General features: G+C 37.5%; 5 protein-coding genes across 6 annotated transcripts in view; 2 read left to right on the forward strand and 3 right to left on the reverse strand.

Moving 5' to 3' along the window:
- Positions 1-5,469, reverse strand: part of supt7l (SPT7 like, STAGA complex subunit gamma) — a 6,660-nt gene extending 1,191 nt beyond the window's left edge. The window contains exons 1-5 of the mRNA XM_043232760.1: positions 5,334-5,469; positions 4,214-4,689; positions 3,061-3,385; positions 2,723-2,960; positions 1-83 (exon numbers count right to left, since the gene is read on the reverse strand). The exon at positions 1-83 is cut by the window's left edge and continues 1,191 nt beyond it. Of these exons, the coding sequence (XP_043088695.1) occupies positions 1-83; positions 2,723-2,960; positions 3,061-3,385; positions 4,214-4,644 (1,077 nt within the window). The 5' untranslated portion in view covers positions 4,645-4,689; positions 5,334-5,469. The remainder of the gene's footprint in view (positions 84-2,722; positions 2,961-3,060; positions 3,386-4,213; positions 4,690-5,333) is intronic.
- A 31-nt stretch (positions 5,470-5,500) lies between these two features.
- Positions 5,501-12,977, forward strand: LOC122334874 (solute carrier family 4 member 1 adaptor protein). The gene is made up of 14 exons (XM_043232759.1): positions 5,501-6,465; positions 6,673-6,871; positions 6,950-7,078; positions 7,181-7,241; positions 7,478-7,617; positions 8,016-8,176; positions 8,267-8,336; positions 8,432-8,624; positions 9,046-9,151; positions 9,279-9,504; positions 9,742-9,840; positions 10,048-10,118; positions 10,773-10,842; positions 11,900-12,977. Exons 1-14 carry the CDS (start codon positions 5,674-5,676, stop codon positions 11,947-11,949), a joined length of 2,367 nt encoding a protein of 788 aa, XP_043088694.1. The 5' UTR covers positions 5,501-5,673; the 3' UTR covers positions 11,950-12,977.
- A 16,649-nt stretch (positions 12,978-29,626) lies between these two features.
- si:dkey-16j16.4 lies at positions 29,627-50,836 on the reverse strand. Of its 2 annotated transcripts, XM_043232761.1 has the most exons (6): positions 50,697-50,836; positions 50,216-50,435; positions 39,649-39,730; positions 38,426-38,898; positions 35,682-35,735; positions 29,627-31,387 (listed from the first exon to the last, which is right to left on the reverse strand). In XM_043232761.1, exons 2-6 carry the CDS (start codon positions 50,282-50,284, stop codon positions 31,262-31,264), a joined length of 804 nt encoding a protein of 267 aa, XP_043088696.1. In that variant the 5' UTR covers positions 50,285-50,435; positions 50,697-50,836; the 3' UTR covers positions 29,627-31,261. The 2 variants fall into 2 exon arrangements, with proteins under 2 accessions (XP_043088696.1, XP_043088697.1); XM_043232762.1 differs by having other exon boundaries at positions 50,216-50,818.
- An 8,968-nt stretch (positions 50,837-59,804) lies between these two features.
- LOC122334873 (39S ribosomal protein L33, mitochondrial) lies at positions 59,805-62,629 on the forward strand. The gene is made up of 4 exons (XM_043232758.1): positions 59,805-59,930; positions 60,298-60,316; positions 60,661-60,767; positions 62,079-62,629. The coding sequence occupies exons 1-4, from the start codon at positions 59,909-59,911 to the stop codon at positions 62,126-62,128; spliced, it is 198 nt and encodes a 65-aa protein (XP_043088693.1). The 5' UTR covers positions 59,805-59,908; the 3' UTR covers positions 62,129-62,629.
- The window catches only part of rbks (ribokinase), a 27,268-nt gene continuing 17,767 nt past the window's right edge, over positions 62,589-72,089 (reverse strand). Inside the window, exon 9 of the mRNA XM_043232757.1 lies at positions 62,589-62,950. Within this exon, the coding sequence (XP_043088692.1) occupies positions 62,777-62,950 (174 nt within the window). The 3' untranslated portion in view covers positions 62,589-62,776. The remainder of the gene's footprint in view (positions 62,951-72,089) is intronic.

Raw genomic sequence — 72,089 nt, forward strand, 5'->3', positions numbered from 1 at the left:
TGATACCTGGCCCTCCTCGCTGTCCTGAGGTTCCATCTTCACCTGGGCTAAATGCCACAAGGGAGAGCTGTTTCCTGCTGCTCCTATTGAAGGCAAAATAATAATAATAGTATTAATTATTACTAGCTTCTGATTCATGCTTGTCTTTAATTCTGGCTATTATGCAAATCCTTGCTCTTTCCCTTAATGAACAATCACAACTGAACACTTGAAATAAAAAAGATTGGTTGTATTATGGTTTCGTTTTTGCAAAATATCACAGTGGAGATACGTTTAATTAACTGTTTTAAAAATGTATCTATTTAAGACAAAAGCTGACTAAGGGAATTTAAACCCTTGACATCCAGCAACCTCAAGCATCAAAGCTTGTGTAGGCTAGTTACTAATCCAAGATAACACAAATGTCATTAAATGTTAAATGTCTTTTATGAAATGTCTTTTAAATATCAGACGATTGTGCTTAATTGAAGCAAAGACAAAATTGTGATTGCGATTAGAATACAATTTATCATGCAGACTTAGAATGGATTACTTGCAAAAAACTATTCATTTAGTTAATATTAAAAAATACAAAAGACAATTACACACACACTTACAAATAAAAATAAAGAAACAAGTGGCAACCAAATACATCAACCAACAAAAAGATTTTAAAAAAAATGTATTACTACAAATACTTATTGTTTACAGTATTAAAACACTGTCCCTTATTTAATTTATTACATTTATTGAGAGCAAAGCAGATTTGTCTTTTTTTTCCTTTTGTTGCCACTTCAAATCTAAATGCACATATCTAATAATATTAAAATTAATTACAAATGCTTAGCTGTGTTTACATGAACACGATCAAACGGACACAGTGGCTGCTCACACAGGAGAGTATAGCAGACATTTTAAACTAACGATAAAATATATCTTAAAATTCAAAACAGAGATGGTTAAATGGGTCTAGTCAAGAATGAACAAAATAAATAGAAGCTGTATAGATAAAAATATTATTAATGAGTGAAATACACTAACAATAATAAGAAGGCCTGCAGTGGACTGTTGGACGCTAGCTGTTTAAACATAAATTTGCCTATGTAGTATTCAGGAACTACATATGGAAAAGAAATAAAAATATCATATGCAAATTTTAGCAAATTCAAGATCACAGCTTTATGCTTGCAGGCCCTAAAATAACTCCCTTTATGTAGATGTACTTGACATGGTTACCACAAATGCCTGATCAATAAGTATTTGTGCAGAATGCATGTTGCACCTATACAGTAAACTTTCTCCAAAATAAGTTTTGTAACAAATTCACCTCCTTCAACAATAAATTTCAAAGACAATCACGGTCGGACATCAAATTGCCTGCAGTGAGCAAATGCTATTGTTATTATGCAGAATTCACATGTTGATTTAGAAACTGTTGTGGACAGATCAAAGAACAGCATTTTTCTGAAGCCTGTTGTTGATTCTTTATGGTGTGCTGCTCACTCCCAAGCGTCTGGCAGAACAGACAGTAGGACAGAAAAAAGGCTGAACAACACATGGCTTGATGACTGCATTCAATAATTCTCCTCTAAAAGTAAAGAACTTGTTAATGAAAAGCAAGAATTGCCCTGTACGGCAGTGCTTTGGTGTCCACAATAAATTTGGTAAAAACAACAAAAATACATGTGAAAACTAGTCCAAAAAACTAAATGTTACCAAAAATATATACTTTTCTCATCACAGATAATATTGTTTAGATAATAATATAATTATTGTGACAATATAACTTTTATGGTGTGAAACTCTGTATAAATGGGTATTTACGTGAGAGATTTTGTGGAACATTTTTTTTTAATATTAGTTTTTTATAGGACTTTTAACAATACAGATTGTGTCAAAGCACATAACAGCAACAAATAGAAGAATACAGTGTCAGTAATGTTTAATGACAAAACTGTGCAAGCTAAAGTGCGACGGTGGCAAAAAAACAAAACTCTGTCAATGACAGAATGGAGAAAAAAAACCTTGGGAGCAACCAGGATTAGTTGGGGAGACAGTTCTACTATGACTATTAGAAAGAAACAATCCACTGAACTTTATTTTTTTTTTTACTTTATCTCATGTATGTTTGTTAGTCAATAGCTATGTTTCCATCCAAAGATTCAAATTAAACTTATGCTCAAAGCTAGTATATTGCATAAAACACATGCGAAAAAAGCATCGTTTCAATCCAATGAGTCGAAGAGAACAAAAACTTTACTTCCTGGTAAAATATGGCACTAAATATCAATAAGAAAATAGAAGGCACTTAATAATATAATTTTTATGATTATTATATGATTTCATGGTATAGGCAAATTAGCCTACTTCCACCTCAGAGCAAGCTGCTTTTGAAGGTGGATGATGATGTTTGGGAACGCAGTTGTGTAAGAAGTTATTATACAGAAATACTTAGACGACAGACTTTGCTCATCCATTTCAGAATGGCAACATATAGTTGCTGTGTGAAACTATCTATCTCATAGAGTAAAGTCACATGACTTTTTCGAGGCGCATGGATGAATTTATTCTGTAAATATGCACTTTTTTTCCTAATCAGATAAAATTATAACAATTAAACAAATAAATACAGAAATTGGATAAAATTGATTAAAATGAACTGCATTTGACATTTGAAATGCCTTTTTTCACCTTTAAACTTAATTAAGCCCTAATGAGGATGCTTCACAACTGAATAAGGTACCTGATGTGTGAGGGGAATGTCCCTCTTCCAGTCCCCCAGCCAGTCTTTCGTTGGATGTGCCCAGAACACCGATAGGAAGGGCCTGGTCACCCGAGGCCAGATCCGCTTCTGGCTCCTCACTCAAAGGGAATGGAAAGTCACTGATTGGCTCCTCTTTAACCTTCAATGGTTTGGAATCCTCCAGAGCCTTTTCTGGATTCACAAGTCTCTCATACTCTTCTGAGAGCTCCTTACTAACCTACCGTCCAAGACAACACTAGTCAGTCAATCCCACAGGAATCACATACACATACAGTGCTGTAGATATTGAAGCTGACATAACATTGGAGATCTCTCACCTGCAGCATGTAACTGTGGTAATCTTTAATGCGAACCTGCCAGAAGCGCTGCAGAGCCAAGACGCTGCCAATGCCCACCTCATGGAATACCTGTTCCACCACGTCAGGGAAGGGTGTAGAGCCCTGGCAGGCCTCCCTGTCCACAGCCACGCGAAGCAACTTGGTGATCCGCAGGTAATGTTCATGAGCCAGGTCAGTCAAAGTCTCCAGTACACTCTCATTTGCCGACTCGAATCCAGTATGAGCAAGCACTGTTGCAACCGACTGGTACAGAAGCTGGCGGCAGGACGGCCAACTCAACTCAGTGACTGGCTCACCTTTACCTCTAAAAAGAGGAAAATATGGAGAATTTGTTTTTAAAAAGTAGAGTTTTCTTTATGAACTCAAAAGATGATACATTTTGAATGTTCAGGTTTAAATTTATAGGCTATATATTTTATGATACTGTATCTAGAGAAAAGGTTCATCAAAACAAATTTTTGTATGTTAGCTTGACAAATCCTTAAACATTATACAAATTTCTGAAGTTCAAGGTTAATAACACCTTACAGATAATAAAATGAAAAAGAATCTGGTTTATTCTAGCTATAGAAGTATAAAATTGTAATGTTGTGCAACCAAGTAAAAAGTAATGTTGTATTTTAGAATCACTAATACTACTGCTGCACTTGCTGCTTATTGCACTCCTGGTTAGAAAGAAAGAAAGAAAGAAAGAAAGAAAGAAAGAAAGAAAGAAAGAAAGAAAGAAAGAAAGTTTTAGGTAGTTACATCACATGACATTCTACACCCTGAAATTACATTGGTCAAACATACTAACTGATCTTCACACACAGCAATGGGGGACTGCAGGGGTCCTCTTTATGGTTGTTGTTTTTAATGTTTTTTCCCTAAAGAATTTAATTCTGTGTAATACTTTTTTGTCAAGAATGCCTTACTTTAAAGAAGATTTCTATCTTTCTTATACTACTAAAACATTGTAATTTTTTTTTTTATGCCCCCTTAAAATATCAAAATCAATTTGAATTCAGAAATGAAAAATGTTCTCATCCCAGTTGTGAATTAAGCTCACTGTTTTTATAATTGGAACTTGTCATGTACTTTTGAAAAAATGAATAATAGATAGGCCAAGATGCATGATGATCTATTGACATACTTGTAGAAATCGCTCTCTGGGTCACTATGGCGTAGTTGGAAAGGCTGTCTAGGAGTTTTACTATCCAGTGGAAGCAGATCATCAGGTAAAGTTGGTGTAGCAGGCCGGGGAGGTAGAGCGTCTCCATCCTCAGGTTTGAAAACACCTTGGGCATCTAATAATGTGGACAGGGGTTGCTGGCCTTGCTGGGCAGCAGCAATGAGACCCCGGAGACGACGAGTATGCTGGCTCAGCTGGACAGTATGAATTGTGAGGCTGCAGGGCTCAGAGGGAATGTCCAGCATGGTGGTGGGACGGGGACGCTGTGCAGAAGGTTGGTGCAAGGGAGGGTCCTGCATCTCCACCTGACGGAACTCACGCTGCAAAAGGTCAAAAGAACTGCGGCCCGAAGGAGTCAAAGCCACTGGGAGCTCGCCCCAATAACGCATCATCTTTACACAGTGATGTCACTTAGTTTCTTTTGACAGTGGTACAATCTGAAAACCATAAAACGTACAGTTCAAATTAACATTTCTGTTAAAATCATATAACTGATAACTTAATGCATATGTAGTAGTTATGATTTGTTAACTCAATTTTTTTTTTTGAGAAACCTTCATTTTATATATTGTTGCATTGTGCAAAAGATACCATAATATTAAATATGATATTATATCATGTGAATATATAACTGTGAGAGTGTGTGTGTGTGTGTGTGTGTGTGTGTGTGTGTGTGTGTGTGTGTGTGTCGTTTAACATAAATAATAGGTATTTAGACATCATTGTAGTGTTGCACTGTCTTCAGGCTAATTAAAATGGTAAAAATAACGAAATAAATATATCGCAAAAATTAAAATGACAATATTATCTGTTTATGCAAATTATTGCACTTTTAAAGACATCATTAGATTACTTTACACTTAATAGTGCATGTACTTATTGGTCGAAATGTATTAATACTAAAATACATAATAGGCACATGCAACGTATATTTTCTTTCATGATTTATGTATTATAGACTTAAATCTTAACGTTACATTCACACAACACAATGTAAGACGCCCTGCGATAACCAAGTTTCATGTCACGCTCATAAAGCATAATTAGCATCGTAAATATCATATCAAATCGCTTAGTTTACCTTCTTGAGCAAATGATCATTAAGGCAAATTACAGCAGAATACAGCAATATGTATCATTTCACCGAAACGACGTATCAACTATGAGCGGCTATGAGGTACAACACCGAAATGTTTCCGTGGAAAATGTTTAGTTCCTAGACAGTGGAACTAAGATGTAAAGACTTTAAAATGTTAAAACCACAATATAAACTGTAAATAATTACTATGCAGAAATGTGAAATATGTGTATACATTTCTTAATACAAACTAAATAAGATCAATCTATATTGCAAATTCTAAGATACAGGATTGGAATCATTAAAGTGTTACACCAAACACACCATATCGCGTAAACGCGTGATGGAGTCTGAATGCAGCCAACAGACAGAAAATAATCACATTGAAATGGAAACAGAAAAGAGCTCGGACCCTGAAAACGGTCAAAGCAGTGATACTAAACAGGACACCAGCAGCACCGCAGTTGATCCATTTAAGAAGCCGGATGTTTTTGTCCCTCCATCTCTTACTGTGAGGAAATCAGCAGGATTAAACTCAAGCAAGAAGCTCGCAGAGGAATTAAACAGCAGCAGATCAGAAAATGAAGACACACGTCTTGATACTAAACATCAGCAATCATCTGCAAAATCTGCAGACACTCTAACAGACCTGTCCGATAATCCATCATCCGAGAAATCAGAACCACAGAAGGCTAAGCCCAAACCAAAAGACATTCGACCCAAGGTCCCTGCCAAGCTCCCCCCGGCAGGTAAATTTCCTCCGCTCCCGTACACCGAGCCCCCATGGGGGTCTATACCTGATATCAGCTACTCGTTTGAGCTGCTGAAAAACGGGGCGATTTTGGATACGGTCCCGCTGACTCAGAGGAGTTACTTTGTGGTGGGTCGGTTGCCGGTGTGTGATGTGTCTCTGGAGCATCCGTCCATCTCCCGCTATCACGCCGTGGTGCAGTACCGGGGCAGAGCTGGGCAGGACGGAGTCTTAGGAGAGGAGAAGGGCTTCTATGTCTATGATCTGGGGAGCACACATGGGACATTCGTGAATAAGAACAAAATACCCCCTAAAACATACATAAGACTCCGAGTGGGACATGTTCTGAAGTTTGGAGGAAGCACACGACTCTTTATTTTGCAGGTATGTATTCATTAATAGTAGTATATATGTGTATATGGTCATGTGATAGAAATCACTGAAATAGATTCTGAAGAATTCTATGATAAAATACATACATAAAACATTGTTCAATCAGTGTTCAATATTTTTTTAAGTGCTGTTTGTGTAATTTAATGTATACCATGAAACTAAACTAATAACTAAACTAGATTCCATCTATTTTTTTAGGGACCAGAGTTTGATGAAGAAGCAGAATCTGAACTGACAGTGACAGAGCTCAGAGAGCGTGCTAAAAAACAGAGGGAAGAGCTGGAGAAGAGGATGATGGGTGATGGCTCAGATGAGGAGGAGGAGGAGAAAGAGGACAGTGAAGCTAGTGCGACAACGAGAAGCTCCTCAGAAGATACTGGCTGCTCTTGGGGAATGGGTAACAAAGACAACAGATCCTGATTTCATTGCATCTACCTGTTTTCAGTAAACTTACACATTGTTGTTGTTTTTCCAGATGAAGAGGTAGTGCCAGAAGAGGATGAAAATGAGGAGAATCCATTTGCAACAGAATTTCAAGAGGATCAGGAAGCAGCATACTTAAAAGATCCTAAAAAGGCATTACAGGGCTTTTATGACAGAGAAGGTCAAATAGCTTTCTATAAGATACTAAATCCTGAAAACTAGATTTTTTTTTTACCACATAGACCCAAGAAATGTTATTTTTAACTGTGTATTTTCATTTCAGGAGAAGAACTAGAGTTTGAGTATGAAGAAAAAGGCCATGGTACCTGGCTTTGCAGAATTAAGTAAGCACTTAGTCTCTGTTTGCAGTCAGCCACATTTGCACTTTTTTTATTTTTAGCAGTTTAACACAAGATACCAAAATTTCAATGCGTGTTTGCTAAATTTTCTTCTGAAATAACAGACTGCTTAAATTATTTGGTTAAATCTTAAATGGCTATGCATTTATGAAAATTACTGGGTTGACATTTATGTAGATATTGAAATTTGAAAATTATTGCGTCTGATTTCTGTCTTTTAGGTTGCCTGTGGATGATGCTATGGGCAGGCAGCTGGTGGCTGAAGTTACCCACTCAGGGAAAAAGAAAGAGGCGGCCATCCAATGCTGTTTAGAGGCCTGCCGCATTCTAGAGGCCCGTGGTCTTCTGAGGCAGGAGGCAGGTAGGTGGACATCATTCAAAACCAGAAGCTTTATTGACCGATTTATGATTGGAGCTGTCAGATCATTTAGACCCTTTAAAAATGGCCGTGTTAACTTTTTTTGCTATTTTATTTCCAAAATAAAATATAAAATGAAAATAAATTAATAAAGTAAAAAAAAGATTATGTTGTATTGTGGGTGGAAGTTTTGTAACAGTAATTGATTTTAGAAGTTTATTAAATTGTCTCTTTAATAATAATGTATTCTTACAACAGAAAAATAATTCTGTCAGTGTTATCAGTTGTAATTGTCTTTAAAAATCTGTAATACAGTTCAATAAAAATGGGGAAACATGTATAATTTTTTTGCAGGTATTTATAGCCCTCTTGCAAAGCTTTCCGGTTTTGTCTCATTACAGTATCCCGAAAACGCAAGAAAAAGAACTGGGAAGATGAAGATTTTTATGACAGCGATGATGACACATTCCTTGATCGGACAGGAGCAGTGGAGAAAAAGCGGACTGAGCGCATGAAGAAGGCTGGAAAGATTCATGAGCGTCCTGATACATATGAATCACTGGTACAGAACCTGCGTCATATTTCTTTGGTGATTATCTATCCCCCTGTGTGTGCTATATCTGATATTGATGTAATATGTATTCTTTCTTAGCTAGCCAAACTGACTGAGGTTGAAAAGGAGCTAGCTGAGACTGAGAAAAAGCTCAGTTCTTCTGGCAAAGGTACGGTAGTGAAAGTCTCTGTGTTTGTCTTTTATATTTCCCTCCATATTTCATCATGTGTAAGTTTACGCTTCCTGTTTGTTGTCCTCTTTTAGGAATCTCCAGTTCTTCTACAGAGGACCCTCTAGATGCTTTCATGAGCTCTGTGCGTAGAGAGACAGCTCTGGATGGAGTGGAGAGAAAGAAGCTACATTTACATGTAGCTGAGTTGAAGAAGGAAAGTCAGAGACTATGCAAGCTAGCAGACCTGGCAAAACCTACCCAACTGCCTTCATTACAGCCCAGCGTGTGAGCTTAGTGTTGCCTTCATATCATCTAATTATTTAAATATAACACGCATTTCATTTTAGACAATTTACAAATTGATTTACTAAGGGTTTTTAAAAATGTGCACAGTTGATAATGTACACAATATGTCTTTTCCAATTGACTAATACAGTCTGTTGAAGTCTCTTGCTGACGAGACAGTTATTTATTTTGATTTCTGTGATGCTCAGAACACTGAATTTCTGAAAAAAGGAAAGGCCTAATTTTATTTTTTATTTTTTTTTTACAGTATATTGGTAAAGTTTTATAAATTCAACTAATTGATTGTCTAAAGATGATTATTAAACTAGAACCAGAATACAAAAAAGAACACTGAAGAAGAAAAAATATATATTTCAGAAGGGCTTAAATTTGTGATTTGTGTTTTTGTTTTTAAATGCAGATCTAATAGTCAGTCCACAGACACTGAGAAATCTAAGAAGTCTCTGCCTATGTTTGGAGCTATGAAAGGAGGGAGTAAATTCAAACTGAAGACTGGAACTATAGGAGTGAGTCTATATAGGAGTAATATACTTGTGAAATACACACACACACACACACACACAGACATACATTCTGTGGCACCTAGTCATTCTTAGGCACTATTATGAGTTCTTTCTTTCACATAATGTGCAGAGGTTGCCCCCAAAGCGAACAAATCTTCCTCCTGAGCTCTTCAATATGAAAGAAATGCCCTCTGGTGGTGAGGAAGAGGAAGAAGAGGAGGAGGAGAAGGAAAAAAACAAGACAGAGGATGCAGTCACAGATGGTGATATGGAGGTTGTTCAGGCTGCAGAGATGACCAGCTCAGAATACTCCAGTGAAGACAGAGCTGAAACTCAGGCAGACCACCCTTCTAATGGTTAGACATTTACAAAAATACCTAGTGCCTTAAATGTGCTGTGGGGGAAAAATCTTTTGGTTTGTAACACAATATTTCCAGAGTAGTGTAATTCTATTTTCGACCACAAGACATCAGTGTTGTGCTACACAGAGTCAATTTTTTTTATTAACTACAAGTTTGGACAAAATATCATTCATGATATTAGCCTATGATCATAACTAAGAGATGTTATCTAAAATTTTTCTTTGTTTCTAGCCGAAGGAGACCATGAGGACCACCCTGCTAAGATGGTTGCATCTCATGAAAATCAGACGTCATCCCATCTTCAAAAGAAAAGTGCCTCTCGTCCAAAAGGTAGAATCATACATTCTGTATGTATGGTTTTGTGTATTCTGTGGCATAATTTCTTTGAAATGTAAAGTTTGACTTTTTTAAAACATATCTTTCGTTAGTCAATTGATGTTGTTACATTCAGTGCTTCTAACATTATCTTTAAGTGGATAAAGGCAGTGACAAATGTATGATGCACTTTATTTTTCATTTTGATTCATATTCCAACAGAAGAAATTGACAAAAGTGTCTCAAATGTTCCAAAGACAAATACAAAGAAGAAAATGACTGGCCCAAGCAGGGTAAGTATGGTAGTTGTGAATAATTATTATGCATGTAAACTGACTATTTAACAAAAGTGATAAATAAGCCATTTAAGGTTCTGACCTACAGTAGCACCCCTCAAAAAAAAAGTTTCACAAAAGTTTGTTAGTTATCAACTTACATAGATACATAGAATAGAACTACTAATATACTATATATACAGTACTGTGCAAAGGTTTTAGACAGGTGTAAAAAAAAAATGCTGTAAACAAAGAATGCTTTTAAAATGGAAGTGTTAAACATTTATTAAATGAACAAAATGCAGTGAATGAACAAAAGAGAAATCTAAATCAAATCAATATTTGGTGTGACCAACCTCTACCTTCAAAACAGCAATTTTTCAAAATGTATACTAAAAAAAGTATTTAGATATTTTCTAGTTGGCAAAAACAAGATATGTCCATAGCAAATTGCATTAATTACATGGTAGCTCAGCTAGCTTCAACATTATTTTTACAAGGTCAATGCTAGGTAGAACACTTGTGTGATCTGTAAGCGTGTTAAAACTTTTTTGGATCACTGTATTGATCTGAACATGTACAGAACAATGGGGCTGTAATTTACAGTAAGGTTCTAGAATTGTTTTTCACTTGCTCTCATATTTATACATTTCTACCTTTTTTTATTTCTAGCCTCCTGTGACCATGTCTAAGCAGTACCCAGAAGATGACCCTGACTACTGCGTTTGGGTTCCTCCATCAGGTAAATAGCTGCTCTTTTGACCCCTGATGGCTGTGATATAGTTAAGTCTGTATCTATACCGTTAAACAAAACGCTAAACAGCTGCTTGTTTCTTTGCACAGCCAGAAATATGCATCAAAAAACAAGCATTCGTGGCACTGAACCCTTTAATCTCAATTTACATGCTCTTACTGAATGCTAAACATTATTTTCAGTGAGCGTTAGCTTTTGATCTTAGAACACTTCAAACGGTTCTGACATTTCTGAGGATTAGAGAAGTTGCATTATGGGAAAACACATTAATTCCAAGCCAAGAAATTTATTTTAAAGTCAGGAGGTTATTACAAGATAAGGTTCTCTGTTTCTTAGGGAAAAAAAAGAGAGATCTGGTTTCTGCCAGAATCCATTTTTTGGTATGGTGCTTAAGTTGTAATCATGTTAAGTTAACAAATGGCCCTTGTTACTATACTGTATTAGCCATATGGCTATCTATGACTTTATCAAAAGACAAGGGCTTAAAATCTTATGTAATGTGTTTTCTTTTATCTGCTTTGAAAAATATTTGTTCAATGTAGACTACTGTTCAACAGTTTAAGGTCAGGAAGATTGATTTATTTATTACAGAAATTTATTATTTTATTCAACAATAATGTATTACTTTTATCAAAAGGGAGAATACCCATAATTGCCCGATACCCATAGTTCTTTTTGTGACACCTTAGCATTATTAATGACAGAACTAAAGAACTGTTATGAAAATAAAGAATAAAGAATTTTATGAAAATGTATATTTTCAGTATGATCTGTCCTCTTTAATTTATTGCTTACTAATCCAGTTGTATTTAAATATCTATACATAAACATTAAAGTTTGTCCTATTTACTTTAGGAAGTGTCTCTAATGCTTAAAAAGTATTATCCAGTATTAGTTTGCATTACATTTTCACCTTGACTTTACCTTATATCCATTGCATTATAAACGCTTTGTCAAGTAATTGCCATTTCATTTGTCGTTTAAACAGAAATGTTTATCAGTTAAAAAACAGAGATCATTTATCCCATGTGTCTGTTTTGAACAGGTCAGACTGGTGATGGTCGGACACATCTGAACGATAAGTATGGATACTGACTGAAAAAGACCATCCTCTCTGTATAAGGAAAGCATTCATCTTATCCCTTGGGAGTGGACAGATACATCATCTTTTTTTTTTTTTTTTTGCCCTTCCTTATACTTCCAAACAGTGTACTTTTTGGCTGCTGTTTAATTAAGACATTTCTAGCACTTGTTAATGCAAACTGTTTGGTCCTGTGACTGATTTTAAATATCTTTTGCCCTGTATTCAATGAAACACATCAATTTTTCTAACAAAGGTTTTTGGAGTGGAGGTGGCTTAAGGTTAGGGAAAAGATTATTCTAATTTCAGAGTTGTTTTCATGGGCACACAATATAATTTCTTAATATTTTGGAATTTCTGTCCGGCTGTAATTCGTCCATGTTACATTATATTTTCTTCAAATACATCATGCCACTGTAATGTCAGTCCACTTACGTTTGAGCACTTCTGTTGTTGACAAATCTCTACCCACAGCTTGCTGTTCTGGGATCATTTTAACAGGCTTAAGCGAGCTCATTGACCACTCAATCCGCTGTTCTGGGTCATTCTCAGAACAACGGCGGACTCCCTCCTCAGTTTGGCTGAGTGGCTATGCTCCGTATGGCGAGAGCTCCTGTTGGACGCAGTTCTGTTGACTGCTAATGATGCCTCCTCAGAGAGAGGCGGCTTTACCAGCCATCTGGACACTTGCTTGGCATTCTAGGATTTGGAGCAAGCTGTTAATGAATCAGTCTGTGTGTGTGTTTGCAAGAAAGGGAGTGAGAGTGAGCTCCGTGTACATTATTTATGTGCGTTTTCTCTTCTCTTAACATTAATGAAGAGTGACTCAGTGTTAGTGATGTGCGGGCCTGTATGTGTTGGCGTGTCCAAGGATGGATTAGGCCCCCAACAATTGCTACTACGCACTGGTCTCTCTGTTTATCCAAACCTTCTAGTGCTTTTGAATTCTCCATTGTTTGGAGAGCATGATTAGTCACATACAAAATGTGTATTTTGTTACTTATGTTTTGTAAAAATAAACATTTACACTGTGTCTCATCAACTTGGGGTTTTGTGTTGAGTGACTGGGGTATTTTAAGTTATAACCATATAAAGCTGCCTTTATCATATTTTTAAGCAGATTTCTATGGCCTTCTATTATCAAAAAGATCAAATGCTTTTTAAAAAAAAGGGTTATACACAATTTGCATGCATTATGATTGATAGTTTATATTTTTAACAAATAAAAAGCCCTTGTTGAGTAATTCTAAGAATGTTCCTCTTCAGTTTGTGGTATGTGTATTTTTTGTTGTTTGTTTTTGTTTTACAGGGATTTTTTTTGTTTTTCAGATTTTTTATGGTAAAAAAAATCTAATTTTATTATAAGTAATATTGTTACAAGCTTGTTTAAATAATTAAAATATTTATTTTAATTATTTAAAAAAACATGTTCAAGGCTATTTAAGGCTATTTAACCCACTGGTTTATATTTTTAATTATCTCTTAAAATCTGATCTATTAAAATCTACTAAAATACAGTCATGTAAAATTCTATTCAGTGGTTCTCTGTATAAGGCCATAAAAAAAATAAAAAAAGTAGTTCTTAGAAAGTCTTAAAATTTGGAAATAAAGTCTCGGATGACCAATATCACATGACATTGCACCATGTCATTATTTGATTAACAAAAACAAAGCCAAGATAAAAAAGCCATGTGTGACAAAAGCCAAAGTTAGGACACCCTATGATTCAGTTACCTGTAGATCCACTTTTAGCTGTAACTTGAAGTAATAATTTTCTCTACCATTTCTCACATCACTCATCACATCACATCTCACATTCTTTACAATATTCCTCCAGTTTATTGAGGTTTCTGTGCATTTGTTTATACATAGTTCTCACCACAGGATTTTAGACAGGATGAGGTGGACTATGGCTGGGCTTTTGCAGAGCTGTTCTGTTGTAGTTTGCTGGTGTTCTTGGGATCATTGTGCTGTTTCATCACCCAATCTCAGACAAGGCATTAGCTTTCAAATGGATATCCTCACATTCTATATATATATATATATATATATGAATGCAATAAGAAACTGGGTTTCCTTCTTTGTGAGGCTTTGCCAGGCTAACTGCAGCTGACTTTAATTGTCTGTTTGTGGGTATTTCTGTGGGTATTTCTATTTTGTTCTGTCATGTCATCAATAAACATCAGTAACCCAGAGCCACTGGAAGCCATACATGCTCATGCCACCACATTGCTCCGCCATGTTTCACAGACGATGTTGTGTGCTTTGGATCATGAGCTGCTCCAAGCCCTCTTCATACTTTTTTGCCCCATCATTCTCGTACAGGTTTCTCCCTGGTGTTTTGAAGCATAACAATTGACAGTTAGAATCAATTCCAGACATTTAACCTGCTTAATTGATGTTGAAATAAAAAAGAAATAGCCCATGTTCATGTCCATGAAATGGCTTTTAAGTCAACTTACATTCACTTTAAAGGGGTCTGTGCAGGTGTCCAAATATAAATGGATCTGGCAGCATATATTTTAAATATTCTTATCTATATTGTGCAAAAGTACTTTTTTAAAATATATTTAGCATTTTTGCATGGAGCCAAGATGTATTTATTAAAATAGGAAAATTTCTTGCCCTGTTAAGTACATTTTGTAATATACTATGATATTTGAAAGTTCAAATATTAAATAAAATGCAGACCAATACATATTCCTAAGCTGTGCTGTTTACAACAATATATTTAGCAGTATGGAAAACAACTATCAGACTATATTCAAGGATGTTTAAGGTTTATTTTATTAATAAAATACGTTTGAGTATAGACTGTTCTTCTGACAAAACATGTCGATGTATAAAACTATGAATTGAGTAGGGATTGCAAATACTATTTGCTACAAAACTGCTTTAGATCACTTTGGATGGTGTTTTATGAATGTGCCGTTTGCTAACTATGCCCATTCCAAATCCCAAACTAAATGTACATACTGCTTATCCTACAGGAAACTGGATTTGAAAGGCATCTGATTGAAACATATTATTCTAAAGTATCTTCTAATCAGGCTGCACACACCCATCTTGATGTCTTCATTCCTGGCTTACTTCCTTTAGCCCCTCATCATAGCCGGGCACTGACGTCACTCTCTGGTTCCCTGAACACAAACACACAGCTTATTGCTCTGTTTGGGATCTGGCACAGTTAGGCCTGTGGAATCAGCCCACGCTGGAATGAGAATGCTCCTTTAGGGTGGATATGGAACCTGCAATGTTGGCAGAATCACTCCAAACGCACATTCACAGCAAAAAATAACACAATCTTCACACAAACATCCTATTACATCAAGAAACAACTCTCATGAAAGTGGAAAGTGGATTTTGTGAAGCATGTTTATGTAATGAGGGTAAAATGAGTAACGAACATTTAGATGCCCTTATGCATTGTTTGCACTGAGGTAGTGAAAAATGTATTAATTAATATAAATAAATAAATGGGTCTGCAAAAATGTAAAAAAGAAAGTAATAATAATAAATAAATAGAACTGAAATTATAAAGCTTAGTGTGATTATCAAATCATAGGGTGTAATTTTATTAAAAATTTTATATAATTATAGCATCTCAGAGTTCATTGCAAGCCATCTTTTAAGTTGCTGCCGTTTGGAAAAATTATGTGCAGTAGCATCACTTCAATTCAATTCACAAAATTTCAAATCTTTTTGTGGCCTGAAATTTTTTATATTTTATATGCATAAGAGTATTTCCCATTATGCTTTACATTATGTTGAAATAGTAAACAGGACCCATTATTACTACACAGAAATCACTTTCATTATACTCCTTAAATTCTAATTTATAATAGTAACATCGTCTGATGAAATCAATAAACTATGAGCATATTAAAAGACAAATTATGTTTTCAAAAGTCTAAAACAGTCAATTACCAATAGGTGCTTAGTACAGCCAACTGAAATTTTGCTACCACTCATAGTACAGAACAGATGCTGAGAGAGTGAACGCTTGCACTCACGGGGCAGTACTGGAGGCATCTTCCAACTGAACGATAGCTAAGTTGTTGTTGTTGGGTTTTTTTTTTTCAAAAAAGGTCACTAGGGTTGTCAGTGTGCACCTGTCATTATAACAAAAAAGCCACCAAAATCACTTGTGTTATATATATATATATATATATATATATATATATATATATATATATATATATATATATATATATATATATATACACACACACACACATACTGTATAGAAAATCTGTAAAATGTATGGTAAAAAAAGCGTCAGCTGTGGTTGACAAAATTTGACCATAAAAATACGGTAACAATATTTTAGGGTTTATAATTTTAACTTAAATTTACAGATGAAAACCATAAACTGATATACCGTTAATATACCAACCTGTTTTGTACCTTAGAAATACACTGATATCCACCAAATCCACTGAAATATGCAATAAACATTTATTTAACAACAATAGATACATTTATTTTACATAGAACCCTAATAAACATAACTGATTAAAAATAAAACATGAAATTCAAACAAAATTTGAAATGCGATTTGAAATTCTGGAATGGCCAGGTAACGAGGTAATGTCAGTTTACCCTTTTCTCTGTACATTTTATAGGAACTTACCATTAACCATTTAACAGATTTTATATATACATATATATATATATATATATATATATATATATATATATATATATAAGCTTTAGCATGGCGCCCTTCACGAGGCTCCTGACAGGACTGGGTGTGTGTGAGAGGAGGGGCCCGGGACTAGACAGGTCTGGCGGCGTGTGACGAGGCACATCTGACGGGAATCGAGTCTTGTCACTGCCACTGTTAAATGCCGAGCGCTCCTCTCCTCGTGAGACCAGTCTCTTCCCCCGTTCATGCACGCTGGTGTCCTTGTGTGTCCAGAAAGGGTGGACACACACTTTAGATACAGTTGCTCCTTTGCACTTAAAAAAGATAAAAGAAAACAATCTGACTCCATGGTATAATGAAAACACACGCACCCTAAAGAGAGCAGCCTGGAAAATGGAGCGCAGGTGGAGAAAAACTAAATTAGAAGTATTTCGTATTGCCTGGCGGGAGAGTGTCCTGTCATACAGAAAAGCATTAAAAATTGCAAGATCTGATTATTTTTCATCCCTTTTAGAAGAAAACAAACACAACCCCCGGTATTTATTCAGTACAGTAACTAAATTAACAAAAAATAAAACGTCAACAGGTGCTAATATTCCCCAAGAGTATAGCTGCAATGAGTTCATGAATTTCTTTACTTCTAAGATTGATACCATCAGAGATAAAATTGTAACTATGCAGCCGTCAACTACAGTTTCACATCAGATAGTGAGCTTTAGATCCCCTGAGGAAAAATTACACTCTTTCTCCATTATAGGAGAAGAAGACTTGTACAAACTTGTTAAATCATCTAAACCAGCAACATGTTTGTTAGACCCTATTCCATCTAAACTATTAAAAGATTTGCTTCCAGAAGTCATAGATCCTATTTTGAACATTATTAATTCATCATTGTCATTAGGATATGTTCCCAAAACCTTCAAACTGGCTGTAGTTAAGCCTCTTATTAAGAAACCACATCTTGATCCCAAAGACTTAGTAAATTACAGACCAATCTCTAATCTCCCTTTTCTGTCAAAGATACTAGAAAAGGTAGTATTCTCATAACTGTATTCCTTTTTAGAAAAAAATGGTGTATGTGAGGATTTCCTATCAGGTTTTAGACCGTACCATAGTACTGAGACTGCTCTCATTAGAGTTACTAATGACCTGCCAGTGAGGAGACTATTAGATTTTTATCATCGGATCATTTGCTTGGTTTTATCTAGTTATTAGTGCTATTAGATCTTAGCGCAGCATTCGATACTATCGATCACAACATTTTCTTGGATAGACTAGAAAAGTATGTTGGCATTAGAGCTATTTGATGAAGCAGCCTTAGCATGGTTTAAATCATATCTATCTGACCGCTATCAGTTTGTAGCATTAAATGAAGGAGGTATCATATCAGTCAAATATTGATTTCCTCAAGGCTCAGTGCTAGGACCGTTACAAGATTTTAACCTGTACATGTTACCTCTAGGAGATATTATCAGGAGTCATGGTGTGAGCTTTCACTGATGATAGCTGTGATACTCAGCTTGATCTTTCAGATTATGGTTCCTTAGTGCATAATAACACACCAACCTTTGACAATCTAACAGAATGAGTGGTCGTTATAGAAAGAGGTATCTGCTTATTTAGGAGTCCTAAAACCCCTCATATAATCTTAATCTACGTCCAGTGCAAGGCCTGAGACTTATGCTCTCTATACTCACATAATAACCTGGATGAGCTGCATTTGGGAATGCCAATGAAGAGACCATTACAATAGAACCTGGTGATGAAGGCATGGACTAGTTTCTCCAGGTCTTGCCTGGGCTCATTCACAACTAAGTTTCAGCACATCTGATTCTTGCAATATTTCCTAGATACCTACCTGACTTGATCCTAGTGCTGTTTAGAGCCATTCCAGAAAGCCCACCCAGTTTTCCAGTCTGTCTAGAAGAATGTTATTCCTGAATCGACAGTGTCAAACGCAGCTGAAGAGTCAACTAAGATCTAGTAGTACCAGTGAAGAAAATTTTCAACTGATATTTTACCAGAATCAGAGTTTAGGCAATTTGATCTTTTCATTATATCTAAACAAGAGCGGCGCAAAATGGATGGGATCTCATGTCAATCCACGACCTATGCTTTCAACCTCTAATGCAGAAATATTCATTCATGCGTTTATGACTTCGAGCACTAAGGTTAGATTATTGTAATGCTTTATTGGGTGGTTGTTCTGCACACTTAATAAACAAACTTCAGTTAGATTAGTCCTTTATTGGGTGGTTGTTCTGCTTAATAAGCAGCCAGAGTCCTTACTAGAATTAGGAAGTATGATCATATTAGCCCGGTTCTGTCAACACTGCACTGGCTCCCTATCAAACATCGGATAGATTTTAACATCTTATTAATTACCTATAAAGCCCTGAATGGTTTAGCTCCTCAATACTTGAGCGAGCTCTTATCACATTATAGTCCATCACGTCCGCTGCGTTCTCAAAACTCTGGCCATTTGATAATACCTATCTCCCTAACTTCTGTCTGAAGCAGACACACTCTGCCAGTTTAAATCTAGATTAAAGACACATCTTTTTAACTTAGCCTACACATAACATACCAACACACTTTTTATTATTCAAATCTGTTAAAGGATTTTTAGGCTGCATTACTTAGATTTGCTGGAACTGGGAACACTACTCCTAAAACACGATGTACTTGTGACATAAAAAGAATGGCATCTACGCTAATATTAGTCCTGTCTTTTTCTCAATCTGTTTTCACAGTTTGTATCCAGACTAGATGGTGGTTTAGCACACAGAGATTATGTTCATCAGAGACCAGAAAACCTAGATGCGCCCGTGGACAGATCACCAGATCCTGATGCACACACACACACACACGCACACACTAAGTCATTTACACTATCTGACACAGCTGCGTTTAAAATTGAACTGGAAGTTAAGTGCTGGGCGTTCGGTCAGAGGAGAACTGACCCCAACTGAGTCTGGTTTCTCCCAAGGTTTTTTTCTCCATTCTGTATGCATGGGGTTTTGTTTCCTTGCTGCTGTTGCCTCTGGCTTGCTTGGTTGGGGACACTTAACTTCTAGTAATTTAACGTCGAATTGATTACAGAGACAGTCTCTGCATTTAATAAGAAATTGGTCACTCTCGTCATTATACATCCCTGTCATTGTACTCTTCTACATTATACTGTACAGTGCTTTGATGCAACCTGTGTTGTTAAAAGCGCTATATAAATAAAAATGATTGATTGATTGATTGCATGAGGGAATCCCCACCCTGCCAGAGATGTGAGCTGCCGGACCCGTAGTCCAGGGTGATGACTGCACACGTTTAGCGCTGACGGGCCAGGATGCCGGGCTATTCATCCCCTTTGACTGCCACTCGGAGGAAGCCAGGTGTCACCAAGCCAGCAGAGGGAGCTCTTACCCCTGGGTGATCTGCGATCACTCCCTCTGCTGCTACTTCCTGTTCCAGGACTATAAAAACTGTAGCAAGCCACTCACCTGCAGGTTGCATTGTTTCGCCTGTTCTATTGTTGGTTCCCGAGTTTTCCTTAGTCTTTGTTCTCTTGGTTTTGACCGTGCCTGTCTTTGGATATTCTGATTGTTTGCCGCCTGACCTGACCACTGCCTGTTACTGGATTTTGTGTTTGCCTCGCCTCTGATACTCCTGTTTGCCCTGTTGGACGCCTGCCTGTTTTGACCATGTCTTCATTTAATAAAAGCCTGCAAATGGATCCGCACGCCTCAGACCGCTCATTCGTGACAGAATGCAACCTCACACCAGGATCCAGCGGCTTTTCACCTGAACCATGGCCAGGTATGCACCTTGCAATGTCTTTGCTAACCCTCAAGCAGGGCACCCGATCACTTGAGGATTATACTCAGGAATTTCTGGACCTGGCTTACTTCTCTGATTTACCGGACTGTTTGCTAATTGAATTTTTTCACGAGGGAATAAATCAGCCACTCAAAACACAACTTGTTCGAGAGGGTCCACGTGAATCACTTGCACATTTTATTGAGTTTGGTTTAGTGACTGTGGGGTCAGCTCTCACGTTGGGTATTATGGAGGAAGAAGACACTGCATTAATTCCCAAGATGGCCGCCTTCCCCGAGCCGCTGCCCAAGATGGCTGCCTTCCCCGAGCCGTTGCCCAAGATGGCTGCCTTCCCCGAGCCGCTGCCCAAGATGGCTGCCGCCTGCCCAGAGCCGCTTCCCAAGATGGCCGCCTTCCCCGAGCCGCTTCCCAAGATGGATGCCGCCTGCCCAGCGCCGCTTCCCAAGATGGATGCCGCCTGCCCAGAGTCGCTTCCCAAGATGGTCGCCGCCTGCCCAGAGCCGCTTCCCAAGATGGTCGCCGCCTGCCCAGAGTCGCTTCCCAAGATGGTCGCCGCCTGCCCAGAGCCGCTTCCCAAGATGGTCGCCGCCTGCCCAGAGCCGCTTCCCAAGATGGTCGCCGCCTGCCCAGAGCCGCTTCCCAAGATGGTCGCCGCCTGCCCAGAGCCGCTTCCCAAGATGGTCGCCACCTGCCCAGAGCCGCTTCCCAAGATGGTCGCCGCCTGCCCAGCGCTGCCCAGCGCCGCTTCCCAAGTTGGCCGCCTGCCCAGCGCCGCTTCCCAAGATGGCCGCCTGCCCAGCGCCGCTTCCCAAGATGGCCGCCTGCCCAGCGCCGCTTCCCAAGATGGCCGCCTGCCCAGCGCCGCTTCCCAAGATGGCCGCCTGCCCAGCGCCGCTTCCCAAGATGGCCGCCTGCCCAGCGCCGCTTCCCAAGATGGCCGCCTGCCCAGCGCCGCTTCCCAAGATGGCCGCCTGCCCAGCGCCGCTTCCCAAGATGGCCGCGTGCCTGCAAAGCCTCCAGTGCCCGCGCCTTGTGCAAAGCCTCCAGTGCCGCGCCAGCGCGCCCGCCCAGTGCGCGCCTGCGCCCGTCCAGTGCCCGCGCCTCGTGCGCCCGTCCAGTGCCGCGCCAGCGCCCGTCCAGTGCCCGCGCTGCGCGCCCGTCCAGTGCCCGGCGCCTCGCGCGCCGCCCAGTGCCCGCGCTGCGGCGCCGCCCAGTGCCCGCGCCTCGGCGCCCGCCCAGTGCCCGCGCCTGCGTGCGCCGCCTCAATTAGCCCACCCTCCCACCCTTGCCACACGTCGACGATGGATCCCAGCAGCCCCTGCACTCATCCTCTGCCCTCCACCTGGAGCTTGCCACGGGTCTGCCAGTCTCCATCGCCGCCGTGGGTGAAGGATCCCTCACTTCATCGTCCCGCCTCCGAGCCCCGGACTCCACCTCGGCTTGTAGACCCGTCGGCTTCCCTTAGGCTCCTAGCTCCCTCCGCTCCACCGTGCTCCGTCAATCCACCAGCTCCACCAGGCTCCATCGTCTCTCCGGCTACGCCTTGGTCGGTCGTCAACCATCCGTCGCCTCACGATTCCACTCCTCCAGCTTCGCCTCATCCCTCCATCCCTCCGGCTCTGTCAGGCTCCTCCCTTCCCCCGGCTCCACCTCAGTCCTCTGTCGCTCTGGCTCTGCAGCGTCCTTCTCGTCCCCCGTCTCCGCATCAGTTGCCGAAGCCTGTGGCGTCGCCTAGGACCTCCAGCGCCTCGACGTCACCTTGGCTCTTCGGCTCTCCACCTCCGCTTCAGTCTCCTCCGCCACCTGCTCCGCCGCCGTCGGTCGCCATGGAGTCGATGGCTGTTCCTCTTCCATGGCTCCTCCCTCCGTCGGCTCCACCGTTGACCACCATAGCTGGGCTCGGGATCGCCTCCCGCTCCGGACTCCTGTCTTCTCCCTGGCTCCTCCCTCCGTCTCTTCCTCCCTGGACTCCGTTTGCTGACCCTCCGGAACCCCTCCCAAGCTCACAGTGTTTTTTGTTTGTTTTATGGAGCGCCAGGAGTCGCTCCTAGGAGGGGGGCTATGTCACCAAGCCAGCAGAGGGAGCTCTTACCCCTGGGTGATCTGCGATCACTCCCTCTGCTGCTACTTCCTGTTCCAGGACTATAAAAACTGTAGCAAGCCACTCACCTGCAGGTTGCATTGTTTCGCCTGTTCTATTGTTGGTTCCCGAGTTTTCCTTAGTCTTTGTTCTCTTGGTTTTGACCGTGCCTGTCTTTGGATATTCTGATTGTTTGCGGCCTGACCTGACCACTGCCTGTTACTGGATTTTGTGTTTGCCTCGCCTCTGATACTCCTGTTTGCCCTGTTGGACGCCTGCCTGTTTTGACCATGTCTTCATTTAATAAAAGCCTGCAAATGGATCCGCACGCCTCATACCGCTCATTCGTGACACCAGGACAAGCCGCGGGAAGAAGCCACCGCTCCTCTTGCCCTAGACCAGAGAGGGGAGTATGTGCGGCCACCAGACTACACCCCTTACCTGGACCCTACCCCCTGGAACACTGCCCAATCCTTCACTACCCCTGCAGCACAACGAGGACAACAGTTCCCCCATTTATTTTGGACACTTTCCCTTCCCCTTGGAAACTTTATTTTGTATTTTATTAATAAAAAAAGCCTCTCCGAGGCCTGATGTCACACCTACTGTGTCTGTCGTTTGCTCCTCTTGTCACTATATATATAGGACATAGGCTCTAAAATGAAGATTGTAAAATCTTACGAAGGTGTTGGTCATTGACCATCCTGCAGCTCTACATATGTCTGCAAGAGAGGAGGCAACACTCCAAGTGGAATAAGCCCCTACTCCTACAGGTCACGACTCCCCTTGGGACTGGTACGCCAAAGTGATGGCCAATGGAGTCAACCTCTGTTTGAAGACAGCATTCCCCTGTTGCTGTAACCTAAAGCAGACAAAGAGCTCTTCAGAGATCCTGAAACTTCAGGTGCATTCCGTGTAAAAGAGCAAAGAAAGGAAGGGACACAGCAACGCAAGGGCCTCCTCCAAGGGCAATGCTTGCAAGTTCACCACCTAAACCCCGAAAGGAAGTGGTGGGAACCTTGTGCACATAACCAGGATGAAGTCTCAAGGTAACATGAGAATCAGTCAGACCAAATTCAAGGCACGGATTCGTTGACTGAAAATGCATGCAGGTCCCCTATCCTATTCATAAATGTGAGCACAACCAGGCGCAAAGTTTTGAAAGGCAAATAATTTAGCTCAACTGACTGAAACGTTGAATCAACTGAATGCTCCATTGTCCTGAAACCAGGTTTGGGTGGACCAGTATGGCGCGAAGAAAGCCCCAGATCTAGCTGTGTGAGAGTGCATCTGTGCCGAGGGGAATAAAACAGCTGGCAATGGGAGGAGTGCTACAAGGTGGAGGTTTTGGCTCCCTTCCTGACTTTTTATTTTTTGCATGTTTGTCACACTTTAATGTTTAAGATCATCAAACAAATGTAAATATTAAAGATAACAAGTAAATAAAGTTTTCAAAGGAAGGTTTTTATTATGAAGGGAAAACAAAATCCAAACCCACCTGGCCCTATGTGAAAAAGTGCTTGCCCCCTAAACCTAATAACTAATTGGGCCACCCTTAGCAGCAACAACTGTAATCAGGTGTTTGCGATAACTTGCAATGAGTTTGTTACAGTGCTGTGGAGGAATTTTGGCCTACGCATCTTTGCAGAATTGTTGTAATTCAGACATATTGGACGGAATTCGAGCATGAACAGCCTTTTTAAGGTCATGCCACAGCATCTAAATAGTAATTGACTAAAAATTGCGTAGGTTTTTCATATGTATATGCACATTTGAACTTCTCATGAAAACTTCCTGCCTAACTGACAACTACATGAGATTGTTCTTAAACTCATTTTTGTAAGTGAATTTGGAGTCTTCTAAATGAGGGTCCGCATGCATAAGATTAGTAATTTTCATAATACACACCCAAACCAGCTCCATATAAGTGCTTTCCTTAAAGCAGCACTTGACCAGGAAAAGGCAACTGTGGCACCAAAAACAAAATACAAAAAAAGAACTTTAACAATAACAAATATAAGGTTTTACTAAGGTGGAAGCCAGAAAAAAGTGCTATTTAAAAGTGTATCCACTGGTGTAAACTGAATAGCCATTTGTCCCTCTCAGCAAATATTATATTCTTAGTGCTGCAATGTCTTTAATTATTGTTTGGACTTCTCATTATAAAACATTAATAATAACAAAAATATTATATTATAATCAATCAATCAATCAATCATTTTTATTTATATAGCGCTTTTAACAACACAGGTTGCATCAAAGCACTGTACAGTATAATGACAGGGATGTATAATGACAGGGATGTATAATGACGAGAGTGACCAATTTTTTTATTAAATGCAGAGACGGTCTCTGTAGTCAATTCAACGATAGTCACTAGAAGTTAAGTGTCCCCAACCAAGCAAGCCAGAGGCGACAGCGGCAAGGAAACAAAACCCCATGCATACAGAATGGAGAAAAAAAAACCTTGGGAGAAACCAGACTCAGTTGGGGTCAGTTCTCCTCTGACCGGACGCCCAGCACTTAACTTCCAGTTCAATTTTAAACGCAGCTGTGTCAGGTAGTGTAAATGACTTAGTGTGTGCGTGTGCGTGTGTGCATCAGGATCTGGTGATTGGTCCACGGGGCGCATCTAGGTGTTCTGGTCTCTGATGAACATAATCTCTGGGTGCTGATCCACCATCTAGTCTGGATACAAACTGAAAACAGATTGAGAAAGAGACAGGACTAATATTAGCGTAGATGCCATTCTTTTTATGATGTCACAAGTACATCGTATTTTAGGAGTAGTGTTCCCGGTTCCAGCAAATCTAAGTAATGCAGCCTAAAAATCCTTTAACGGATTTGAATAATAAAAGGCGTGTTGGTATGTTATGTGTAGGCTAAGTTAAAAAGATGTGTCTTTAATCTAGATTTAAACTGGCAGAGTGTGTCTGCTTCCCGAACAGAGTTAGGGAGATGGTTCCAGAGTTTAGGTGCTAGATAGAAAAATGATCTGCCGCCCACAGTTGATTTTGATATTCTAGGTATTATCAAATGGCCAGAGTTTTGAGAACGCAGCGGACGTGCAGGACTGTGATAAGAGCCCGCTCAAGTATTGAGGAGCTAAACCATTCAGGGCTTTATAGGTAATTAATAAGATTTTAAAATCTATTCGATGTTTGATAGGGAGCCAGTGCAGTGTTGACAGAACCGGGCTAATATGATCATACTTCCTAGTTCTAGTAAGGACTCTGGCTGCTGCGTTTTGGACTAGCTGAAGTTTGTTTATTAAGCGTGCAGAACAACCACCCAATAAAGCATTGCAATAATCTAACCTTGAGGTCATAAACGCATGAATTAATATTTCTGCATTAGAGGTTGAAAGCATAGGTCGTAATTTAGATATATTCTTAAGATGGAAAACGCAGTTTTACAGATGCTAGAAACATGATTTTCAAAGGAAAGATTGCGGTCAAACAGCACACCTAGGTTCCTAACTGATGATGAAGAATTAACAGAGCAGCCATCAAGTGATAGACTGTGTTCTAGATTATTATATGTGGGGTTTTTAGGTCCAATTATTAGCACCTCTGTTTTTTCAGAATTTAACATTAAGAAGTTACTCATCATCCAGCTTTTTATATCGACTATGCATTCTGTTAAACTGTTATAACACATATTATTTATATTTAAATGATTGGACCTCTTTAAATGATAGTGTACTATCAGTTTGTCTACTTACTTTTCACCCCCCCAGTAAATAACATATCTAATTATACATAGGGTTCTTTACACATGCTTATAAGGTGCAGGGCGCACATGATTACTGCTTACGTGTTGTAAGTTGTTCAGAAATTTGTGTGTACATGTTTAGTTAATGAGACCCTTTGTCCTTCAGGATTTTTTGGTAGATAGCAAAATTCATGGTTCCCTGTGTGCCTGTCACTAAGAGTTATGTCATGACGACAGAATGGGGTCTTGCATGGAGCCTTGATAACCTCTGATTAAGAGAAAACACCAGTGAATTTTGGCAAGTGGTTAATTAAGTGACAGGTGTAACCACTCATCAGATTTTGCTTTAGAGCCGACAGTCCAATGACTACGAACTTTGAAATGTCACACAAACAAAGAGGAGAAGCTGAAACAAAAGCTGTTCTGGGTGGTATTGAAGACACAATCAGCGGCATCCATGCATTCCAGCGAGTGTCTCACTTAAAATAGCAATTTCTTAAAAAAAATTGTCAATTTTCACCAGCTGACACTTTAGGGCATCAGAGGGTTATAATGAGTGCCGCTCCGTTAGTTCCAGCTCTGCAGACCATTCACTCCTCCCGTGACACCTGTCCTGTCCTGCTGCCAAGCAATTCGGTGGGGCTGTCTCATGGTGGTTCGGTGCACCGAGAGAATATCAGATGTCAACCGCTGCATTGGGGGATGGGCTACACCCTTCAGGTGATGCAGCTTTTGCCGAGCCAGATCCAGAGCTGCCGTGAGTATCGGGCTAGAGGTAATTGGAAGCATGAATTGCTGATAAAGTCGTGGATGGCTTCTTTCACAGAAGCTGCTTGTCTCCCTCCTCTGTCCTCACCAGCCTCAATGGGGAGCAGCTAGGGGCTATGTGGACATTCCCCAGGTGGATAGAGCGGTTTGGGTGCACTTGTGCCCACAAAATGCTGCCACTTCCATCTCCCAGGCTGGGCTATTCTGTGACACTGTTGAGGACTTCGCTAAGGAGTTCTTGGCAGTCCAGCAGCAGACAAAGGTGATTCAGCACATCCTCCCTCAGTGTGATGCTCCAGCTGCCATCGTCCTGGCCTGTTCATTGCTGAGGGTGCCCCCCTGCAGCAACAACATCTTCTCCGCCTCATATTGAGAGTCCGTTGAAGCAGTCACATCAAGCATAACGCAGGAAGGCAGCGCCCAGCCTGCTTCACCCAGCCCCCAGCCCCCTGCACAAGCTCCCATTCAAAATGCTCATGCAGAAAAGCATCATCAGATGTGTGTAGCACCAGGATTGGTTTGCAGTGGTCAACCCGAAGGATACAGTGTATAGTGTATCACTAGCATGTGTTTCTCTACATAATGTTATATGCAGCACCATATAACATTTTCTAGCTCATTTAAAGCAATGTATTCATCTGGTCAAACAGAGCAAATCTAGGTTCTGATAATCAGCAAGCAAGGTTTTATCATTTGCTTCTCTGTATTGTACACAGTTTTTATCTGTAGAACATAAATTTAATTTTTACTTTTAATTTTCGTTTGATAGTTTACTGCGTATTCTAGTTCGGAAAACAGACGCAGTCTCTACGTGATATGTAGGTGACAAAGCCTTCTGTGACTAGAGGCGGCTAGCAGATGGTCAGTTTAGCCAGTCTGTCCTGACCTGGGCTCTAGTTAGACAAGTGTGAGTACTAAGACTATATGCCATATTTCTAGAGAGAAGAGTGGCACCACCCTGGAGGGATGAATACCATCTCTTTTCAACAGGTCAGGTCTGCCCCGGAAACTCATCCAATTGTCTATGAAACCTATGTTATTCTGCGGGCACTACTTAGACATCCAGCGATTGAGACCCAGCAGTCTGCTGTGAATCTAATCACCCCGGTAAGCAGGGAGGAGACCAGAGCATATTACAGTGTGACATTGTACTTGCAAATTCACACACCTCTTAATGGTATTTTTAGTGATCTCCAACTGGCGAAGTCGAACATCATTAGCACCAATGTGAATAACACTATATATCTTACTGAATTTAGTTTAGCATAAGCCAGCACTTCTAAATTTGCCAAGATGTCAGGCACTCTGGCTCTCGGTAAACATTGGACTATGGTGATTGGTGTCACTATTTTCACATTTCGAACAATAGAATCAACAAATACTAGAGCACTTTCATCAGGTTTCTCAGTGGGTGCACCACTGAGTGGGGAGAACCTGCTTGTTCTGACTGGAATGGAAGAGTGCTGTTTTGACCCGTGACTAGTGCACCTCACAGTCACCCAGTTGCCCTGCTTCATGGGCTCTAATGCTGGAACTGATCGATATACATGATTCACTGAACTATTCACATCCAAAGCAGTATTTACAGCCCTCACATTCTTACGGTCATCAATTAAAGTTTGGATGCATTGTCTCTAATGCTAAAACCTTCTCTGTCAGCCTAGCTATTTCCCTGCATTTATCACATGTGAATCCCTAATCACTGACAGAGAAAGATAAACTATATATGTGGCAAGCGGTGCAGGGAGAAGCTATTTACTCACCGTGAGTGGCGAAAGATTTACTTACCACTGTTGTTTGATGAGCTTGTAAAAACGAAGCAAACAAGCGCAAGGGAAACAGAGCAGAAAAAGAAAACAATAATAGGAGAGTAAACGCGGGTGATAATAGTGATAAGCTGACCAACTAACGAGTATTAACGCACTGCACGGTTTCAAGTTAAAAGTGAATGATCAACAGTCAAATTTGTTTGATTAATTTGATAGTATCAGAAATATGGAGAGACAATAGAGAGTGATAAATAGAAGTGCAAATCAACATGGAGCAACAAACAGAGCTACAAACACACAAACCTCTCAGCAGACAGAAGCAATCGCAACAGCAATGTGGCAAGACCCGTCTGTTGTCACGACATAACGTCTCTGTTCCCTCCATCAGGGAACAAGGGTTACACATATAATCAAGACGTTCCATTTATCAGAGCAAGCCTTCAAGGTCCTGAAGCAGCAAAACAGCCCCTGACCATCATACTACCACCACATTTTACTGTTGATATGTTTTTTTCCTTAAATGCTGCGTTACTTTTATGCCAGATGTGATGTGACACACACCTTCCAAAAAGTCTTGTCAGTCCACAGAGTCTTGGTGATCATCATGATGTTTTCTGGCAAAACTGGATGAGCCTTTGTTCTTTTTGTTCAGAAGTGACTCAAGACTTATAGAAATAAATCTGAAAATATAATATATAGTTAAATATATATACTAAATATATAGTTCACAATTTACATTTATATATTCAAATTTTTAACTGTATATTCAGAATTACAACTATGTATTCAAACTTACTTTTCTATATTCAGACATAATATATTCAGACTTATATACTTCCTTAACTATATACTAGCAATTTAAAGTAACAAGACACAAACTCGGAAGAAATATTTATTCATTCATTACTCATTTGAGGCATAGAGACAGAAAAGGACAAATTTTGACATGTTGCAAGCATGTACTGTACTATATGCCCCTATAACTATATTTAAAAAATATTGTATTTATTTCACATAGATACACTTTAACACCTAGGTGAAACTTGAGCAACAACTATGAATAATTGTCCTTATTGTTCACCCTCTGGTTGGCCTAGCTTATCGACCCTTACATGGGTTACAACTGCAGTTTACATTCAGTAAAAAATATTGAAGTTTGCTGCTAATACATAACATCCACTATCAAAATCCTCAATATACTGCATGGATAGGATTCCTGCTGTCCATATTTAAGATCACATGTTGCATTCTGTACTTCATTTTCTACACATCAGAAGGATAACACATAGGCTATGTTTGGAATGGCATACTAGCATACCCATCTTAGTATTTCTGTTGTATGTTGTTTGTATAGTGTGAACAATATGCACATTTTCTGGAAAATACTGTATCTCACAGTAAATTGTTCGACTTATCTTCCATTTTCAGTGTGATTAATCAACCAGAACAATTTTGTTTCAGAAATTAATGCAAACTAACTTTTAATTATTTTTCCAATATTAACATCATACGGTTTTCAAACATTTGTTGTAAATATAATGTATCGTGTTTTACATTATATATTTTTTAAACAGTACACAGCATACAATGTGTATTTTGTAGTATGCAGTACACTAGTATTAAATGCAGCCACTGTGTTTATGATTCCATCCCTGGTGTGTTTAAACAGTGTCAAAATATTTAATAAACTACATATTGATGGTAAAAGTCATTGTATTTAGGTACATAGTACTGAGTATGCTACATAGTAAGGCGCATGTTTAATATATGATGTTGAAAGATTCTAATATAATGTTTTTTCACCCCGTTCTTCGGTCAAGATTTAGTCACTTTGGAATACACATCAGATTACCGGCTCTGATTACTGATACATTGTTATGGTCAGACTTACATAGCATCTGAAGTTGAACAATGACTTGGAATATCTGGCCTGTGATGTCATTATATCTTATTGTTAGCTTGCCAGTTTACACTGTTAGACCGAAAAAATATTTTATAAAAAATGAATTAAGGCCCATTCTGGCATCAAACTGATTGTCTCATCACATTTTGCTGTCTAAACCAAATGCAAAAATGTGGTCTTACATTTTACTCTCAAATCCGATGGTCTGAACATAATCATGTGGCCCAATCATGAGACGTTATCTGCAAACCACTGACCAATCTCTCCTCACTCCTGATAAACACATCAGAGAGACCAAATCATTTGGTTCTGGTTTAATAGATAGCGCAGTGGTCATGGCCTTGTCATTATAATAAGTTCTAAGTGGGTTTCCTGAGAGATAGAGAGGATGAGACAGCTAAAGGCAAAAGGTTGCAGTCTCCTCATTCCTCTCCTACATTCTGGCCCTGATCACACTTCCTGTTTTGTCAACAGGCCTTATCACAGGGCCTTTGTTCACACTAATATCCTGCAAAATAAAAGCAATGCAAATATACATTGTCTTTAAGTTGGGAATTTTTGGTCCACAAATGTGTGATGTTTTGTCTCAGCGAGTTTCCAGTTCTTTCCCTCAAGCACATGGAGGTTCTTCAGCAGGGAGCAGGGGGCTACAGGGCGGAGCATTGCTCAGAGGGCGGAAAGTGAAGATGGATGGATCATAGGAGTATCGGGGTGCGTGACGACCTCCACTCAAGTTCTGTGAAGGAACCACAGGAAACAAAAAAAAAAGAAGTATAAATGTGACTGTAATCTGAAGTGGAAAGAAACTGGATTAAAACCATTAGGGAGTGGCCATAAATTAATAAAGAATTTCAGCTTTGTAGGTAAAAAAGAAATGAAAGTGCAGTACCATATCTTGGTGCCTAGTAAGAATTTGTCATTTGTGTATGTATATACGTATATATATGTATATTATATCACACACACACATATATGTACATATGTAAACCCACACAGTGTAATTACTTGTGATTGATGATTATTAGAAATTTGACAACTACCTGATTTGCTATGGCAGAATATTAGGCCTTCTGCATAAGTAGCAAATTTGAATCAATTTGCCTAACTGTCAACCCAACCATCATCACTTTATGATTGTATGCTAGATGTCACTGGCATCTGTGTCTTTACTGTAATCATATCCACACCCATTTAACTGACCCTGTTCTTTTATCTAAGTTTATGGCGATCACAAAGCATTGCTGGTTTGCAAACTCATTTGTGACAGTGTTGTAATGTCTATATAGTTGATCGACAGACCTGGATGATCTTGGATATTGTATCCATGTCTACTTCAATTTACAGAATTTTTTAGTGGAATAATGTTTAATTTAATTCAATACAGTTAACTCAAATGTAGTTGTTCTGGGCTACATTTCCTGTAGATTATTTAGATTATTCATCTATAAAATCATGTTTATACCCTCTGAATTCTTATTATTCTTTTGCTGAGATACATGGAAATGTATGGTATTATTATTTTTTAGTAGTGGCATATGATTTATAAAAAGAAATGTTCATTTCTAATCATTTGTTTAATCATTATTGCTTTTGTTTTAGTATTAACATGCTAAATTTGAATTTAAAATAAATAAAATAATGTCTTATAAATAATAAAATAACATGGTGAACTTTTTATAAAATGTTCCTCTAGTGTATCATCACTGGCTTACATGACCAAAATGATCTTTAAAACAAAACCTAAGTAAAACCAAATGAGCAAAAACCTGAAAAACCCAGAGAAAGGAGGAGTTCCTGTCTTGGGGAATAAAAGAAGAAGTTAATATGTTTCACATATGGCCAGCTAAATCTAGCCTGGCTTAAATTGCACAACTCACAAAGATATATAGGCATGTACCACAAGGTTAAGCTCTTTTCCTGTCAAATAGCCACTCTGTTTGAGGTTTTCAAATCTATCAAGGGGCCAGATCAACACTTCATCAAAATAAAAAGAGGAGGCCTCAGGCTTTCATTCAGTGCTACATAATTCCATTTACTTTCTATAAGCAGCTGTTTTCCATGAATCTCTCTTCACGAAGCAATGTTCTATGTTTAATCATTTTAAACTTGTTTCATCCATGCATTCTTAACAGCAAATGACAAACTATCAGTTCTTTATTTTTAGGTTTAAATAGTGCTTTAGGCCTATGAAGACAAATACATGTTGGAATTGTAGGAACACTAATTATTATAAACTAATTATAAGAAAATAGGTTGGGCTTTCTGAGCACATTTCAAGACCACATAATGTTTTTAAAAACATTAACACACTATACCCCTTATACATGGGAAAGCATTAACCCCTCAACCCCTATCATTCGTCTTGTCAACAAGCTTGGACCAAAACTCATCCAGACGATGAGACTGTTTGTCTTCTCTGGCTTCATCCACCAATGCCTTTTTTTCCTCTCTCCTTCTTTGGTTCACTGCTTTCTTGTTTCTGAGCCCTCCTATTCTCTGCTCATGTCCCAGACCTCAAACCCCCATGATGATTTTCCCTTTTTCTAACAGGCCCCAGATAGCAGCTTCCCTCTCCATCTCTAGAGCTCACCTGGAGCATGGCCAGCAGAGAGACATAGGATCTGAGATAAAATGAGGGGCCCAACCACTGCATGTGCAGTTTGGAAAGACAGAAACCAGGGAGTGTATGGAAGAGAATCATTATAATCAGTGTTGGGTAGTAGTGATACTAGTTTAACTACATTTTTCAATAGCGCGGTGATAGCGTTAAAGTTTTCTGAAACAAATAGCTTTTCAGCAACAAAGCTCTTTTGTTGATCAAGTTAGTAAGTAGGTAGTTTCCACACAAGCTACATTTTCCTAAACATCTCTGAAGCTTAAGCTCATATCGGAAATACAACTGCTAAGGGTCACTGTTCCTTTAAGTGACACTACCACCATAAAAAAGACCTGTGTAGCCAACAGAAGTACTTTGGTATGACGGTGACTTCTTTTCCATGTTTTATGGCAGTTGGTCTAAATGTAACATAGCCATGCAAATACAGGTACATTCAGTGTAATGTAGAGTAACTGCTAGCACCCAAACTCTGGAACAATCTCCCTAAAACTGTTCGGGAAGCAGACACACTCTGTCAGATTACACATAACACACTAATACGCTTCTATTATTAAAATCCATTAAAGGACTGTTAGCCTACATTAATTAGCTGCATTTAGAATTTAACTGGGAATTAAGCGCTGGTCGTCCGACTAGAGAAGAACTGCCACAAATGAGCCTGGTTTCTCCAAGTATTTTTATTTTTTTTTTCCAATCTGTCACTGATTTTCTAACAATTTGATTATCGTTGATTTGCTTACACAGTATCTTGGTATTTAATAAAAAAAAAATATCCACGGTCAAGATCCATGGTCTGTGTAAGCAAATTGACGGTAATCAATTTGCTAGAAATGAGGTGACAGAATTTCATGTATATATCAAAATATACATGAAATTATTTGCGAGTAAGCCTGTTTTTTATTTTTAACAGCAATTTCCCATGTGCCTTTGACCCAGAAACATCAACACAAACACAAATTTATACTTTAAAAGGTTAAAATGAGAAATGGGACTTTGTTGCCTCATTTTAGAAGTACACTGCACACCACTGGTGTAAAAATGTTTTGTGGAATATTTGATCAGATTGCATTGCTGCATTCAAATTAAAGATTTAAAACACAAAAGGTTGTGTTTTTTTAAGCTTTATGTGAATAACTGACTCATGTTATTTTGAATTCTCAAATCATTTATTGACCATTGGTAAAAGCTTCTAAAATTATATTTAAATTAAAATTTCTAAATAATATTTTTTAGAATAAGTGAAAGTGGTGGTGAAGGAATACAAACAGAGAGCCTGAATGGAACAGAAGATGTGGCGACCCAAGGAGGATTTCTTGAGAGTGTCTGATCAAATAGATATACATAATATGACAATATAGAGTCAACAATCAAGGACAAAAGGCAAAGGAAAAGAGAGTGGGAAAGCAAAGAGTGGGAAGAGCGAAAGAAAGTTGAAAACAACAACAAAGCGGAGGAGTGAAGCGATGAACATCTTTCTCTCTATGACTGTAGATCCTGCAACAGCCGGCACTCTATAAATGGAAAATGACTTCATTCTAACACACACTCCCTCTCTCTTTTCATCCCTAGCTCCTCTCCTCACCTCTTTCCATTAATCTAATAAAAACGGTCATCGAATCTCCTACAGATAAAATGGAGGATTCTGGATGTTCGATAGAAAGAAAGAAAATTACGCAACATATATTTATAATATAGAACATTCTATATAGCGTCATAACATTCTGTAAATATGAGAATGTTTTGGTATTTAAACATTACCTTATCTCAAATAAATAGTTTTTTTTTTGTATATTTAGTATTAAATAGCCACTTTTTTTTCTTTTTTTTTATAAGAGGTGACACAGACTGAGTTTCTAATTCATTTCTCTGACACGGGTAGCCTGGTCTGCAGCCAGGGTTGCCCAAGAGTGTTCCAGTTTCTGTGCCATGCATGGCAGGAGGAGGCAAGCAGGAGTCACTGTTCTGCTATCCAAAAAGGTGCCTAGCTCATAATGACGTCATACATTGGCACCATTGAGCTCGGACCTTCTGGACCAGTGTGACAAGTGCCAAAGAAACACCCGGGGTCCACGGCCATGACTATGAGGGTCAGCGGGTGCACTTTGGCCATGCTCCAGTGCACCGCCAAAACAAGGCATGCTCACATAATTGTTTTATAAAGCAATCTAACAACTCATTTAAAAAAAAAAAAAAAAAGACTAGAAAAATCAAAGCTTTATTTTTTTTTACTTTATCTATAAAAAAGAATTACATTTAATTTAACACATCTGAACATGTTCTACAAGGTACACAGAACGTCTTGAAAAGTGTGCTTATGCAATTATGCAATCATTATGTATAACAGATTCTTTATCTAAGGCACTGACATTTATAGTTTTTTGGGGGCGTTTTTTTTTTCTTTTGACACACTCACCCTAATTTTGATAGTCCTTGTTTTCCCTCCACAATTCTTTTTTAGAAGCATTTTCTGAAACAAAAAGTAGAAAGGAGAAATTGCGGTTAAAATGAATTACACAAACATTCTTTAAGTCTATACAAAGCCAAACTCCACACAACAGCACAATGAGGAACAAGTTTTCATATTGTAAGTATAAACATCTACTGCTTTTTTACTCTTGAGCTGTTCTAGGAGAGCCCTGGAAGCTCTGGGCCACTGTGGCTACCAAAACTAATGACTCTTTTATGTAACATAGCAAAACATCCTGTGGACCAACCCCTCAGGACAAGCATGGAAATCTATTTGCTTTCCTTAACCAGAACTGTACTGTCAGTGCTAAATTGAAGCCTGGTGACTTAAGATCAGAGGTTAACTCTTAATTCTTTACAGTTCATTTTTAAAATCAGTGCACCTAGGACTTAGAACTTAGCTGTTTATTAGACTAAATACAATCAGTGATCCTCATACAAAACATATATGATAAAAAAAAAACTGCAATTACTTGAAATTTGTACATCATTTAACATTTCAAACTGTGTCAAACACTTTTTATAAAAAAGAACAGACAATATTAAAGTCGCTGATTATCTTGAAATCTCATTCACAAATTTGCATGAACATAATGCAAAACATTTAGTTTTTCTTTTACATAAAACAAAAAATGTCATACACAACAATGCTGATAGAAATAACGTTTCTTTAGAAATCATTTAAAAACATCATATTACAAACTTGTTTTTTCATAACAGTAAAAACAACCAGATTTCTTCAAAACTTGTATACTTGTATATACTGGTAATAATAAAGCTATGAGAAAAACCTATAGGAGGATTAATGCCCATTTCAAGCAGTGTCTTTGTTCTACAAGGGAAAATCCCAGTAAAAAAAACAACCCAGGAATTGTCAAATTTGTCCAGATCTGCTTGACTGGAAGGCAGCCATGGTTAAAGCCCAAGTGGAGTTTGAAATGAGCTCGGCCTCATTTCAAAGTTCCCAAAAAAGGAGATAATGTTTGTCAAGCTCACTCAACCATGGAGGGCAGCATTTAGACATCTGTCAGATAAACCATTCATTTCACTCAAACAATAGCTGGACCCCTGCATTTGAGATATAAGTAACTGCATATGTGCAGGAATGGATTAGTTGGTAAGGATTAATAATGAAAAATTAATACAACTCTTGGCCAAATGTAGCACAACATATTAACAAAACAGCTGTCGTATATAATTAAACATGTGATATGTATAATGGATTATTTCATGTTATAAGACTTACTATGTTGTGGTCAAAAACAGCTTAGATTTTTTACAATTAAAGTAAAATGGTCTTTTAGCAGCTAACTTGAATAAGCTCCAATATTGTTTTTCCATTAACACACACACACACACACACACACACACACACACAGCGCACTCAGAGTCATATGGTCCACCCAGCCATCTTCATTCAGGCTTTTCCTCTCTCTGTTCTTGCCTTTTTTACTCTTTCTGTCTACACATTTTTGTTTCTCAACTCTGCACAATCTGGCCTGTATATTTGAACACCTGAAGACAAAACTACTAGGTTTACTTGTCCTACTTTGCTTTTTCATTCACTCACAGATTCACTCTATTGGGCTTTTGTTTAAAGTGAGGGAGGGGGGCTGACATCTGTCATCCTCTATTTCTCTCTGGAGGTGGCGGGCACAAAGCCCTGGAGCACATGGAGTTGTCTGAGTAAGTATCGTTGTGTGCATTTGTCCTGCATTGTTTTCAAACTCAACCACTGAGTTAACAAGAACTGTTGGTCTGAAACAGTATTCTGAAAAGATTTTACATTAGAATCTAAGATGATCTTTCAAATGAAAGTATTTAAGAAGAACTAACTTTTTCCAAGGCATTTTTACAGTGACTGATCCTATGTTTTTTTTGGTGGTTCTATGCAGTCAGATCCTCTTAAAATCATACAGGGTTTCCTAGTAACCACAGTTTTCCATACTTTTGAAAAAAATGTCCATAGTTTCAACCTTAATAGATATCTATCTATTGCTTTATAATTTAAAATAGACACTTCTGCAAAATGTTTGCACAATGCAATTATATTTAAGTGTGACATAAGTCTCCACATAAGTCTATTTTTATCATTTTTTTTGTGTAAAAAACTGTTTAAACTTTTTAAACAGCTACAAATAATTGAAGTCCAACTGTCCTATGAATTTATGCTTGACATAACCATCAGCAAGTTGCGAACGTGATGTAAACATAATGTAAGTACTCACATTTTCAAAACGCTTCACAGTGTGCTAATACTGATGTCAGTATGAGTATTTTTCCTCACACGCACTTATTGCTTCGCATCATTTGTTTTAATGGTTTTTGAAGCATTAACTTTGACAGTTCCTTCTATTTGCATTATACAGGCTTGAATTGTTTTACATTAAATCTCATATTGTGTTGCAAAAAGAAGAAAAATCTAATAAGTATAGATGGACTATCCTTTTAAACTGATCTTTGTCTCAAAGCAATAATATGTTCATAGTATCGCAGTGGACAAATGTACAAAGTTCTTTCCTTTGCTTCATGAACACAAGCCGTAGATAGCTCCATAGAAACAAAATATTAAGACTACTACTGTTATAGAACATGATGCTTAAGGACCAAAAAAGTGATGTCATCTCTTGCAAAATCACAAAGTTTCCTGTTGGCCAAGTAGGAATTTCAGGAAAAATTGGTGTCTCTTACCTGCTGCATTTTCTCCAGGTCCAAGCTGGGGCGACCTGGTTCCCCTGTGTAAGGCCGGTGCCGCCAGTAAGGCATGGAAGGTTGTTCAAAGTGGCTGAGAATGATGGGCCGGACAGGAAGGCGGGCTGGGGTGTGTGAAGGCTTAAGAGCTCGAGGAGGAGAGGAGCTGAAGAGAATAGGGCTAGGAGATGTGGCGCTCAAGCGAGGTCCAGTTGACGATTCATTAGGCCCACACAGGTCCTTCACCTCCTCGTCACTAGAGGTGCTGCTCATGTCTCCATGTCTGTGCCATTTTCGACCTCCTTCAGCCCCAGTGGCTCCTGCGATGCGCTCCAGTTCCTCTTCAGAACTATGATGGTCTAAGATTGGGTCCAGGAGTAAACGGAGACGACGTAAGTGGGCGGGAGAAAGAATGCCCTGATTGTGCTGCTGGCTAGTAGCTAAAGGAGTCAAGGCACAGTTTCTCCGGCGTTCTGCAAGGGGTGCAATATAACAGAAGGATGTCATTTAGCAAAATACAAGAATAAAAAATACAGAAGTTAAAAGCAAAGTATGATTAAAATATGCACAAGTGACCATTCAATGTTTTCAATTTTTAGTTATCCATTTTTTTTGTTTATATATATATATATATATATATATATATATATATATATATATATATATATATATATATATATATAAATAATAGTAGTTCCATTGTAATAAGGGTTTTAATTTTGTTTCATTCAGGAAAAGTTAGTCCACCTCAAAATGAAAATTCCTACTCTTAAAACATTAGTATTTTTCATACATATACTCAAACCAATCATTTCACTTCAGATCAACGCAACGTGTAAATGTGATCACATGGGTATTCGTCATGCTCATTTTGCATGGTTTTTGAAGCATCAACTTTAAGAGACCCCTCTACTTGCATCTATGGACTCACTGAGGCAAATTATTTCTCAAAAAATCTCTCATTTTGCTATTCCATTAAGAAAGAAAGTCATACATCTGGGGCAGGATGAGGGTAAGTAAATGATTAATTTCAGAATTTTCATTTTTGGGTGGAGTATGGACGACAACACTTTATTGACTTTTAGGTTTCAAAACTTTTAGAAATAAAACAGTAACTTACATGAATGTGTCATTTTATATTAACATCAATATTACACATTTTATCAGTTAGTTGTTGAAGCCTTGTATGCTACAGACATATGAATGTGGCAAAACGCACATACCTCTGTCAATCTGTGCCAGTTCTTGGTTTTCGCCTTCTGAGTCTTCACTCTCCCCCCCTTCCTCACTGCCATGGTAGGAAATCTGTTTCAAAAGCAAAGCAAAGGTCAGACAATCCTGAATCACCACGATACAAACAAGAATACTCATACTGTCACGTCCCACACCGTATTCCAGTTTGGTAGCATAAAAGTATTGCTTATCATTTGCTATCACAACAAGACCAGTGACTAACACTTGGAAAACTTCTTAGGAAACCTTATGATATTACAAAGGGTGAGAAAACCATATGTAAACAATCCAACCTAAACAAAGGGATTATCACCTTACTTAGAAAAGTCTTGCAATTTGTAAAGAAAATGGTGTGTGATGATTACCCATAGAGAATTTGCCTTCAATATGCAAGGGTGAAGTGGGTGGTTGTCAGAACAATGCTTTGTGGTTGCTAAGGTATTGAGACTTTTTATGCTTTGGTTGCTAGCATGTTCAGAGTAGCCTAAATCTGTTCACTTTTTAGTTTTTTAGCCCATTGTCATTTCCCTGCTAAAAAAACTTGACGATGAATTGTTAAAAACAATAATCTCAACTCAATCTACATGAATCCATGCCACACATGAAACAATTACTGCGATATCAAAGTTTAATATATAGTATGTGCATTATTTTCAGTAATGCTCGTCTTAAAAATATCAGCACTAACCATTCACAGATCTACACCTCCACTGAGATGAGAGAAAGTGTGATTAGATTAGAATGTGTGATAAATAGGAAAAGACATGCTCAGTAAAGTTTGACTAAAGATCCAAAAGTGTGAAAAGAAGAAACAGAGCATGAGGTTAAGAGAACAAAAACAGGCACACCCAATACCACACCAATTGCTATGACAGTTTAGCTGTGTCCCATTGTAAAATCTTTTCAACATTATTATTTTAAGGACAAAACTGATTAAAAGTCTAACAGCAAATGAAAGAATGGAAAAGAGAGAAAACCCAACAGATTGCACCAGTAAAGAGTTAAGTAACACAGTGCACGGTAATTACCTTGTCCAAGCCCAGCTAACCAGCTGCCATCTGTTCTCAAGTACACACACACACACACACACACACCCCACTTCTCTTCTCATCTCTTTCGCCTTTCACTAAGCAAACAGTGAGAGAAACTGAATGACTCAAAAGTGTCACTCTTCCTCACATGCACTAGGATCTCACAGCAGCTAAGAGCCCCCAGAAGAGCCATTTCCACTCAGTGAAATCCAGTCTGTCTTGAATCTCAAAGTCACTACAAATTACCATTCCCCACCACCAAAACCCCTGCCAGACACTGCCTTCGGTTGTAAGTAGTTATATTGTAGGTTTTCATTTAGTATTATGTACTTAGAAACTTCAGTATTCAAGTGTATTGCATATGCATTAGGGGTGACAACCATACAAATAAATACGGAGTCAATTTCACTTATAGAAAAAAATTGCAGTTTAGTTTGGAACTTTCCTGGAATAAGTTTGGTTATATAAATATCATCCCTGAAAATTCTGCTTGTACAGAATTGAATTACAAGTATTCCATACTGTGAGGGTATTCATCTGATATTCATCTGTTGACAATCTGTAATCATTCTCACAAGTCTGTGAAAATGAAACAAATACTGTAGGTTACTCACTGTAAACCAATTATTTCTATAAACAAAAAAAAAAAAACGGTAAGAACACATTGTAAGTCTACTGTCAATACTAAAACTATTTAAATGGCTTAATCTACAAGGGCGGCAGAGGCCTTCTTGAGAAATGAGAAACAATATATGTAAATCAATCAATGACTTTTATTTATATATTTATTTATCTGTCAAAGCACTTAACAGTATCAAATAGAAGAATAGAGTATTAGTAATATATAATGAAAAGATTAAACACTTAATTTTTTATTAAGTGCATAAACGGTCTCTGTAATCAAATTGAAGATAATCACTAGAAAGTACGTGTCCACAACCAAGCAAGCCAGAGGCAACAGCGGCATGGAATCAAAACCCCATCCATGACAGAATGGAAAAAAAAAAAAAGCATTGGGAGAAACCAGGCACAGTTGGGGGTCAGTTCTCCTCTGGCTGGACGACCAGCACTTAATTTTTATTTATTTATTTATTCTTTCTTAAATTTTAAACGCAGCTTTTCTCAGATTGTGTAAATGACCTATGTTTGTGCGTGTGTGTGTAATAAAGTGTATGTGTGTGTCAAATTCTTAATAATAATACATTTAAAATTAGCAATATCATTGTATTGTGACACAGATATTGATACAATATCTCCATGTCCTTGCAGATTCTTCCTCCTACTGCAAGGTTGTATTGACACAACAAAAGACCAATCACTGGGACAAAAAAGACAGAAAAGGCTAGAAAAGCTCATAACACCATAAAACCTGTTTCTAAATGTAATTATAAACAAATAGACTTTTTGGCATAAATGTACAGTTAGCCTGTCAATACTGAGAAAAAATTTTTAAAAATCAACCTTGACACTGTGGTCTTGCATCACTCTGAAGGGAGTTTACTTTGTGATAATGACCAAATGTTTAATAATGGTTTGGTTATGTAAGCCGTTTTACAATTTCAATAAAGCAAACATGACTAGGAACTGAAAAGTACAGCCTCAACCCTACACATTGGCCTCCTTGTGTTTAAGCTCTCCCTGATAGGCAGAGGGTGACACAATACCAGCGCTACAAGATGCTGGCAAGTGACCTTGGCCTAATGGTGACAGCCAAATCAATAGATCCTGGGAGCATTCTTATACATCCAGCCTTGTTTAAACTTGCTTCAGTGTCAAGAGAGAAAACACTACTAATACAAAGTCGACTTCTGGTTCTTGCAGGCACTGAAAAGCTCTGACAGGATCTCACGGGTGTAGATACAAAAAGCTGCTCAAAAAGAAAAGGGCAGTTTCAGTAGTGCACAACTGTGGAAAAAACAGGCTGTGTTTATACTCAGTCTGAAGAAGAAACAAATGTCTTTTAAAAGTGAACTAACATATTATTTTGGCTAGTAATGGAACCCTACATACAAACACATATGCATAGACACAGCGAAGTGACTGAACTAAATACTGCAGCACTGCATGAGGCATGTTTCCCAGGGAACCACCCCCAGATGAGATGACAACATCTTCACAGGGGATTATGGGATGCATGTGTTTAAGTGAAGATATTTTAACAGAGCTATTGTCAAAATCATCAGAATCAAGATCGAATTACCCATCAAGCTACTCACTATGGTTTTGGACTGAAATTAAAGTAAAGCCTATATTTCTCAAATAATTGAGGCCAGTGATCACATTTCACTGGTTTTGGAAACTGAAGATACATGAGATAGTCAGCATATTACCTCAAACTATGTTTTTAAATAAATTTGAATGAACATCTCTCATCCAAGTTCTAACCTAACAGTAGGCTAACCATAGGATGTTTATGAAAGTCAAGCAATTTACCTTGGTGCATTAATATTCTAGTCCAACTTATGTGTGGTATTTAAACATTTAAAAAATGGTTGTGAGTAATACCAGCGTCCGTGTTATTAGCGAATAGTTAGTAATACATTTAATATTTAATATGATTTTAGAGCTGTAACTATCAATTAAGTACTATAGCACACAATGAAAATAAAGTTAAAAGGAAAATACTTTTAACTTTGCCTCAAAATTAAAATTCAACAGGTAGCACATTCACCCAGTGACTGGTTATTTATCTGACATCCAAATTTAGTAGGGCAGGTGAATGTGGCACAGGAATGTGGCTATGCTTGAATGATTTTCTTTGTAACTTCTTCGTATATGATAAGAGCACCATAGTGCAGAGCCACATTTTTGTTCTGGGTGACATGAGGTTAGTAAGCACCAATTTGTATTTTTAATGAACATGTTGAAACATACGTATGGTAAATTAAACTAACATAGACAGCACTGTTTATTAACATAAAAGCATGCCTTTCTGGAGGGGAGCTGTATCATGTAGGTGTGAATCACACAGTTGGCGGTTTCCAGCCCATCCTGTTCCCTCTGCATTTGCATGCCTTAAGCAGTGGACCTGAACTGATTTGCTTACACATGGATTAAGCCTTTCCTTCATCTTTAAGAATACAGATTTTTTATCGATATGAAGTACATATTGGTCCCTAAAAGGTATGACAGTGCAATTGTGATGCATTACATTATACTTAACTCGTGGTGCTGAATCTTTACCATATTCTTGTTTATATAACAAAAACATACTTTAACGAACAGAATGGTAACATGTCCAAAAACCTGACTTTTAGCAGTAGTGTTGTTAGGGACAACAGACTATAGTGAAAGGCAACACACAATGAAAGGCAAAAAAAAGGCAGTACAAGAAACATTGATGGAAATTTCCCTTAAGGAATGTTTCCTTGGCTTCGAATTCAATAATCCCTCATTGTAGAGAAGAACAGGATTTAAAACTGTATGATTTAATACATAAGTGTTTTTGGGATCCCTGACAGGCGGGTTATCTGGTTTAAAATTAGTCCCAGATATCTCCTACAGCATAAACCAGCACAACCCGTTTGAATTAACATGCAACAAAACAGCATTTGCATGAGGGCTCGATGCTGACCACAATGCACTGCTCTTGCAGGCAAAGCTGTTTGCATAGTTTATGGTTTACTATCCTCTGGCCCTGTTTGAGCTCATAAATTGTAGGGTTGTCAATGTGTTTGTATATGTAACATAATCAGCTGCCCTGTAGCCTCAGGGTCTACAGCAACATCCTGCAAAGCAGTCTGGGAATAAGAGAGGCAGGGAGGTGCCACTGCTGTCATGGCTTTCTGGATTAGCATTGGCTGTTCTCATTTGAATGTGTGGGGTAGATTAGGGTCAGTGATGACGGTCATGGATTACAAGCTTTGGAGAGGGTGTGTGTGAATATGATATCAACTCAAGGCTGTTGGCGTACAAATGAGCTGTTAGTGTGATAATGCTGTCTTAATGTCATTACAAGGGCACATAGGCATGTCCTAAAACAGAAAAAAAAACAAATGTACATACCAGTGCAATTAAGTAGCAATGCTGTAAATTCCATCCATAATGTGTCCTTAACACGTCAATTTATCCTGATTTTGCAGTGGCCAGTAATGAGAGGTGTGGTGATTAGTTACTGTTGATTTATTACAGCTGCTAAAGGTGAAATGTGTAATGTATCACAGCGTAAAATGCAGAGAAAATTATTTGTTGACCAAAAACCATGCAGTATTTTTTTTTACAAATTGTTGGCTAAACCCTAACAGTTCTAACAATGTCATTTGTAATTTTTATATGATCTGCATATACCCCAGTCACAGTTATGTTTCAGTTTGAGGTTAGGGTTGGGTATTCATGCTTAAAAAAAATGTAATATAGAAATTTATATGAAATCACCACTAGTAAAATTGTTTTGTTTAACCATGAGATCAGACTGGAACAGTACAACACAGCAATACTGGCTCAAGCAATAAAATTAATTTGTGGTAGGACTATTTGTATCAGGACAAAAGAGAGTTAACTGTTCATTAATATCCTGACAAAAATGTTTTCATCACTTCCAAATTATTAATGCATAGTCAGAAATTGCTCCAAACCAACAAATTTAACTTTATAGCTCAAGTGGTTTGCAACACACTCTTTTGTTGCTAGTTCTTTCCTTTAGGTGCGCTGATCCAATAAATCACTTCTTAAACAAGAACATGATCAACACTCACATAAAATGCTCTTTTCTTTTTATTTCACACATATCACCAGTACGACAAAGATACTGTATCTTCATCCTACTGTTGATGTGTAAAATATAGCGAAAAGAAAAGAACATTTCATATGAGTACAGATCATTGTCTTGTATAAAAGGCAAAAATATAACTGCTGTAAACACATTTCTTTTATTTCTCTTCATAAACAAGGTATTTCCAATGGTAATAAGCAGCAGACCAGAGATCCACAACCCATATAGAGCAGAAGTTCCTCTAAAATGCCCTTGCAGGCTACACTGATGCAGAAAAAAAAATCAGTTTATTATGCACAGATTTTTTTTCTGATACATGCACAGTTGTGGCCATCATGGTGGACTACCCTGCAATCACCCTTCCGAATAATCGAATGACAAATGGCCTCTTCCCAAGGTTTAAAACAGGGTCCAATTCTCTCACCATGCACCAAAGATGTTAAAACCACGAAAATTTCTTATTGTTGATAGCTAAATTAATGGTCCTGGCCCATTTTACTTCACAGTCCTCAAAAGAGTCCCCTATGAGGGTTTTAATGATGTCTGTGATGTCAAAGCAGTATGCTGAGTAGTGGGCGGTAGGTGAGAGTTGCATACTGGGTGTCAACATGTGTGTCACAGCCATGAGTTCTATCTAGGCCATCTGCTAAACACTTTAGGATGTTGATTGGTCCTGTAATCATGGCCAGTCTATGTGTTTGTTTGCACATCTGCGCATTTTCATCAATGTATGTTCCACAGACAGCAAATGCATCAATGTATATTCCACAGACAGCAAAACACACACATCACCCATATCATATTAAATCAGCCAAACTTAAAGCGATAGTTGAAAATTCAAATTTTAACATTTAACATAAAGCATTTACCCTACCTCAAGTCTGCAGAACATTCTTTCTTATGCGAAAATGTTTTTATGAATGCTGGGAACCAAATAATATTGGCGGCCACCGATTTTCAAATGTACAGACAAACTGACATTTCTCAATATATCTTCTATATTCCACAAGAGAAGGAAAATCATAAACTCTAATTTCATATTGTGTCTTTAGGGTGGGTATATGATGACAGAATTCTCATTTTGGATGATCACTTTAACACATCTTTTAACACTTAATTTTCATCCACAACTATAAAAACACGTAACAAAGAGCTTTTTTAAAATGTATGTTTCATGTGCCTTCTATATACCACTATAACACTGAGAGTTTCACAAGTCTCAGAATTCCCTGATAATATTTATGAGAGACCACAGCTAAATTCCGACCAACTTGCTAACAATGTCCAGCAGAAAGTGCTTAATCACTACCAGCTACAACTGTGCATGTTTCACATTTTCACCCAGTGCAATAGCAGAACTTTCAATGTTGAAATAAGTTTTGCTGCAATAAAATAAACCAGCAGGAATCAATGAGGCAATAATATAACTGCTTAATTAAAATCTCAGATTTTTTTTTTTTATTATAATAGCATGCATGCTTAAATAGCAGACATAAACTGCCAATTATGTCAAAGGCCTATAAAATATTACTGCAGCCCAAGAAGTACATTCGTATTTCTGCCTTTGGCTAACCATACTACATACTGAGTAAGTGGAAATTACTTGAGCGGGAAGCTAAAAATGCTATTACAGCATTAATGTTGTACAAATTTATAACGTCACATTTACTTATTTACGTCACATATTAAAAGTATTGCCAAATAGTATTTTTTTCTTTTTTTAATTATCAAAAGTATCCAACTTTCTTTAGTCTGGCTGCTAGAATAAGAGCTTGGCCAACATTTGAATGACATTGGGATAGCATTACCAGTCTTTCCTCTCCTGGCTTATAGAAATGCAAACATTTGAGGTTTGGCAGTAGGATTCAGGCAAGCATGTGAATCCAGCCAACTTTCCTTACATTTCTTGACAATTTACATTAAGCCCGCACAACTAACAAAGTCAATTACCTTTTTGGCTTGTGTGTAAACATAACAAATTTATGTAGGTTGGCAATCTAATGCTTTGTAGATTTCAAATTTATCAGATTCATTTAGTCATTAAGTACTGTACTTTCCAAAAGTCTTGCGAGACTTGCAAAAGCACTTCGTAACATGAAGCAGTCTGCTAACCATGAGAGTGTTTAGGCCAAGTCTTTTGTGGTCAATTCAAAAATCACATGAGGAAAAAAAATAGCCACACTCACAGCTGCGTTTCTCAATTTTTACACAAGTGGACAAGAACAAACCTATTAAAAGGGGGATCAAGTGAAAGGCTATAACACAGGACACACTAAAACACAGGAAGACACACAATAAACAGTATTTCAAGACTCAAACAAACACACCACCCCTCGGGGACCATGACTGCAGCTCTGTGTGTGCATCTGCTCATGCATGAAAAAGACTTCTGGGCAACTCTAGCTTCTGGGTTAGTATAGATCTGTTCATATCCTCCTTGTACAGTGTTGCTTCATTGGTAATGTGCTTTAACTTATGTGAATTCTAACTATGAATTTTTAATTTACTAAAGCCTTTGCATATTATCAAGTGTCATGCTAAACGTGCTACAGTGGACAAGTTGTGTGCAGAAGTTTAAATACTGAAATCATAAGGTTAATTTTTGTGAAAAGGCCTTTGCTTACAATTTTTCCTCTAGCTTATATCCAGGGAACACTGCCATTAAGATCCTGAAATTTCTTCCAGAGCTTCTCAGTGGTCTACTAGATAGATCTACTCAAACATGACAGATACAGACACTTATACACACACAGCTTCTGTCAGTAACCCAGCAGTGTCGAAGACATTTCTGGCAGAAGGCCACACTCCAACCACCGTAATTGTATTTATTAGTGTAAGCCACAGGGTCAAGCTGAGATCAGGACAAATGTCTATTGATACAGGAATAACAGACATTGGCAATGAGTAGTTAAAACGTCTTTCCATCTTCACCACCTTTAAAAAAAAAAAAGTTTTGTTTTATGTCTACTGATTCTAGCTAGAAAATCAAGCAGGTATTTAAATAATAGACAAGCTTTGAGATTCATACTGTCCTTCAGCTTCAAATCCCAGTCTACTACAAACAAACTTGAAATTAAACAACATGAAATTAAATTCACAACCATTTTACTTATAATATGCCATTTCCAAGTAAAACAAGATATTCAATGACAAAAGACCAATTAAATGATGAAAGGTGGAAATAGCATAACAGAATGCATCCAATTAAGGATACATCTACACTTATCTTCATTTTCTCTCATCATTTTCTTGATTTTGTGGCCTTCCATTCACAGTGAGATGACATTATTGTCCTGTGGCTTTTGAAGATGCTCACCCAATTGGATACAATGCCATTTTCAAAGATGCTGCATGTGACAATTTATATATACTATAAAACTAGTTTGAGAATTTTATGTCTAGTCTTTGCTACTTATATTATTAGTAGACTAAAATTGCACCTAAACAACTATTTCTTAGTAACAAGCCCATGTGGCCTATGTGATTTCCGACAAAAGGAAAGTCATTTCAAGACATTTTTTGTGTGTTTCTGAAATAACCTGGACCAATAAATCTTGCACAATAACACCAGGAACTTATGGTATAGCTTACACAAAAATTAAAACTCAGCTAACAATTCATTACAAATAGATTCCCATTTTTTTTAATTGTCCTAAACAGACACACCTTTGTAGTGGCCTCTCCAATTTCATTTATCATCAGTTTTAAAGTAAATTTCCATCCTGCTACAGCCACATTATCTCCCTTTAAAGAGATAACAACTCATATAACAGGAAAGAACTCAAACATGTTAGTAGGGTAAACCTCTCATGACAAATAATGAAACTGGAACAATAAGTTGTACAGATCAATTAACTAAAAGTGTAATATTGAAACTGTGAAAAGTACTATGCAATGATCCATGGAATGGACCCAGAAATTAACTTGTATGAGTTTAGGTTCATACAAGCTTTAGGCTACATCTGGAACATCACACCATGTGCTCAAACAAGAAGCATACTGACGAATGCCTCTATAAAAGGTTTACAGGATGCATTTATGAGCAAATTATGACTTTATAATATTCTGGTATTAACAGAACCAGCATTAGGTCCAGTATGTGAAGTATTTATGGATTCCATAAAGGTGTTGTATTACTTTAAGACAGTTCTTCAAGATGGCGTAAGCCAGATGCCATCACGCTTTTTCCTGCTAAAACTTTTAACTCACAAGGTCAAATGGTTCTTTAGTTTATTCCTTCATATAGTTTTTGTCTCTGAGGACATCTATTCATGTAGTTTGTGCACTTCCAGTTTCAAGTGTAAATGTGTGTGTCTGTGATCACTTGAATAAATACGCACAGGAGTATAAATAAGTGGGTAGGTTTTAAAACTATTCCATGTAACAAATCCACCTTGAGCTTAAACAAACATATTGTTGTACCCTGAGACATGTACATGGTAAATAGAAAGCTTCTGTAATCCAATGTAGGACAATGCGGCAGTCACAAGACAAAGTGCTTTATGGTAACACTTTCACAATACAAAAAAGATATTGTTAGATACTGTAAAATACTGTAAGTTACAATAAATTATGGCAAACATACATAAGAATAACGTGATTACAATCCGTTGATTGTTTTATTTAATTCAGTTCATCTTTATGTAACAAAATATCATCAGGTTTCTATTCTATATCTACTTCTATAGTTCTACATATTTGAATATTTAATGCATCTTGGCCTACACATATATAGTTGACTGTACATACGGTCAAGTTACATAGATTTTTTTAATACATACATGTTTTATGTGATATAGTTATATGCTGACTTACCTTCAATTGAAAAGGATGAATCTCGTTTAGAGAGTGTCTTCTGAGTTTTTTAGTAAGGGTCTTCAGCATTCTGTCTTTCCTCGATTGTTCTCAGCTTTGTTTAAGATCACTTCTACAGATTATAGGTTCATATCTGATACATAAGCTCTTGATCAGCTCTTTCTAAGAACAGTCAATGACTCTATTCAGAGATGTTCAGCTCCATGCAAACAAACTCTTGCTGAAACACAAATAAACAACGATCATGAGTTCCCAGTGCCAACACAACAGCAGATCTCCGTTCAGAAGGAAACAGATCTGTTTCAAGTTAATATAAGAAAAGTCTCATAACTTGGTATAAACATTCGTTACTCTGATGAAGGCAACTTAATAAAATATAACTATTTAATGCCTGTATTGTGTTGAATTGATCAGCGACAGCGACATTCTTCATCAAAAACGTTTTTAAAATCCAGATGGGTTAAATCAATGTTAATCTTACTCCAAACGATAGATGGACGAGGAAGCTGAAGTGTGTATATTTTAAAAAAAAGTCTCTACAGAATCCCAATCGCACTCATACACGCACACACTCACACATACATACACACACACACACATATGCGCACTACACATACTACTCTCTGTAGCTCATGCTCGTCGTGGTCCCCCATTGGTTGCTTAAACCAATGATGTCATTGCGTTCTAAAAGGGGGCGGGACAGTAACACCTTAAAGGGCTATGAAGAGTTTCAAGGGTTTGGGGTCAAGTTTTCTTGAGCACAAATAGAGCATACCTAATCTATAGCTTCATTTTAGCCATACAGCACTGTATATATTTTATGGGTATTAATGCATCATATTGTACAAATAAAAATCATTTTCATGATGTGAAGCAATTCTATTCAGTTGTTATAAGCCAAATTACCTCTAATATTTACACCAGTTTAATGTAATTTATAAGATAAAACTAGACAAAAGCTACATACAGATTTTATGTCATAGCTGTCCGGGCCTACAGTTTCTGGAGGGCCAGTGTCCCTGCGGAGTTTAGCTCCAACAACTAATTGAACTCATCTGAACCAGCAAATCAAAGTCTTCAGGATGCATTTTGTTTTATATATAGCATAGCCTATAGCCTATATAATATTTTAAACTGTATTGACTGAATAATTTACTTATACAAGGAATTTGCATTAAAAAGAAACATTAATATAGTTTATATATACTTTTAATATACTTTTTGAAATGTTTAAATTTAAATAAAACAAACAATATAATTAAGATAATAATAATAATCATAATCATAATCATAATCATAATCATAATCATAATAATAAGAATAAGTTTTAAAAGCATTTTTGCCTCTATATAGATATGGTGAAAAATAAAATGTAGGAACATAACATGACCACTAGAGAACACTCTCTTTTTAAAAATAAATGAATTGCACGAGCCTTTTAGTCTTGTTGTTAGTCAGAAGAGCTATTGATAAATCCTATGCAACTGTGTAAAGGCAGAAAATATTAGTTATTTTGAAAAAAAAATATGTGTTGAAATACTTGTTTTGAGTTAGAATGACTCATTTGCAGGGTTTTAAAATGTCTCCAATTTTTTTCCAAACTGAAAGAAGATGAAAACCATAATTTTGATGATTTCAGTTCTGCAGTTTGTCAAAAGAGGGCGCCGTATGAGCGACCACTGATGAAAAGCTCCAGCAAGAATAACAGAATAGGTATATATATATATATATATATATATATATATATATATATATATATATATATATATATATATATATATATATATATATATATATATATGTATATATTGTGTATGTATATATTTGCCTGTATAAAAGAGTGTGCAAATAGGTTATCCGCTGTATATATTTAAGAACTGTACAACAGAAATCTGATTTTTGTTATGAAAAATAGCAAAAGATTTTTTTTCACTTTTTTAGCTTATTCATACTAGCTATTTAATACTATTACTAACATTTCAAGTAAGCTATATTAATGTAAAATACCTACAAATAAACAAGTCTCCAATGTGCACATAATGTTTGTGTAAAGCTAATGAACATAATATGCTAAAAGATGCACGTAATGTTTATACACACATTCATGTTGTAAGTAATATTTATTTTAAGAAAACAATATTATTTTCCCATTTTCGGAGAACATTGCACTTTAAGCCTGCGTATTTGTCATCATAGTCAATAAATGGCAACAACATCAAACAAATCTGTTGCATTCCACGTCAGTGCTTTTTTGGGGCTCCCTTTGTGCCAAACAGAACTAAAAAAAACTGATGACATGTGGAGCTTTGTGACCTTCACACCCTTGTTGCAGTACACAAACGCTCTCAGCCTACTTGTCCTGAACGGCACTGACTTTCCAGGTGCACACAGCCCACACCGCCCACCGCTCTCTGGACCCGTTCAGCCCATCTCTTCCTCCCCTGTGGTCTGCCTCCCTCTCTCACCCACTGACCCACTGGCGGAAAGCGTGGGCACCGTGCGTCCAAGAGTCTGCTTTTAGAATGCCAGATGGCTATTTTCTTCCCCAAGCACTCTAAAAAAAGGACAGACTTACATAAAACTACCACTGCTAAAAATGCTGGTCCAGGAGAGATCTTTAGAGAACAAAGGAAACACGCCTCTATCAAACCAGTACTTCATAGCACCTATCCATGTTTCTTTTCAAACAACACATGCAAATGTGTGGATTTACAGCAGAGATGAGTCACTTTAAAAAATGTATTGTTTATGATGATGTGCAAATAAAAAGCTACTGAGCCACCAACTTTTAACACACTGCTATATAGATCTAATGGCATGTGATTCAAAGACAGCAAAACATTAGGTAACTTTTTCCATTTTAACACCAAAGTCAAATGTCAGTGATATTTATAGTACAAATCATGACTTGCACATGCAGATGTTGCCATGATGTGATATACGAAGTTGTATGACTTCTGTTAAATTTTGTTAAAGTGTGATGATATTGCTGGTGACAGGAAATGACCATATCCTCTTAAAGAATGTGTGGGTGTGCATATCAGCATACTGCTTGTCTCAAAGGTTACAAAATAAAGCAATGTCAGCTTTAGTGGTTAAAAATGATGTGCAGTTGTGACGTGCATGCGATAAAATAAAGTCCTGTTTAGCAAAATGGAAACTGTTGGGAAAATGGAAATGTTTTTTGGATGCCATTAAATAGGCCTTTTAATAAAATAATTCAGAGCAAAGGTTTGGATTGTTCCAACTGTTCCACAGTTTTACATAGTGATTATCAATTATATGTTTTATTTAAACAATATCAAGCTATCAGGTAGAGTAGATTGTTGATGTAGCAGATAAGTGGTGTGTCAAAAGATGTGTTTCTCTGAATAGTAACGGCATCACTTCTAAGCTTCCGATAACAAAAAAAAAAATGTCTTTTATGATATTTATAAGAATGCGATTATAGCAGACTAGTGAGTACTTGAGAGTATATGTTCAATGTGATGATATTTAATGTCCATGACAACCTCTGCAGTCCCATTTAGCCACTTTTTCAAAACAATTAAAAGCTATTAACTACAGACCATATTTCAGCTATTTAATCATAAACTCACTGACTTCAGGATGATAGAAATTTTGGCTTACAAAAACACATAATCTTTGCACGATTCTTTTGGATAATTTTCCTCTAGAGCCCATTTGCTTTTACAAGTTGCACAGTACTTTGCGGCAAGCTGCATGATTTGAGATATAATTTATATCTGTAGCACAAACTTGTAGGTTGAGTTTCACACCTTTGTTGAATACTTATAATAATTGGTTTATTCCAGTCCCTGACATTATAATGGTGCTAAAATCCTAGGGCAAAACAAATTAGCATATTCTTTATCCGCTTTTACTGACATACTGTATAAAATCAGAGAAGAATAGTAAACACTTCAGTAAACTGCATGAAAATGATTGAAATGTCTTCAAGTCTTTCTTCATGGGAAGCAATGCTTATACAATGTCAGAACTACAAGACATGGAGAGCGGAAGCAATCAGAAGTGTTCCAGTGACTAATCTACGGCTGGGTTAATAAAGGCACGGATGTGTTTGGGGTGCTACTTCCTGTAACCTTGGCATCAGTTGCTAGGTGATGGATGGAGTGGAGACAAAAGGTGTCAAATTTTACCTTAACAGGATTTAACAAATGGTTGAAACTGGATAGTTCAACCCCCAACCCCAACAAACTCCCCTCATTCGAAAAAAGGAACATTCTGTCATTAGTTTCTTTCTTCCACTGAACACAAAATGCGTTATTTTGAAGAATATTGATAATCACACTTATGTTACACAAATATGTATATGCTGGTTAGGCATGTTTTGAAGCATGGCAGCTGGTTTGAGCTTAAGATGGTCCTTAGATGGTCATGAGCTGGTATGAAAAAAATGCTATGCAATTATAATCTGAGGTGACTCATCTCACTCTTTTACATCTCACTTTTTTTTTTTTTTTTTACCAGCAATCACAGTTTTTCCACCAACCTCAGATCATTTTCAGCAGACCATTAGCATTTTTAATTGTTCACCATTCCATGGTTTCACAGTAGGTCTCCAGCAGAACTGTAAGACTACGAGTGGACTGATTTTATTTTGCCCTCCCTCTTCCTTTCATTCATTCATCTTTTCTCTATGCCTACTCTTTCTCCTCATGGCAGATGTCAGCAGCCTACTCTCCCCTCAGTGGGAACAGGAGGCAGCCCACTCCCACTCCCGCTTGCGTCACGGAAAGGAGAGAGGCTTCCGAAAGTGGAAGACAGATGGGAGAGGCATCCATTGATGAGAACTAAATCCACACAGACTGCGATTGAGGCATTTGACACTTCTGTACTAATGCATTAATGAGTGGTAATGTGAGAGTTGTGCTCATAAGATGCAGATGAGTAATGCGAGAGGAATATTTATTAATTTATATTACTTATTATTAGTATTCATTTATTTATTTTTGCAAACTGGTTAGATATGAGTTACCTTCTTTTTCAGGTATTTTTTTAATGTGTAAAATTTTGTTGTAAAATCCATCTTAGTAGCCCAGCTCTTAGTAGCCCAGTCTTGTATCTAATAACATATTTCAGTGTATTTTCTTACCTGTAGTCTGAGAAATGTTCTTTTTTCAAGATTAACCTTTCATGGACACCTGAAAGCGGAAGGCAGTGCTTTCTTCTATAAAAACTTTTTTTTCTTTTTTTTTTTTTACTTTGCAGTAGTATTCTAAAAATGGTTGCATGAAATGCTTTTGTTCTAATTCAGAAACCTGTTACATATGGAGGACTCAATGAGAGGGTACAACATCATCTGGTTCTCTGAATTACCATCGCCATGGCAACCTGATGCACATCCGTATGACATCACAGCCCACTCAGTCAAGCTATCAGGGACAGAATGTGATTTGAGAGCACACTCTGTGTGAGTCTACAAGACTCTCCAACCAACAATTTTCTTAATAATTTAAGTGTGTGTGAGTGTGTATATATATAATATATATACATAATGTATGTATATACATTACATAGATATTATATATTAACATATTATAACTATTTTGAAACTATTAGACACTATTTAGGTGAATTAAACATTAAACAAATTTTGAACCTCAGTTTCAGAAAAAAAGACAATCATTTTAGGGAAAACAACATGTCTTTGCCTATTTTATAATTGTGGAATTTTTGGCATTTCAAAATAATTTGTTGGCAGATCTGTTCTGGCACCTTCTCTCTTGCACATGTGTCTATTGCAGCATGCCGTGATGACATGTTTCTTGTGTCAATGTCAGTAAGCAGGGTGGTTCCGTCAATAAAATCTGGGAATATGTGAGCTAATTTAGCAGGCTGAATGAAATGCTTCTTCTGCCACTGTAAGGTCCCTCTTCACAGAACCATCAGCTAGTGACGCAGGCAATTTCACACACATCCTGCCAGCTGGTAGCAGTGTGGCCCATCCAACAATTAATTTCCTGAACCCAGTGACGGTCTTCCTTTTGGCAGTATCGCTTCCCCTCTACCAGTCATCTTTCTTTATAGAGAAGCTGCCTCCTTGGTAAATCTTGGATATGAGCTGCTGGTCAGCAAGGACAGAGTTAGGGTCACATACACCATGGTGTTGTGGGATTGACTAACGTATTTAAACAAGACTGAATGCACCAAATTATAATTTCACATGTGTACAGAACAGCGCTTTCACTACAATTCACCATATTTATAAGTGGACCCCTTTTCTCCAGGCCCTTTAACATCTTTGACTTTAATACAGAATAGAGATACTCAATGTACTATTATTTTTTATTTAACTTTTTTTCAGAATTAAAAATATAATTTTGCCTATTTGCATTGTATAGTGTTAGTGTTAGTTATAGTTTTACAACTATACAGCTGTAGTTTTACACCTGTTTTTTTTCTCCGTTTATGCTATAGCACCAATTAAAGAATGTCTTTGCTGCTTACACAGCATTACAATTTTATCTTGTTATTGGGGATTTACCTTATGGTCTGTTCAAGGCTAATAACTATAAAGATAATTATAATAATGACTGCTGTATATTAAGGCCCTAATATAGTAAAACTGGTTTGTGGTGATTATGTAATAGCTGTGCTTTGGGTCTCTGCCTTCTGTGGTCAGATGTAAATAAAAAAATACTGTACGCAAAAAACAGTAAGCCTATCTAACAAAAGAAGAATGAATTTACTCATTCTCATAAAAGAAAAGGCAAAAAATAGCCTTACCATTTCTGGCAAGGTTATCCCACAAGGCCATGGGAGAGGATTAATGAAAGCAACAAATGTTAAAAATGTTTTAATTTCAATACTGTAAATTAAAGCAATACATATTATGAAGTGCTATAGATAAACATGATGATTGTCTGGAGTAGCATACTGAATTGCAGAACTAGAAAACATTTGATCAGCTGCTTCCCTAACTGCTTGCTTTATTTCTCTTTTCTCACTGCTGTCATTACTGCAAAGATTTCACATTTCTTTTTCATTTTTGAAAAATGAAAATTAACTTCATTGTAAGTACACTTGGGGCCTTTAGAATCCACACAAATAGACTAATGTGCTTATTATAAGCATGCAGCCGCTATTTTATCAATGCTAGAGCTCTTTGAAGTTTTTGTTTGAAGTTTGAGTTTTATTGGCTGTCATTGTGCCAGTATTGTTATAATCGTCATGCATTTACATTGCATAGAGGATATACATTTGTGCTCCCTGGAAATGGAACATATGACTTAATCACATTTATATTAGCCTATTTATTAGTAATCATTTAAAATAGGACCTAACACAACATAATAAATTCTAATAAAAAGTCTAATATCTAATAATACTGCAATTCTGCATTGAAAATTTCACATGAAAAAAAAAAAAATGGGAAGCCTCCATCCACCCATCCATTTTCTACCGCTTATCTGGGGCCGGGTTGAGGGGGCAGCAGTCTATCCTGGGTTCCCTGGCCTCTGCTTGCTTAGAGGAAGACGCCAGAACTTTTTCGAAGCCGTCCGATAGTCCTTTTCCATGGTCTCATCGAACTCCTCCAAAGACCCGAGTTTTTGCCTCCACAATCACCCAGGCAGCAGTCCGCTGGGCCAACCAGGCCTGATAGGACTTCTTCTTCAGCTTGACGGCATCCCTTACTTCTGGTGATCACCACGGGGTTCAGGGGTTGCCACTATGACAGGCACCAGATACTTTACGGCCACAGCTCCGGATGACTGCGTCGACCATGGAGGTAGAGAACATTGTCCACTCGGACTCAATGTCTCCAGCCTCCCTCGGGATCCGACCAAAGCTCTGCCGGAGGTGGGAGTTGAAGAGATCCCTGACATGGGTCTCTGCTAAACATTCCCAACAGACCCTCAAAGTATGTTTTGGCCTGTTGAGTCTGTCCGGCTTCCTCTCCCGCCAATGGATCCAACAGCTCCGCCCCTCTCTTTACCCGAGTGTCCAAAATATGTGGCTGGAGATCAGATGACACAACCACAAAGTCAATCATCAACCTCCGCCCTAGGGTGTCCTGGTACCATGTGTACTGGTGGACACCCTTATGCTTGAACATGGTGTGCAGACAGACCATGACTAGCACAAAAGTCCAACAACAGAACACCACTGGTTCAGAAGGGGGGGGGCGTTCCTCCCAACCACGCCCCTCCAGGTGTCACTAGCATCACCCACGTGAGCATTGAAGTACCCCAGCAGAACAATAGAGTCCCTGGTCAGAGCACTTTCCAGAACCCCTCCCAGAGATTCCAAAAGGCTGGCACTCTACACTGCCATTCGGCCCGTAGGCACAAATGACAGTGAGAGACCTCCCCCTAACCTGAAAGGCGCAGGGAGGTGACCCTCTCGCTGACCGGGGTAAACTCCAACATGGCGATTAAGCTGGGGGGCTATAAGCAAGCCCACACCTGCCCGCTGCCTCTCACTGCGGGCCACACCAGAGTAGTGGAGAGTCCAGCCCCTTTCAAGGAGATGGGTTCCGGAGGCCAAGCTGCACGTGGAGGTGAGCCCGATCTCAAGTCGGTACCTCTCCATCTCCCAAAGCAACTCTGGCTCCTTCCCGCCGAGAGAGGTGACATTCTATGTTCCTAAAACCAGATTCTGTGTCCAGGGGTTGGGTTGCCGAGGTCCCTGCCTTCAGCTGCCACCCAAACCACAAAGCACCGGCCCCTTATGGTCCCTCCTGCAGGTGGTGGGTCCACGGAAGGTTGGCCCCACATCGTTCCTTCGGGCTGGACCCTGCCGGGTCCCGTGGGCCCCAACCTCAGGTCTGGCTCCAGATGGCCATACCGTTCAACGTTATGAATTTTTTGGGGGGGTTTTCCAAAAGGGGGGTGGGAGGATGGGGGAACTGCTCTGTTTCTGGCATGTCGCCTAGGACCTGTTTGCCTTGGGAGACCCTACCAGGGGCATATAGCCCCAGACAACATACCTCCTAGGGTCACTCAAACCCCTCCACCATGTTAAGGTGGCGATCCTAGGAGAAGTATGGGAAGTCTCATCAACCCAAATTTAAAATTGCAATACAAACTAGTTACATTTTTAAACATATTGCACAACTTATTTTTCCATATGAGAACAGCAGGCCCGCTGATCATCATGACTCTCAAGTTGAGAACCACTTGTTTAAAAAAACAAAACAAAACAAGCAAACAAAAAAAGTATCAAATTTTATTAGGCTATCTATAGTAAATTACAGACTTTATAGACTTTACAGCTTTTCTATATCAGTTGACCTTAAAGTTTTGCCTATAGTCACTTAATTGTTTCTGCAGAATTAACTGTTTATGTAAAAAGGGTTAATGTAGTGATATCCTTGCAATCCCCTATCTGAATGATTTAAAAAATAAAACAGATGAAAATACTTTCATTAATATTTGTTTTTAAATATTTTAAAGTGACATCATTCATTCATTATTTTTTTTTCTTTTTATTCATTAATTTATTTCATAAAGTTGTTATGTTCACACATTAATTTTTTATGTCCACATGTTAAAGACGTACATAACATACGTAGAACTAAGCCAACCCATAAGCAAAATAACTTGCGTTCCCTCAAAGTCCCGATGACGCACATGACACCGGAAGCATTGGCTTCAGCCGGAAACTCTTAGAGGAGCTCAATGTGACATTTCGGAGCGGTAACTTCTAAACGGTTACAGAAGAAAAAGAATGTTTCTCACAACTGTCAACCGTGAGTAAACCTATAATGATAATATCTATAATATAAAACTAAAAATATCACGTCATAATCAACATAACTGCGGGCAAAACGTCTTGGCTGCAGAACAGATGCATTGAGTAGCGGCTAATAACTAGCAAGTAGTTTCATGTACAAATGTGTATTTGCACACTGAAAAAATGTCGAAATTCGCATTTTTTTTTTTTACTATATATCACAAATATTTGGTTTAGATGTTACTTGGCGATTATGTATTTATAAACTCCTACATACGTGGATCTTATTCATTACACTGTTAGATGTCATTGCTAATTTTTTTTTTTTTTTTTTTTTTTTTTTTTTGCTTCCTCTCTTTAATTCTCTTTAAATCTCAATCTAGTTGCCAAGAGCAAATCTAAGTGAGTATTCCCACATTTTCATTGCATTTGTTTACATACTTAACTGTGCTGTACATGCAAGATACATTGCTGCCATGTTGAGGTCTTATGTTTATTATCTGACATTATTAAAAGGTCAAACTGACAGCATAGAGAATAATACCTTTCATTGTATAATACTGTTATTTGTTCTGTTGCTAACCATTATACAACTGCTACCTTTAACAATTGTTACCTTTAACTTGAACAGTTTATTCTGGTAGGTCTCTTTAAACACTCTTTAAAAATAGTTTCTATTCCTTGGTTTAATGACAAACACATTGAAGTTAGTGCTTTACATTTACCTATGGCTTCTTGTGTTACAGAACATTGCTGGTTCAGATGGTGAGTGCAGCTGGCACAGGTTACTGTTTTAATACGAAGAGGGGCCGATTGAGAGACAAACTGGTTTTGAGAAAGCATGACCCCATAGGTGAGGTTAAGAGTTTATGTCATTGTAAGGAAAATGGCAAACCACAAATATGATGATTACATAAAATTTAAATTTCTAATAATTTCACATCAGTTTCTATTAAAAAAACATTAATGTTGTATCACAGTGATAGAAACCATTTTATTAAAAGAAACATAAAATTTGAAACCTTTGAATTAATATTTGCAATAAATGTCATTCTACAGTTGTTTTACAGAGAATATAGCTTTAAAACCCTGAGCATGTCTGTCACAACAAACACTTAATATATATATATATATAAATATATATATTACATTAAGGTTTCAGTTTGTTAGCTACACGAAGTAACCTAAAATGAATGCTATATATACTTTATTTATTCATCTCATTTAGTTTCTATAATTTCTATATCACTAATCCACTTTAAAATCAAAAGTTGTTTCTGTTAACATTAGTGCATTGTCTTACATTAACTTACATAACTGACAGGACTTTTCATTTGCTGACATTAGTGAATGCATTAGCTAACTAACAATGAACAAATACAACTTTTGTTTTAAGAAGTATTAGTAACTTATAATTAACACTATTAAAAAATACTGTAGTCGAAGTATCGATCAATGCTAGTTCATGTTAGCTAATACATTAACTTGCTTGATTAATTACATCCAAAATAAGTGTTTGTTTAAATAATATATGTATGTTGTTTATACTGTGTGTGTGTGTGTGTGTGTGTGTGTGTGTATATATATATATATATATATATATATATATATAGCAATCACTTTTATTTATATACGATACATATTGTTAAAGCACTAAACAGTATTAAGTAGAATAGTGATAGTAATGTATAATGACAAGATTATACACTTAAGTTTCTATGTAATTGTATGTATATTAAGTATATATAAATATACACATATATACATATATATATTTCAGAAATGTTGTTTATATAAAATATATTTATATATGAATGATTAAAAAACAAATATTTTCAGAATATATACTATATGTGTGTGTATTTACATATAGATGAATATACACAGAACACACATATATTATGCAAACAAAAACTTTTATTTTGGATGTGAATAATCGCAATGAATTGTTTGACAGCACTAATATTAACAAATGAAACCTGTGAAATCTATTGTGACGTTTCATCCAAATATTTTTCCATACACTTTTAGTTTTCTTTCTAGTACTGTTAATACACTAAAAAAATGTGAATTCATAGTGTACCTTTAGTAAGCAGAAAGACATGGTAATAATATTTGGTAATATTAATAATATTAATGTTTCTCTCTTTATTGCTCTCCACAGTGAACAAACATGTGCTGTTCATTGAGAAGAGGAAGATACGATCTCTTTAAAAAATGTTTTACTTTCGATACAGACACTGAGTGTTATTGGTGTAAAACACTTGCCACAGTGTGATGATTAACATCCAGCATATGCAAGTGTCACTAAACAACTATGAAGGAAGAAGATTTGCATCAAAGTAAAGACCCTGCATTAATGCAGCTGTGGGTGACTAGTCTAAGGAGACCAGCTGTACATCCTGTCAGGATAATGTGCTGTTAAGGCCATTACAAATAAGTGAATTTTGTTGGATTTGTTTGGTTCTTTTGTTGTCTTTTTTGTACCAAGTGAAAATTTTGACCTACTGCAAACAATGAACCACCTACTCAATGACAGATTGCTTTAGGCTGAAGTGGATGTGTTGGAATAATTAGTGTACAAAATGTGTTCAGCAGGGGGGAAAAAGTTCATAATTGTTTAACACAAAAATAATAGCTATTCAAGCATAAGAAATCAACTGGGCTGTTTGTATTTTTTTTTTTTACATAAATTGTTTTTTATTTTCAGAAGTATTTAAACATTGTCACGTCATTTACAAATAATGCCAGGAAATAACATTATTTAGAACTCTCCAGTACATGGTATTGTTTATAATACAAACTAATTCTGTGGATACTGTGCACAGATTAATGGTGCTGTTTTTAAGCCAAGGGTCACCTTCAGAACAATTCAGTTGGCAGATCCTTCCGAAATGGAAAAGAAGTTTGAGTGCCGACAGTTTGTACAGACACTGCTGCAACACAGTTGGCTCTCCTGGCCATTTCTTCCAGTGGCATTGTGGGATAATGGGCCATGTAAAAAGCCAGAGCACCAATGAAGCTGTCGCCCGCTCCCTGTTAAAAAATAATATTTCCAATTCAGTTTATGACATTTATATTAATGCTTACAGTGTGGAAGTGAAGAAAACTGAACTTTGCGTCACAATTTGGAGAAACAAATTTGTCAGCAGGGGGTGCCGTCATACTTGCGAATGCCAGTAGGTCCAAAGGTTGTAACTTGTAAAACAAATCTGGGAAACAAATTGTATCACAATGTACAAATTGTATTGATTCATTCTTAAAATAAATATTAAACTACCAATTGCTTGTGATAATATTTAATGATGACGACATGACTTTAATTCTCTATTTATGTGCTCAGTCATGTGTGTTTGCAGTTGAGCAAGGCATGTGAGTAAGTCTGTAGATGCTGACTTGGGCACAGGTCACAAGGGTCATAAGGAAACAACACGCATGCTTTAAGCTTTTTTTGACCTCTGCCAGCAATGTAGGGTCGCCATCTGCCAAGTCTTCCAGTTCTTCTGTTATGAGTTAAGCACATGCAATGCAGCATTTCTTTTGTGTGTGCATTTTTGTTTGCTCTCCTACTTCATTTCAGTATACTCTATAAATGTTTTTTTGTTTTGTTTTTTGGTGAATTTGATGTAGCTTGACTTAGTCATTTCTTGACTCAAACTCAAAAGTACATCATTTGATGCATTATGAAAATGAAATTCATTGCACCAAAAAGCTCTCGCTCTCTCTCTCTCTCTCTCTCTCTCTCTCTCTCTCTCTCTCTCTCTCTCTCTCTCTCTCTCTCTCTCTCTCTCTCTCTCTCTCTCTCTCTCTCTCTCTCTCTCTCTCTCTCTCTCTCTCTCTCTCTCTCTCTCTCTCTCTCTCTCTCTCTCTCTCTCTCTCTCTGCTTTTTGGTGCAAATAATTTCATTTTACATAATTATACTTAACTCCTGTGCTAAACACATTTTTCATTTAACTACAGTAAAAACAAATATTGTGAAGTATATGTATATGTTTTATGTATATATTTCAACTAACTGATTTTATTTCTTTTTAAATGCACATTTTTTCCCCAGAGTTATCAGTAATACACTTTGCCTTTTTTAAACAAAAATGTTATCCCCAGTTGTATGAAACTGATAAGGACAATGGCATGTTTTACCATGCCTGCAGGGGGTAGACTGGGATCTGGGGGAGGGATGATGTCGGGTGTTGAATTTATGATGGGAAAGTACAGAAGAATGCAGTGATGTGCTCAGATTTAACCGCAGATCGCCCTGTCACTGGTTCTCACAAGTCTACCAGATTACTCATCTCAATGGCCCGCCTTTTAACCATCCATCTTTATTAAACACTACTGACTGTCCCTTCGGTCTCCTCTATATAGCCACAAGGCCATAGGCCATAGTTGTCTGCACTCTCTTACCAACTGATGACTAAATGAAGTGACCTATACAGACAAGAATCCATTACAAAATGATCATAGTCCACCTTTGCCCAGTTTGGATTAAGTCATGCATTTTGTCTGTTTGGTTAAATGGAAGAACATCTGGAGTTGGACATATGGTGGGGTCATGATGAAAGTTCTGGGGGAAAAAAATCTCATTAAATTTAGGTAACGTCTCCACCATGTTCAGATGAAAATTTCCACCCACCTATTACTTCAATAAGATAAAATAGTGCTTTTATTGCTAGAGGTTAAGTTGGCCATAGTAGCTTTTCCTACCGTTAAATTTATAGGTATATATATATATATATATATATATATATATATATATATATATATATATATATATATATATATATATATATGTGAACAATAACTAGAACTAGGCTGTGAGTTAACTTGATTTATGAATTTATGAACTGTTGCAGTCCTTTTAACAACTGAAATAATTACAACAACAAAGCATCTTCAACATGACATCTTCATTTACATGAGGTACGACTATAAAATTTTATGATGTTGAACAAACTGTCAAAGTAATGTTAACTTAAGACCTTTAGCCTTGTAAATCTAAAACATTCTAGAAACCTACAAGAGTGGATTACAAATTTACATCATGAACGATCAGCTCCATTGCCAACAAATATGCTGTTTTGTTTCCAAAAAGAATTATAATTTTCTGAACTCTGACACTACCACATTGTATCTCCCACATGCCAGTAAAATAATATTACTTTTATTTGCTGCAGAACAGAGTTTAAATGCCCTTTATTTAAAAAAAACAAACAAACTTATAATACGGTGCAAAAACAACAAAGCTATCCTGCTATTCATTAATCAATAATCATTTACTTTTAAAAGTGCGGCTTTTGTCTTTACAGGCTGCAGGATTAGAATTTGCAAGTAAGACTGACATCTGACAACATTAGTCTGAAGCATGATTGTGACAACTACTGCTCCTCCCAGGATCTTCCAAGCAGTCCCTGACACATTTTGATAAAATGTTATATAGAGCTGTCAATCACATGACAAATCTATTAGATGTGGTCAGTCAAAGGCGACAAATGTATAACTTTACAACATAGAGCTATGTGTGTAGATACAGTAAAGGGGTTGGGCTGAAATATTAAGGGAAATGATCATTCAAGAAATAAAGTTGGCTCATTGAGGATATTCATCAATTCTATTTTGTTTTTGTTCTGTGGAATATAGATAAAATATGCAAACAAGAAAATTAACAGGATTGATTCTGAATGCCTGCTGAAATCAGTTGTGATAGTTTACTAATTTGGTGCTAGCACATTGTAAAAGCATGTGAAAACTGGAGGGTCACCACATTCCATAGACAGCAACACAACTGAAATATTCCCAGGTCCAGAAATGTAATGTTAGTACATATTTTGGTAAAGCAGTCCATGCAACATCAGTGGCTCAACTTCAGTTTTGCAACACCACAAGAATAGTTTTTTACGAGTTGTCTTCCACTATTTTGGAGAGTATCACAACGAATACCCACACTTTCCCCTATTATGTTTATGTGACCGCTTTCCCCCTGAATGAAAACAAAGCTGATTACATCAAATATGTCCTTGAGTAATCTCCAAAATGCTGACAGATGTAACTCAGATGTACATTGCGTACTAATTCGATCCAGTTCGATGAATCAAGATAATTTCAATTGCAATCTTACCCCTAAGCAGCCTTTAATGTCGATCATGGATCAAATCTAACAACTATGGCAAACAGTGAATAATTGTGCTGTTTAATGCATTTGAGACATTGTGTTTTCTTCAGTGCATAACTGACATGTCCTGTAAATGTTAGAAAGTCATGCAAATATATAAATTGTGCTCTGCGGAGAGGCTTAAGCAAGTGAACAACGGCTGCTGCATGCACACACACTAAACAGATTGAGTGGAATAAAATAATAGCACAATAATTCTAAATGAAATATACACAAATATTGTTGTTGGACATTAAATGTGATGTAGAATTTTTATGAGAGCAGTAATTGTATATCAAATGTACACTGGTTAGTACAACCCTAGCTTAAATAAGCTAAACGCTCTGCAGGACATGGAGGCACCAGCGCAAACAATTTTTAAACATAATTTATCCACATGCGCACTTTTCAAACTATGTTAGAAAGAATAAGCAAAAATTTAAATGCATTTTATATTTAAATATAATGGAAGATACAGATAGTGATGCATGTTAGCTTACTTCTTGTGGCCAAGAGCATATTTATTAAAGCATATATATGTTTCTAACAAGAAACTATGCTTCTAACCACAGGTCCAAAGCTATAGTTCCAACAATGTATGTTTTTCAAGTTAATTGAAAAACATTGATTGTGAACTATGCTTTTGGAAGCACAGAAAAACTATGTTTGTAACAACAGAAATTGCAACCATATGTTGGCTAACAATGCTTTTGGGTAAATGCACCTCAGGTTAGTTTCTCAGAATACGTTGCCACAGTGACTGAACTTAAGCTATGGTAAATTTGCTTTTGCAAACCAAATCAAGTGACAATACGTCAGACTTACTGAAGGTAAATTTAACTGAAATAGGTAATTTGGTAAACTAGTTTCATAAAACAGCTAAATACAGTAAAAGTCTCCAGAAGCAATGGAAAGAGCGGTTGACTCATAGATGATGTGATCAAGATGGCATTCAAAAATTCAATACCAAAAACGTCCATCTGAGGTTACTGAGTGAATGACCAGTGGGTGGGTTGTACAAAGTCAAAACATAAAAGCAGCCTAACAAACACTGTTATTCTGCTGCTGATCACACACCTTCAGAATTTCCAAAACGTTGGTGTACCATAAAAGTTTTTTTGAAGGCAAACCTAAAATGTTCCAAGAGATATACAGTACAACCGTCAGTGTTTTTTGAGGTTCAAATCCCTAATCTTTGAGAAACACACTTGGGGGGTCTAAGTGGTCATCTTGTGTCACCACGGCACATGTTGCTAGGAGATAGTTTCCCTCAAAAGAATGGCTGTTGTCCAGTGCGGTTCAATGTGAGCTCTTCTTTGTGGGTTTCATTTACAGTGTCTTGGTGTGATGACATCAATGTCGGTTGGAGGCATGCAGTGCTTTCCGGTAAATACCCACCACCCTCTCCTGTAAAAATCTGTGTGGTGGGTCCTCTATGGCTCTTTTCATAGAGGTGAAGTTTGGCTGATTGCGATTGTCTGAAACAACTACAAGCCATGTTGTCTGGCTTGAAGGCAAGGATTTGGAATTGGGTTGACCTCCAAATGCAAGAGCACAGGCCACCCACAGTTAATCAAAATGTGCTGTAGGTTAGAGAACTTGGTCTCTGTGAACACACACATAGGCTATAGATAGAATCACTTTTTCATGTAAGAGTTGGTCATTGTTAAATATATGAAGGCCTTGAAAGATTTATGGAAGAAAAGGAATGATCTGAGAATAGGTAGGTAGCCACACAGAGGAAAAATACTTACTTATTTGCTTTTCCAGATTTGTAATAGTGTCTGCCGTGCTTTTCATGTAATGCCATACCACACAGCTTTTGATCACAGAAGGGGTGTCTAACTGATGTGGAGCTGTAAAGACTGCCAAAAGATCCTTTTAACTTGAGACTGCTTCTAGTCCAAGAGAAAGGATTGCTTTATCTTGTGGACACAATGGTACAATCCCTTTGAGATGTGCGTAATGCCCCCCTAAGGGAGTCAGAAGCTAAATAGAAAGTTGTTAAAGTTAGCGACCCCCCACTTTTTTAATTTTCTTGCGCTCAAACAACAACAACAAACATGAATCTGGCAGTTCCACTCACTCATCTAGCAGCCCATCTCTCTTTGCAAACCACAGAGAATGACAAAGTGTTGAGAATTTCTAAGTGGCTGTTGATGGGCGGTCTCTCATGGCCTTGCCATGACCAATGAGCTAGCAGATGTGAATGTGTAACTTCTTTCTGCTTCAAATGCATGCTGAAGAACTGACAAACCATGTCTACAACCCAATGAATAATTTAATTGAAACTTTTTGTGTGGTGTCCTTTTCTTTTTTCTTTGCAAACACAAAGAAATATATAGTCAACACTACACAAGACACCAAATGTTGTCCATGACATCTACCTGAAGCATCTGTACTTATTTCTTTGAACTTAATATCCCTTGGTTCAGTCAAGTGGGAGAATCCATGTTTAAATGATTACCCTTTTTCACTTCATAAAGTTTGATAGACCCAAAAGTGAGAAGTATTTTCAGCAACAACAGATCCTTTTATCAAGGTGTTTCAAGTTCACCAGTTTGTATTTAGCTTAAAAAGGTACATATTAAGGCTATATTTTTGGAATATTCTCATTTCAGTCCCAAACCATTGGTTACTAAGTACTTGCTTATGAGCTGTGGTGCAGTCTGAGCCACATAAACAAAAAGACAATTCAATTCATGCAACACCAGAGCTGAGGCAATTGCATGCCTATTCTCTGAACAACAAGCGGTTGTTTAGTATGAAATACAGATTTGGTGACACTGCAGAAAACGCTGGATTCAGGCCAAGGAGCACAGTGCATTGCTGGGCTTCATGACTCATACCACTATGCTTGGAGAAACACTTTGCTCCTAAAGCGTGGTAAACATTTTAATTTAGCTATTGAATGTTCTTTAATGACTAAAGATAGTCCTCACAAATATACACAATTACCAGATAATGTTAAAAAGATGACGATGACTGCTGGCAGACCAAATAACCACAAAAAAGTGTATTTGTAAAAAGCGATATGCCATTGCTCCTTGATAATAAACTCATGGAAACATGCCTTGTTCCTGTCTAGTCGTTGAGATAAAATCTGGCACTTGGCCCCATTCCCTCCTCCTCCTGGTTTTTAACAAGTGGGGAAAAAACAGAGTTACTGGAAGAAGGATCAGGGCATCCAAAAGAGTTAAACAACTCAGGATTTATGGGTCATCAAAGTGCGAGGGAACGGGCCGACCGCCACGTGGAGACCACAGCTAGGCAGACTCCCGCTGACTGGATCGCTGCTAAGCACTGAGTCACTCAGAGAGGTCAGGAGAGCCAGGGGCAGCCTGATGAGACTGGACATCACACGCTGTGTTCTATATGTGTGAGTTTATGAGTGTGTTGTGGTTAAAGATCAGACAAAATAAAATCTATATTTGAAAACTTTTATCACTCCAAGCAAAGTAAAAAACCTACATACATAAATAAATACATACATGCTTATATGTTGCCCCCCAGAAAAAGATATATATATATATATATATATATATATATATATATATATATATATATATATATATATATATATATATATATATATATATATATATTAGTGTTACGTAGTAGGCTTTGACAAATTACCTAAAATTGTTAATTGCTTATTGACATTCTATACATCTGTCACGTCTTTGGACTTTGTGTTATTGTTTTTGTCGTTTGCCATGTAACCCAGTTTAGTTAATTGTATTTATTGCCTTTAGCTGTGTAGTTAATTTAGTGATTTACCTGGTGTATACCTGGTCTCGTCTTTATGTGCGTGTGATTTCGTCTTATCTGCCTGCCTGCCTGCCTGTATTTATATTGTTTATTTTCATCTCTGAGTAGATTAAAACGCTTTATTTACTTTATGCTTGTTGTGTGCTCTCCTGCTAACCACACGCATGACAACATCATCAGTTAGAAACCTAGGTGTGCTGTTTGACAGCAATCTTTTCTTCAAAAACCATGTTTCTAGCATCTGTAAAACTGCGTTTTTCCATCCCAAAAATATGTCCAAACTACAACCTATGATCTCAATGTCACATGCAGAAATGTTAATTCATGTGTTTATGACCTCAAAGTGAGATTATTGTAATGCTTTATTGGGTGGTTGTTCTGCATGCTTGATAAACAAACTTCAGCTGGTCCAAAAGGCAGCAGCTAGAGTCCTTACTAGAAATAAGAAGTATGACCATATTAGCATGAATGGTTTAGCACCTCAATAATTGAACGAGCTCTTATCACATTATAGTCTTGCACATCCGCTGCATTCTTAAAACTGTTTGATAATACCTAGAAAATCAAAATCGACTTTGGGTAGCAGATCCTTTTACTATTTAGAACCCAAACTCTGGAACAATCTCCCTAACACTGTTCGGGCGGCAGACACACTCAGTTTAAATCTAGATTAAAAACTGTTTTTAACCTAGCCTACACATAACACACTAATACGCTTTTATTATTAAAATGCTTTGTTTGACAGAAACCTGGCTAAAACCAGATGAATATATTACTCTAAATGAATCTAGCCCCCAAAATTATTGCTATAAAAATGAGCCACGTTTAAAAGGTAAAGGGGGAGGTGTTGCTACAATTTATAACAACATTCTTAGTACTTCTCAGAGGGCAGGCTTTAAGTATAACTCATTTGAAGTTTTGGTGCTGCATATAACATTATCTACAGAATCATGTGCTAGTGATAAATCGTCTGTCATGTTTGTACTGGCTACTGTATACAGGCCACCAGGGCACAGCACATATTTCATTAAAGAATTTGCTGATTTTCTAACTGAGTTAGTACTAGCGCAAATAAAGTCCTAATTGTTGGCAATTTTAATATCCATGTTGATAATGAAAAAGACGCATTAGGATCAGCTTTCTTAGACATTCTGAACTCTGTTGGGGTTAGACAACATGTCTCTGGACCTACTCATTGTCCAAATCATACTCTAGATCTAATACTGTTATATGGAATGGATGTTAAAATGGTTGAAGTTCTGCAGCAAAGTGATGACATTTCAGATCACTATCTAGTCTTGTGTGAACTCTGTATAGTTAAACCTGTAAACTCTGTACCTTATTACAAGTATGGTAGAACCATCACTTCCACCACAAAAGGCAGCTTTCTATGTAATCTTCCTGACTTATCTAAATTCCTTAGCACATCCAATACGACGCAAAAACTTGATGATATAACAGAAACTATGCACTCTCTTTTTTCTAGCACTTTAGATACAGTTGCTCCTTTGCACTTAAAAAAGATGAAAGAAAACAATCTGACTCCATGGTATAATGACAACACATGCACCCTAAAGAGAGCAGCCCGGAAAATGGAGCAGAGGTGGAGAAAAACTAAATTAGAAGTATTTCGTACTGCCTGGCAGGAGAGTATCCTGTCACACAGAAAAGCATTAAAAATTGCAAGATCTGATTATTTTTCATCCCTTTTAGAAGAAAACAAACACAACCCCCGGTATTTCTTCAGTACAGTAATTACATTTAACAAAAAATAAAACGTCAACAGGTGCTAATATTCCCCAAGAGTATAGCTGCAATGAGTTCATGAATTTCTTTACTTCTAAGATTGATACCATCAGAGATAAAATTGTAACTATGCAGCCGTCAACTACAGTTTCACATCAGATAGTGAGCTTTAGATCCCCTGAGGAAAAATTACACTCTTTCTCCATTATAGGAGAAGAAGACTTGTACAAACTTGTTAAATCATCTAAACCAGCAACATGTTTGTTAGACCCTATTCCATCTAAACTATTAAAAGATTTGCTTCCAGAAGTCATAGATCCTATTTTGAACATTATTAATTCATCATTGTCATTAGGATATGTTCCCAAAACCTTCAAACTGGCTGTAGTTAAGCCTCTTATTAAGAAACCACATCTTGATCCCAAAAACTAAATTACAGACCAATCTCTAATCTCTCTTTTCTGTCAAATATACTAGAAAAGGTAGTATCCTCACAACTGTATTCCTTTT

The sequence above is a fragment of the Puntigrus tetrazona genome, unplaced genomic scaffold (genome assembly GCF_018831695.1).
Source record: "Puntigrus tetrazona isolate hp1 unplaced genomic scaffold, ASM1883169v1 S000000663, whole genome shotgun sequence".
Classification (NCBI taxonomy): Eukaryota; Metazoa; Chordata; class Actinopteri; order Cypriniformes; family Cyprinidae; genus Puntigrus; species Puntigrus tetrazona.

Excerpts from the sequence above, each read along its gene's own strand:
- LOC122334874 (XM_043232759.1), top strand. The coding sequence starts at position 5,674 with ATGGAGTCTGAATGCAGCCAACAGACAGAAAATAATCACATTGAAATG. Across the intron at positions 7,079-7,180 it reads GGGCTTTTATGACAGAGAAG|GAGAAGAACTAGAGTTTGAG; the intron begins GTCAAATAGCTT and ends TTTTCATTTCAG. Across the intron at positions 9,505-9,741 it reads GGCAGACCACCCTTCTAATG|CCGAAGGAGACCATGAGGAC; the intron begins GTTAGACATTTA and ends CTTTGTTTCTAG.
- si:dkey-16j16.4 (XM_043232761.1), bottom strand. The coding sequence starts at position 50,284 with ATGCTGAAGACCCTTACTAAAAAACTCAGAAGACACTCTCTAAACGAG. Across the intron at positions 38,899-39,648 it reads ACTGGCACAGATTGACAGAG|AACGCCGGAGAAACTGTGCC; the intron begins GTATGTGCGTTT and ends CACCCCTTGCAG. Across the intron at positions 35,736-38,425 it reads ACCTGGAGAAAATGCAGCAG|AAAATGCTTCTAAAAAAGAA; the intron begins GTAAGAGACACC and ends TTTTTGTTTCAG.
- LOC122334873 (XM_043232758.1), top strand. The coding sequence starts at position 59,909 with ATGTTTCTCACAACTGTCAACC. Across the intron at positions 60,768-62,078 it reads GAGAAAGCATGACCCCATAG|TGAACAAACATGTGCTGTTC; the intron begins GTGAGGTTAAGA and ends TGCTCTCCACAG.